Here is a 72,089-nt window from a genome sequence, read left to right on the forward strand (position 1 = left end):
CGAGAGCCAATTGTTCTCTAGGGCAGAGATGACAGCACAGATATATGAGAAAGAGCTTTTGGCGGTTATCCATGCTCTTACTCAGTGGCGGCATTACCTACTCAGAGCGGATTTTACTGTCTTTATAGACCATCAGAGTTTGCGCTACTTCTTGTCACAGAAGCAGCTTTCAGGAAAGCAAATGCGTTGGGCGAACATCTTGTCACAATTTCACTTTCAGATTGTCCACGTGCAGGGACAAAAGAATGTGGTGGCAGATACTTTGTCTTGGAAGCCGTTGGTTCTGGCTATTTCCGCGATACATCATAGGAGCTTCGAGGATATGGTCGATCAGTATGCCACAGATACAGATTTTGCAGATATTTTCACACGGATACGGGATGGGGAGACAGTAGCAGGATACTCCATTCGAGAAGGCTACTTGATGAGAAAAACCATGTTGTGCGTTACACAGCCGTGGAGGGAAAAGGTTATGACTGAATGCCACTGTCCACCTTTTACGGGTCACCGCGGCATTGCTACCACCATTAAAGGGGTAGAGGGATACTCCTTTTGGCCGAGACTGAAAAAGAATGTGGAAGAGTTTGTGCGCAGTTGCTTAGTATGCCAGAAGGTCAAGTTTGACAGGCATAAGGCACAGGGATTGTTATAGCCTTTACCCATACCCACCCGCCCCTGGGAAAGTATTGCTATGGATTTCATTTTTTGATCTCCAGAGAACACAGAGCGGTCACGATCGTATCTGGATTTTTATTGATAGATTTAGCAAGCAAGCTCATTTCATTCCAGTGTAGAAAACAGTCATGCCGGTTTACTTAGCAAGACTGTTTGTGGTCCAGATCTTCAGATTACATGGCATGCCTGAGACAATTGGGTTTGTTTAGGAAGGCAATTGGGGAGAACATTGGCACGCAGTTGCAGTTCTCGTCATCGTTCCACCCGCAGACTAAGGGGAAATCCGAGATTGCAAATTCAGTGATTCTAGATTTATTGAAGTCTTATATCTCAGATCAGAAGACTCAATGGGAAAGATACTTACCTTTGGTGGAATTTTCCTACAATAACACGATACACTCTTCGACGGGGAAGGCCCCATTTGAGATTGTTGAAGGTGCTACGAAGGTTCCACCCTTCCTGAGCACGAAAGCAAGATTTGGATACGGCTTTTCGAGACTTTGCAGAAGTCTCAAGAACGACAGAAAAAGGCAGCGGATCGCCATCGTTGCGACTTGAAATTGAAGGAGGATGATTGGGTGCTCTTACGTTTTGAGAAGGCACACCTAAGAAAGAAAAAGGGAAAGGAGAGGCTTTTCCCAAAGCTTAGTATGCGATACTACGGCCCTTTCCAGATCACCGTAAAGATAAATGATGTCTCCTTCCGATTGAAAATGCCTGATACTTGGAGGATTCACAATGCATTTCATGTGAGTCTCTTGAAACCTTTTAAAGGTGATGTGCCTAATGATGGGGATGAGAAACCCGAAGTGGAAGAAAATGAGGAGATCCTTGTTCCTGAACAGATATTGGCACATAAAGATACGAAGAATAAAGGTAAAGTCCGAAGGCGATTCTTGGTTAAGTTCAAGAATTATCCTGCATTGGATACGAGGTGGATGGAGGAGGAGGACCTACTGCTGCCACGTGGCACCTTGCCATACAGACTACCATGTCATCTGCGGTACACTTTCTGCCATGTCACCACTTTTGTCCGTGAGGTCATGTCACATCATCAACTTGTGACAATATTACATAGAATCCATTTTGATATGGGACCATGATTCTTGGCAACGTATTTAGCAATCCCATCTAGATCTGCACCGGACCTCATTGATGTTAGATTAACTAATCCCATATTGCGATTGTCACAAATTGGTGACGTTGCATGCTTGAACACACTCACACCGGTTGAAAGCAGGGTACATGCACGTAAAACGCGGCGGCAAGATGACGTGGCAATACAGTATAGAAAATCCCGCTTTTTGCGCTGACTTGCTGACGTCGCAGAGCGTATGGATTTTCGCTTTTTACGCTAATGTATGGAATTCCTAATTTTGCGCTAGCTGAAAATTACTGGCACCTTTTGGCTTCAATGCTTTATTTTTAGAAGCTTTTCACTTATTTCTTTTGGGCATCCCTTGTAACCAATAAATAAGTGGGTAGGACCTCACTTCTCAGGGCATTTGGACGCAGAGTTTGAGAGTGAGCACCTACCCACTCTCTTGTACTTTGAACACAGATTAATACAAAAAGAAATACCGTTTGCCTCGGCAAGAAAGCAAAAGCAGCGTGTATGATTTGAAGGACTACCCAGTTCTTCTTCTTCTTCTTCTTCTGAGAGTTCTTCTAGCTCTTTTGACTCGAGCGAAGAAGACTAAAAAGGGAAAAAGAGAAGCAACTTGTATCAAATGTTCTTGAGTAGAGACTCAAGAGAGGCATGGCGATTCTTTCATGAGCACTCCCCTCCCACAGTGATTACTTCTCTTGATGTGTGGGGCAGTATGCGACATCGTTATATACAGTTCCTGGACAAGAACCCCTTCCAGATCCTACAGAGCCATGCCCACCTACCAGCACCTTCTTTACCATTGAGATGGTAAAGAGAGAGATTGACAGGATGAGGATCAGCAAGGCATATGATGATGATGGTCTAGTAGCATAGCACTTTATATATGCTAGAGATATGCTGGTAGAGGTTCTTGCAGTGTTGTTCAATCGTGCCATGTGTGAGGGGTTACCTGAGACTTGGAGGTTGTCTACTATTGTGCCTATCTTCAAGGAAGGTGATCCTACAGAGCCTGGGAAATACCGCACTATTATGGTTGGGCACACATTGGAACGGTTGTATGCATCCATTCTTGAGCAGCACTTGAGTAATTGGGCGGAGGGTGATGGTGTACGAGCAAAGGGCCATACCGGTTTTAGGAGGGGTTTCTCCACTCTTGATCATATTCTGACACTGAGAGCCATCATTGAGAACAGCAGGTCACATGGGAAACGAGTGATGGGACATGTACGCACACCGGAGGGGATATTTTGATTTCGTTCACTCCACCATTGGCTCCGGTTTTGCCATTTGAATATCCTCCACCATTGGCTCTGGTTTTGCCTTTTGAATATCCTTTTTCTGAATTTAGAGAGGACCCAGTCCCATCTTTGATTTAGATTGACTTTGGAACCCATAGGGATCCCTAGTAGTCTGAAGACTTGTCCATCCATAACGGGACTACATCCTGCATCCAGAATTATCTTGGGTACATTGTACAACAATTAAACCCCGATTTAAGAGTGGTTGATGACTAAACCACTGGAAACACAGTAAACTTCCAGGCATTCCCAGAAGACAAAGACTGTCTGATTGTCATTTGTCATTATACCATTTGTATCATCTGCAAATTGCTGCAGGCACAAATCCTTAGTGGCATTAGGAATCTTGATACCTGTAATCCTGCCTTGTCCCACTGCATTTTGTACTAGCCATCCACGAGCATCAGAACATATAGCATACAATAGAGGTGCAATAGGGCATTGTTGCCTCATAGAATTTGTTAAAGGGAAAGCTTCTATTAAATCTCCATTGACAACAATTCTTGCATATCCATTCCAAATAATACATGCACATACTTGATAATTTTTTTGCCAAATCCAATGTCATACAGTGACTAAAAGATGAAGTCCCATTGGATGCTGTCATAGGCCCTATTTTCAAAAAGACAAAGTCTTGACAACTTTTGTGAGCATACTCTATAGCTTCCCAAAGAGTGATGATGGAGTCTACAATGAATCTGCCTTTAATGAATCCCTTCTATTCAAGTAAGATGATTTGGTGCATGACAATGCTTATTCTCCTATCTAGGGCGAGGGCAAAAATCTTATAGCTTGAAGTCAGACAGGTAATGGGCCTCCAATTGCCTAGCTCCTCTTTTTCTCCCCTCTTGTGGATTAACTTGACCACACGTGTTCATAAAGGTGGATAGGGCTCTCCCTTTTAGGGCTTCCATCCATATGGTCATGAGATGTGGGACTAAGAAGTGCTAAAAGAATTCATTTGAAATACCATCTAAACCAGGGGACTTACCAGCCTTCAAAGAGAGTATAGAATCTCTGACTTCCCCTTCTGTGAGGGGCTGATCCATAACTTTAGCCATATTTTGGGGCAAACTTTTCTGCCTTACTTTGGCTATCAAAGCCCTGGCTTGAGTTTGGTCAGCCCCTCTCTGAGGAGGTTTTGAGAGAATACCAGCAAAGAACTCCTTAACCACTTGCAGGATTTCTACATGGAGTTTAGCCAATCCTCATTGGATGCTAGGAGAGGGTTTCAGGTGGATTCCTCCAGGGACTGCAGTTCGGTACTTGGGTTGTCAGGTTGGTTTGGACTTGTCCCCTAAGCAGCAGATTGCTCCTCTTCTCCTGTCCATCAGGAGAAAGCTGTTACATTGGAGCTCAACACGACTTTCGTTGGCTGGTAGAGTAGTAGTTGCCAACCAGGTGTTGTTGGTGACTATGTGGTACATCACTTCTTGTTGGATCTTCTCGAGTTCTTGTATCAGCCAGGTAGAGAGGCTGATCAAGAACTTTCTTTGGTCAGGTTGTGACACTCAGATTGCCCGAGCCAAGGTGGCTTGGTCGGTCATCACACTTCCTTGTTCTCAGGGAGTACTTGGGATCATTGATCCAGCACAACAGAGCAGAGCCCTTCTTGGGAAGTTCGTCGTCAAAGGACTTCTTCCAGGCGAGGAGCCCTAGAAGGAGTTCTTGCTGCAGAGGCTTCGTGCTAGGGTGCCTCAGTCAGGAGGCCCTTGGCATCCTTCGACCAGATAGATCTTTACAGAGTTGCGCCAAGTTGGTTTGAGCAGGAGACTGGAGGACCGATTCGCTGTGAGTCTACTTCGATCTTGGGAGCTCTTACGGCGTGGCCTAGAGCAGAGATAGCCGACGTGCATGGAGGAGCGCCTACGGCAGCCCCTCGTCTGGAACCCCATGGTTAGCACTCAGAGAGGCCACTTGGTTGGGAGTCGGCCTCATGTTTCTTGGGGTCCCATGGCAGCAGGTCTAGCGCGTTCTCTAGGTGACTACCTTGAGTTCACAGGTTTGTCTGAGGAGGTGCAGGGTGTCCAGCTACAAGGCATGAGAGGGGTGCAGAGAATGTGTTAGGACATCTCAGAGTCAGTTCCAGCTGAGTGGCTCACGCCTCTCGAGCCAGTAGCACCCCGGTGGATGGGATCCTTCACACAACTGTAGGTTCTCATTTCAGTCAGGGCCTGCTCAGAGACTGTCCCAGCCCTGTTCTTCGAGCTTCAGGGTGGGGGACGATTACAGCGAGTTGCAGTAGAGGCCCCGCAGGTAGCAGAGTGTTGTTTCCAGAGGATCCGATTTGTGGGCATCTGTGGGAGGACTTGCGTCATAGACCCTGACCCAACAGCTCTTGAGATTGGAAATTGGAGGCTATGGGCTTGGGAGTGTTGTCCACCGCACGAGTACAGTGGGATCCTGGTGAGTGGCTATGGAGGGACCCTTTCTCTTCTGCAGACCGCCCAGGAGTTCCCTTCTTTCAGTACACTGTTCGGCTTGGATGTCATATACTTGTAGCACAGAGAGAGACCCGCCCCGCTGCAGCACGTCATTGGCAGAAGGAGGGCCTCACAGTCGAGTTCTTGGCAGCCTTTTGGCAGAGGCTGTGGGACTCCAGACAGCCTAGGCGCGTCACTTTGTTCCAGTGGCTGGTTGCACACAGAGCCACAGCAGTAGGGAGCTGGCTTGTGCATAGTGGTCTCTCGGCCGCATGTGCAGCCTATGACCAGTTGGTGGAGAGTCAGCGTCACTGTCTTTGGGACTGTCTCCAGTTGGTGGAGAGTCAACGTCACTGTCTTTGGGACTGTCCCTCGGCCCAGCAGGTGTAGCTACGAGTTCTTCGGCTGATGCCTGCCCTCTCCACGGCTCGACAGTACACTTGGGGGGCAGTGGCTTGGTCCACCCTCACGGGCCCCTCACTTCAGTTTGAGCTATCTTCCACCAGCAGGATGATAGTGATGCAGGGGGGGCGACCTACACTCCAGCCTACTACAGAGCTTACTCCAAAGGAGTGGTGCAGCGAGAGAGAGGAGTGTTGGGAGCTCATCAGTGGCCTAGCTCTCTGGTTCATCTGGCGGGCCCGCTGTTTCCACATCTTTGAGGCTCGCCCTGTGCCACCAGCAGAGACTATTCGTGACTTTTGGCTAGAGCTGATCCATACTCTCAGAGGACAGCTTGAGGGACTACAGGGCAGCTCCGACCGCATCCGGGAGCGCCGCCAGGCTTTCCTTCGACTCTGGCGTCCTAGGCCTTTCTACACCATAGTCCAGGGGGTGCTCAGATGGCACTACTGTCCACCTGTGTGGCTCTTCCCTCCTCCCATTTCTTGATTTAGCCTCATTGTATATATGTTGTTTTTTCATTGGGAGAGTCTCCCCATCATGCTTGTTGTAGCCCTCTCCGACAGAAGTGGATGTAGCCCTATGGGCAGTTTTCAGTAACTAATAGAACGATCTTTTTCTCGGGGAAAAAAAAAACAGATATTTGTGAATATGAGTCCATCCTGCTCTGAATTTGCATTCATCTATGTACAGTTCCAAGAACACAGGTAATGATCAGACATAAGGAGAGAAGAATCCTTATAGCACCTTACCTGCCAATGGTCCTGTAGAAGGTCAGAGGTCATATATATTCTATCCAACCTGGAAGCTCTGAAGCAGTTATCATTTTGTTTCTTGGTCTAGATATTTCCAGTTTTAGTTGAAATGTTCAGCAGACTGAGAACATTAATCAAATTTGACCAACTCCTCTTTTCTCTACAACTGATAACCTGTCCAAGGTTGTTCCACCTGTCACCTATGTCTTCAACCATTTTTGGAGGATTTCTTTTCAAAAATTGAGCTAGAAGCATAAACAGAAACAATGTTGTAATTGAAAGGACTTGATAATGAAAGTGCTATCTAGCTCCCATTGGTGGACTTCTTAACGTGAGTAACTAGATGGTTGTATCTGTTTGAAATTGCAATGGCTGTATCTTTACCATGTGGGTGGTTAGTATGGTTCCAAAAATAGATACTTCCTAGCTTTTGAAGGTTGGATTTCAGCTGAAATCCTGTAGCTTTGATATCCTACAGACATTAGAAGTCCAGCTTAACGTTGCCATTATTAAGCAAGTCCTTAATGATCTGTGATTTGATGGGATCAATGAGGCCCTTGCAATAAAGGGTGAGATCTTTGATGTTGGGGCACTTCATTTCTTGCTATTTTGGAGGGTTTTGCTATGGAAACTCATGCTTTGGCTGGGTCCTTTGAGGGCTCCCTTTACCTCTTTGTGTTGACTGGGTGGGGTATTCTCTTCCTCTGCTTGGGTCATGAGGATGTCTAATGACTGCTCTAGAGAGGTTGAGAGTTGTTTTTTATAGCTTGGTCATGCTCTTCAAGCTGCATTTCAAAGGTCAGATTCCTTACAGTCCTATTTTGGAGCTTGGGAGCTCTGAATAGACTCTTCTTCTTGACAAGCCTCACTGCTACTACACGATGGCATCAACACCCGAGCATTTGAAGATTCTTTTGCCTACACTCGTCTTTCCTCATCTCAACATCCGTGATGTGTGGAGGCTACGGTCTTGTTGTAAGGCTTGGAACTCCCTCCTATGCTCCCAAGAGTTTTGTACAAGTCAACCTATCACATCAATGTTAAGGAGGAGCTCCAACTGCTTCTTGATGGTGAATGCAGTTCCATCACCTACTAGCACAAAAGATTTCAGAATCTTTTGTCCCTACAATTTCTCCCAGGGCTACATTAAAGGACATTGGTTCCCCCTCCTGACATTCCTCCAGAAATGCATTTCTCAAAGAAAATCTTGACATCTGCTATAAGTTCACGATGGAGCCTTTACCTATGTCTTTATCTTCCATAAGAGGTTCTATGGATATGTTATATTTAATTGTCGAACCTCAGCACGATCATATGAGAATTATGGTCCTCAAACCCTTCATTAAGGACTGTGTGGCTGAGGTGCCCATTTCCACAAGCAACATGGATACAAGCCCTTGAATGTTGCATTCTCGACCTAAACTTTCACACTGATGGTAATGTGTCCTATCATATCCTCCTCACGGAATATGACTATGATAGGGGCACTCTATATGACTCTTACAAGAGTAGATGGGTGGAGATGTTCAACTACAAAGATCAGTCAATACAAACCACATCATTCAAGGACTTCCAAAGTCATTGTCATTTTAAGAAGACCCTTTGGCAAAAACTAATTATAATAACCAACCCTTCGTCTCCGACTTATTCCGAATCAAACCTGTTTGTGCATGGCGGAAGGACTTTGGCTACATGTGCGAGCTACTCCGGGTTTCTTTGGAAGAGGAAAAAGAATCAAGGGTTCAAGATCCTCTCAAACTACAAAATTTTTTGAGCCCTAATGGAAGCCCAAACACACATGTTGGATGGTCACAGATTGCAAGCACCCTTGCTGATGTTTGGGAAGACTATGAGTTAACTAATGTGAGGGTAAGTGAAAGATTCGCATCACACTACTTCTTTATGAGTGGTGGCTTTTTCGGTATGACCACAGTGCAACATTACACTCCTCAAGCTAATATGTACATTGGGAAGTTTTGCGATACCATCGTGTATGACATCCAAGAAAACTCGTGTAGCGCCTACCCAAGAGGAAAACTAATGACAAGCTAATGTCACAAGTCGACTATGTTGAGCATTGTGGACTCGAGCCCTCACTTGGTTCTAAGGTGTCATTACAAGCTCCAGATCACTAAACTCACTGAGGCTAACTAATTGACTGTGAGACTTGAAGATAATAGTGGTACATTAACAGTGTGTCACATGCATTAAAAGTGTGTTTAAATGTGTGTAGTATTTTGGACGAATGTACAAGAAGACATATACATTATGCCTTGTTCATTGTCTGTCTCTCCGATCTACAGATTATAGTGTGTCAACATGCTACGTGTATTACTGCAGAAGCCATACAAGGTACAAGTTGATGGTAACGTGGAATAGCAACAGCCACATTAGGAAAGTTCATTCCATAATAACAATGTCTCATCAGGTTGTCATGTATATACAAGAGCAGCGCAAGCTGGATTAACCTGCTAGTTGAAACTATATGAACAGAGGTAAATGGACATTGTTAATACATCAATAAAAACATGTACACATCAAGATAGTTGCAACCTTCAAAAACGCCAAACACTTATCCAAGCAAAGATCAAATCATATCACTTACCTCGTGAAAGCGCATATTACCTCCTTGTGAAACTAAGCATCTGACGCAGAAGGAGCAATTAAACTAGGGGCCACAATATTGGTAGCAAGGGAAACCTAAAAGGATGCATTACCAGCTCAACATTAGAATAGTCCATCTGTGGATTTGTTGCCAAACGTGATGTGAGCAGTGCAGTTTCAAAGAGAAATCTTGTGAGCCGTTGCTGCCCCTTGCTCTTCCATTATTGAAGTAGCAACAAACAGGTGAACAAAATATCCATCGGGGCTGATGGTGGAGCCGTGGAAGCCTGCAAACTAACTGGCTTAGTGGCAGGAGCGAGGAAGGAGCGTATTAAGGTGCTAGAAAACCATGTTTTTCCAAAGCAGTCGTAGCGTTTGAAGGCAGCCGGGGAAGAAGCGAGCATCAATGGCCGGACCTAGCCATTACACCTGTCATTGGCAAACTTTGGTTCTAGCGGCACCCGGCAGGGACGTAGCCATTACACCTATCATTGCAAACTTCGGTTGCATTGTCAGGGGTATTTGGGGCATGAGGACTTTAACATGATTCCTTTGGAAGGTTGTGATATTTGCTTGGGAATTACCTGGTACCACAAGAACAACGCCGTGGTCGACTATCAGGCGAGGAAAGCGACATTAACCATAGAGAAGAGCAAAACCATTGTACTCGATATAAAACTTAAGGGTGAGTGTTTCCCTATTGTATCCGCTTCGGCCATTTCTAGATTAATGAAATCCAGTCTGTTTGTTTACTCGATCTTTTTGAAAGCGTTGAGTGATGAGGATAGGACAAATATGTCTGAACTTGATAATGAACGCCAAGATTTTCTCCACTCTCATGCCGATTGCTTCTCAGAGGGCCTGCCAGGCGAGTTACCACCTTCTCGTCCTGAAGATCATACCATTGATCTGATACCTGGAAGCACACCACCGAACCGGCCACCTTACCATGTGAGCCGAGCCCAGAACGAAGAGATTATGAACCGAGTGAAAGACCTCTTGGAAAAGGGTCTTGTCCAGCCTAGTACTTCATCGTACTGCTATCTAGTGTTCTTGGTTTTGAAGAAAGAGGGATCTTGGAGAATGTGCATCGATTATAGAGCTCTCAACAAAATCACCATCAAGAACAGATTTCCGATTCCTAGGATCGATGATATACTCGACAGATTACAAGGGTCCTCGTGTTTTAGCACGATTGATTTGAAGAGTGGATATCATTAGATCTGAATCACGCCGGGAAACGTCTACAAGACAGCCTTTCGGACAACTTTTGGGTTATTTGAGTTTTTGGTGATGTCGTTTGGCCTAACCAATGCTCCCATGACATTTAACCGGATAATGGACAGGATTTTTTGAGAGTACAGACTATTCGTTGGCACTTTCTTTCACGATTTGATTGTTTCTCCAAGGATGAGGCAAAACATAGAGATCATCTGCTTCAAGTCTTTCAGGCATTACGAGATCACAAGTTAGTGATTAATGCGAAGAAAATTGAATTTTTCCTACCGGAGATTCACTTTTTGGGACACATTGTGTCAACAGAAGCTGGAGTGCGGATGGATCCGGCCAAAATAGAGATTATTCGTGATTGGCCCGATTTGAAGAATGTCCATGAAGTTAGAAGCTTCTTTGGATTGTGTTCGTACTACAGGCGGTTCATTCGAAAGTTTGCAAAGGTTGCTTCCCCTTTGCATGTTTTGACACAAAAAGGAGTCCTTTTCTCGTAGGGCCCACAGAGGTGAATGCCTTTCAGAAATTTGAAAGAGAAATTGACTACGGGACCAGTTTTGACTTTGCCGGACTTGCAGAAGTCATTTGAAGTATATTGTGATGCTTGTGGTCCTAGTCTCGGTGCGGTCTTAATGCAAGAAGGCCATGTCATTGCTTACGAGAGCCGATTTTTCTCAAGGCCGGAATTGACGGCACATATTTATGAGAAGGAGCTTTCGGAGGTTATCCATCCTCTTACTCAGTGGCGGCACTACCTACTCGGAACTGATTTTACTGTCTTTACAGACCATCAGAGTTTACGCTACTTCTTGTCACAGAAGCAGCTATCCGAAAAGCAGATGCGGTGGACGAACATCTTGTCACAGTTTCACTTCCATATTGTCCATGTACAGGGACAACAACATTTGGTGGCAGATGCTTTGTCTCGGAAGCCGTTGGTTCTGGCTATTTCCGCGATACATCATAGGAGCTTCGAGGATATGGTCGATCAGTATGCCACCAATATAGATTTTGCAAACGTTTTCACACGGATATGGGATGGGGAGATAGTAGCGGGATATTCCATTCGGAATGGCTACTTGATGAGGAAAACCATGTTGTGTGTTACACAGCCGTTGAGGGAAAAGGTTATGACTGAATGCCACTGTCCGCCTTTTACGGGTCACCGCGGCATTGCTACCACCTTGAAAGGGGTAGAGAGATACTTCTTTTGGCCCATACTCGGGAAGGATGTGGACGAGTTTGTGCGCAGTTGCTTGGTATGCCAGAAGGTCAAGTTTGACAGGCATAAAGCACAGGGATTGTTACCGCCTTTTCCCATACCCATCCAAGTATTGCAATGGATTTCGTTTTTTATCTCCCGAGAACTCAGAGTGGTCACGATGGTATGTGGACTGTTATTGACAAATTTAGCATTTTATTCAGTGAAGAAAACAATCAAGCCGGATCACTTAGTGAGACTGTTTCTGGCCTAGATTTTCAGATTACATGGCATGCCCGAGACGATTGTCTTCGACAGGGACCCCAGATTTACAAGTTTGTTTTGGAAGCCAATTTGGGAGAACATTGGCACGCGGTTTCACTTCTCATCTTCTTTCCACCCGCAGACTGACGGGCAATCTTAGATTGCCAATTCAAAGGTTTTAGATTTATTGAAGTCTTATATTTCAGATCAGAAGACTCAATGGGAAAAGTATCTACGATTGGTGGAATTTCCCTACAACAACACAATACACTCTTCGACAGGGAAGGCGCCATTTGAGATTGTTGAAGGTGTTGCGAAGGTTCCACCCTTCCTAAGCACGAAAGGTAAGATTTTTGAAGCTGATGAGTACACGCGCGACTTAGACACGGCTTTTGCCAAAGTTCGCGAGGCTTTGCAAAAATCTCAGGAAAGACAGAAAAAGGTAGCAGATTGCCATAGTCGAGATTTGAAATTGGAGGATGATTGGGTGCTCCTACGTTTGGCACACCTGAGAAAGAAGAAGGAAAAGGAGAGGCTCTTTCCAAAGCTTAGTATGAGATATTACGGACCTTTCCAGATCTCCGAAAAGATCAATGATGTCTCCTTCAGACTGAAACTACCTGACACTTAGAGGATTCACAATGCATTTCATGTGAGTCTCTTGAAACCTCTTAAAGGTGATGTGCCCGAAGATGGGAAGCCTGATGAGCAACCCGAAGTGGAAGAAAACGAGGAGATCCTTGTTCCTGAACAAATTTTGGCACATAAGGACAGAAAGAATAAGGGTAAAGCACGAAGGTGGTTCTTGTTTAAATTCAAGAACTATCATGCATTGGATGCGAAGTGGATGGATGAGGAGGACCCAGCAGATACTCCTCAAATTGTGAAACTTTACCTTGAAGCTTTTGGTTTAGCACAGTCTATTCCAAATGGAACCCAGAATTGAGCTTGGCTGGAGATCTGGTGCAATGGGTTTGCACAAGAGGAGAGTTACTCCCCTCCTTTCTCAAAAAATGCCTTGATTTTAGAATACTAGAGTCACAGATGTCTCTTTGAGCTTCAGGGATACTGAGAGTTGAAAGTATTCTGCTGTATGACTTTATGAAATGGAAATCCTCAATATGAAACTGATTTTTTCTTGACTTGTTTTTAAGTGCAGAAACTGATAGACGAAATGACTGCAGCATTTTGGTCTGAATGATCTCGAATAGGTATGGTTGCAATAGGGGTTAGTCAATCGGGCATCTAGGAGGTCCTGAGTGGATCTAGATGCAATTGCTAACTGCATTGCCGATAAATCATGGTCTAAGATCCGAATGAATGTTGAATGTGATTTGTCATGTGATGTCCTATGACGTCAAGTGATGTCCTGTGATGTGATTGTCGATTGGTACATGTGCTAGATGTGTGTTCCTAGTGCGTCGGTACCAACAGTCAGTGTCTGCTAAGGTAGTTTATGGCTTTTGTCTGTTTTGCAAGTGTAATCGAGGGCAATTACAATGCTTTCAAGAGGGGGGTATGTCACAAACTAGTGACGTGGCATGCCACAACACACACACACTCGCCTCCGGTTGGCAGCAGTCCCAAAACAGCGCAGAAATGCTAACGTGGCAGCCTCCGCGATTTGCGGTGCATTTTCAGGAACGCTAGACACGTGGCAGGCTGTATGGATGCTTTTTGCAGGCAGATTTTGCGTGCTTTTAGGGACCTGCTTTATTCCACACATATTGGAGAAGAAGCTTTTAAGCCTTGCATTGATTGCATAAGAGGGCTTGAGAGGGAAAATTGAAAGTTGCTTTATTTTAGGGGCAGCTTTTTATGGACATTTTTTGAAGCTTTTGGGGCTTTTGATTTTCAGCTTTTGGGCTCTGCTTTTAGCATCCCTTTGTAACCTTTAAATACGCGGGTTGGCCTCTCACAACTCAGAGCATCTGGACGCAGAGTCTGAGTGTGAGCGCCTGACCGCACTCTTGTCCTTTGAACACAGATTGATACAAAAAGAAATACCGAAAGGGGCGCCAGTCTTTGGGGCCAATATCTCTAGGCACGGAACTCCGTCGGGCCAGTGTCGAATCAATTGTGAACTATGAACTATTTCAAGTGATTATTTGTGGTGTCGTGGTAGACTCTCGACTTGGAGTGTACAAGTCTCTTACAACTGCCACATAACATGTCAGCGCGTTAAGAGGAAATCCAGACTGCTGCCATGTGGCACCCTGCCATACAGACTACCACATCATCTACGGTACACTTTCTGCCGTGTCATCACTTTTATCCGCGGGGTCATGCCACATCATCAACTTGTGACAATATTACATAGAATCCATTCTGATATGGGACCATGATTCCTGGCAACGTATTTAGCAATCGCATCTAGATCCGCACCGGACCTCATTGATGTCGGATTAACTAATCCCATATTGCGATTGTCACAAATTGGTGACGTGGCATGCTTGGACACACTCACACCGACTGGGTGGTAGGCTAACATGGCAGTACCGTACAAAAAATCCCGCTTTTTGCGCAGACTTGCTGACGTGGCAGAGAGTATGGATTTCCGCTTTTTACGCTGATGTACGGAATTCCTAATTTTGCACTAGCTGAAAATTACTGGTACCTTTTGGCTCCAATGCTTTATTTTTAGAAGCTTTTTACTTATTGCTTTTGGGTATCCCTTGTAACCAATTAATAAGTGGGTAGGGCCTCACTTCTCAGGGATTTGAACGCAGAGTCTGAGAATGAGCACCTACCCACTCTCTTGTACTTTGAACACAAATTAATACACAGTGCGGTAATTCCAGGCTTTGTAGGATCACCTGCCTTGAAGATAGGCACAATAGTAGACAACCTCCAAGTCTTAGGTAACCCCTCACACATGGCACGATTGAAAAACACTGCAAGAACCTCTACCAGCATATCTCTAGCATGTATAAAGTGCTCTGCTACTAGACCATCATGATCATATGCCCTACTGGTCCTCATCTTGTCAATGTCTCTCTTTACCATCTCAGTGGTAAAGAAGGTACTGGTAGGTGGGCATGGCTCTGTAGGATCTGGAAGGGGTTCCTGTCCAGGAACTGTATATAACGATGTCGCATAGTGGCCCCACACATCAAGAGAAGTGATCACTGGGGAGGGGAGTGCTCATGAAAGAATCGCCATGCCTCTCCTGAGTCTCTACTCAAGAACATTTGACACAAGTTGCTTCTTTTTTTTCCTTCTCAGTCTTCTTCGCTCGAGTCAGAAGAGCTAGAAGAACTCTCAAAAGAAGAAGAAGAAGAAGAACTTGGTAGTCCTTCAAATCATACATGCTGCTTTTCGGTTCTTGCCGAGGCAAAAGTAGATGGACGACCCAAATAACCTGGGAAGACAGTTCGTTTCTTCTGCTTATTGTCGTGCTTTGGCTTTGTTGTTCGTGTCCAAAAGCTGACTTATCCGTGTATCAACCACCTCTTCTAATTCTTGTTTAGTAAACATCCTCGGAGCAGGAGGTTTGTTGAGTGCCGGTTTGATGGGTGGCTCTGTGGCCTTCTTCCACTGGGTGTGCACTTCTTCGAAGCATTGTTGAGTCTAAAATTTCACAAATTTTGGATCCTTCGCAATGTTGATCATCATCTTTGTTGCATCATCAACCAATTGTCAACGTTCCATCTCTTCTATCTCAGCCTGAGTAGGCCGAGGCGGCCTGTACTCTTCGTGAGAATCTTCTTCGTGATCTCTTCCCGCATCCCCAGATGCAGAAGAAGTCGACTGTTCTCTATTGAAATCCATAAGTGTCGCGAGAAAAGGATTGGACTTTCCGGTAGAAGAGAAATCGGGCTTGCTCTGATACCACTGTAACAAACTTGGACCCCCCAAGTGAAGATTCTACCGCGACACAGCAGAGATTCACTTCCAAACAGTCACACTTTCACACTTGAGTTGACACGGCCCGACGTAGTTCCGTGCCTAGAGATATTGGCCACAAGAGAGTGGGTAGGTGCTCACTCTCAGACTCTGCGTCCAAATGCCCTGAGAAGTGAGGTCCTACCCACTTATTTATTGGTTACAAGGGATGCCCAAAAGCAATAAGTAAAAAGCTTCTAAAAATAAAGCATTGGAGCCAAAAGGTACCAGTAATTTTCAGCTAGTGCAAAATTAGGAATTCCGTACATCAGCGTAAAAAGCGGAAATCCATACGCTCTGCCACGTCCGCAAGTCAGCACAAAAAGCGGGATTTTCCGTACGCTACTGCCATGTCATCCTGCCGCCGCGTTTTACGGGCATGTACCCTGCTACCAACCGGTGTGAGTGTGTCCGAGCATGCCACGTCACCAGTTTGTGACAATCGCAATATGGGATTAGTTAATCCGACATCAATGAGGTTCAGTGCGGATCTAGATGCGATTGCTAAATACGTTGCCCGGAATCATGGTCCCATATCAGAATGGATTCTATGTAATATTGTCACAAGTTGATGACGTAGCATGACCCCGCGGACAAAAGTGATGACATGGCAGAAAGTGCACCGCAGATGACGTGGCAGTCTGTATAGCAGGGTGCCACATGGTAGCAATACGGATTTCCGCATAACGTGCTGACAAGCTATGTGGCAGCTGTAACAAACTTGGACACTCCAAGTCGAGAATCTACCACGACACCATAAATAATCACTTTAAATAGTTCACGATTGATTTGACACTAGCCCAACGGAGTTCCGTGCCTAGAGATATTGGCCCCAAAGACTGGCGCCTCTTTCGGTAATTTTTTTTGTATTAATCTGTGTTCAAATTACAAGAGTGCAAATCTATTGTGAACTGTGAACTGTTTTGAAGTGGTTATTTGGTACTGTCGTGATTGATTCTTGACTTGGAGTGTCCAAGTTTGTTACAGTGGTATCAGAGCACGGCCGATTTATCTTCTACGGAAAATCCGATCCCCATATTTTTTTCCGCGACACCTATGGCTTCACGCAAGGATCAGTCGACTCCCTCTGCATTCGGTGATGCGGATAGGGATGACAACAAAGATTCCGACAGAGAGTATGGCCCACCTCGGCCTACTTGGGCGGAGCAACGAGAGATGAAGAATCGTCAATTGATCGGTGATGCAACAAAGATGATGCTCAGTTTTGCGAAGGACCCGAAATTGGCAAAATATATGAGCGAGACTTCTTTTCAGGAAATGCATGCGTAGTAGCAGAAAATTACAACACCACCCCCAAAACTAGCTCTCAAGAAACCTTTTGATCACAAGCAATATTCAAAGAAGCAATTAGAAGAGGTGGTTGATGCACGGATTGCTCAGCTTTTTGACGCGCAGAAGAAAGCCAAAAAGCACGACAAAAAGCAGAAGAAAGGCACTGACTTCCCGACTTATTTGGGTCGTCAGTCAACATTTGACAAAGCAAAGAAACAGAAGAAGCGTGTTCAATTTGAAGAAGTACCCAGTTCTTCTTCTTCTTCTTCTGACAGTTCTTCTAGCTCTTCAGATTCGAGCGAAGAAGACAGAAAAGGTAAAAAGCGAAGCAAGAAACAACGCTTCGGAAAGGACAAGAAAAAGGCAAGAAAGTCTAAATCTCGCCCAGTGAGTGACAGTTCTACAGAGGACCCGTCTACGGATAGTCAAGACTCTGATGACGGAAAAATTTATGCGAACAAGAAGAATTTTTATAAAGCCAACCAGTGTGACTTTCTGGAAGATAAAAGCAAGAAAGTCCGAGAGTTTAAGGAAGGTGGACAGTTGATTAAATTTGACACTTTTTCAGGATACAAAGATGCTTCAAGGCTTTGTCTTTTATGCAGCAATTTGACATCGCCTTCGCGGGAGGACGCTATTCAGAGCACTCCAAGATTCGGAGAGCTGCCTCTTATTTTAAGGGGAATGCTCGCACTTAGTGGTCCACGTTTCTTTTAAACAAGGCTGGCCCAGTTAAATGACTGAAATTTAAGAAGCTTTTTATGACGCGATATACGAGTTGCTTGTAACCATCTTCGGATGACCAAGAGAGATACAGTGAATGCTTACTGTGAGAGATTCTGGAGCCCTTTTCTACCCGCCTCTTCATTCAAGAAGATCTCGTTCAGAGAACAGATTGACCGGTTCACCTTGGGTCTACCTACAGAGATCCGAGATCACTGCTTAGAACAGAAGTCAGCTTTTATTCAGGAGTTGATGAGTCATGCGAAGCGGGGCTTTGCCATTCACTCTGGCAGTCTGACCTACCCCACCGATGCGGTCATGACACAACGACCCGAACAGACTTCTGGAAATGGAAGTAGAAAGAGAAAGAGCAACCCAGAGAAGAAGGATGCACGACCCAAGCTTACTCTACAGGAGCGAGCTCGCTTCATCAGAGAGGGGAAGTGCTTTGGATGCGGGGAACATGGACATATCTCCGCGAAGTGCCCCAAAAAGGCACTAAAAGAACAGAATGATAAGGACGACGACAGGCCTGAGAGTTTGAGAGCAGCTGAGGAGCGTGGAAGAAAAGGCAAGATGAAAACAGGACTGGTTCCAGATTGTGTGGGTACTGATCCCAACACCATGGACGAGTGTACAAAACTGTGCCGAGCTTGGGGCAAAGTGAAAGATCAAGAGGCCCTGATCTTCTTTGATGGAGGAGCCAAGGCCAACTTCATTTCACTGGAATTGGCGGCGTAGCTGGAGATCACTCCCCATCGGATGGGACCACTTGCGGAGGCAAATCTAGCAGCACATGGCAGGGACGGCCATTACACCTGTCATTGGCAAACTTCGGTTGCATTGTCAGGGGTATTTGGGGCATGAGGACTTTTTCATAATGCCTTTGGAAGGTTGTGATGTTCTCTTAGGGATTCCTTGGTACCACAAGAACAACGCCGTGGTCGATTATCGGGCGAGGAAAGCGACATTGACTATAGAGAAGGGCAGAACCATTGTACTTGATATTAAACTGAAGGGCGAGTCTGTCTCTATTGTATCGGCTTCGGCCATTTCTAAATTAATAAAATCCAGTCTGTTTGTTTACTCGATATTTATGAAAGAATTGTGCGATAAGGATAGGACAAATATGTCTAAACTTGATAAAGAACGCCAAGATTTTCTCCACTCTCACGCTGATTGCTTCTCAGAGGGCCTACCAGGCGAGTTACCACTTGCTCGTCCTGAAGATCATACCATTGATTTGATGCTAGGAAGCGCACCACCGAACCGGCCACCTTATCGTGTGAGCCGAGCACAGAATGAAGAGATTATGAACCAAGTGAAAGACCCTCTCTGGGAGATTTATAAAGATAGAGAGAAACTATATATGATTGGCTTGTTGGTAAAAGCGATAAAGATCCATCGGAGACGTAAGAGCTTGGATTGACGGCTCTTACGAGACGTACTGTATAGGATTGACAGCTTGGTAAGAGCGAACGAGACTCGCAGGCGGGTTGAGTGAGCTCGTCTGTTTAAACAATCCTCTTCTTCTCCCTCCTCCTCCTCCTCTCTCTCTCTCTCTCTCTCTCTCTCTCTCTCTCTCTCTCTCTCACACACACACACACACACACACACAAGTTGATGATGTGGAATGTCCCCGCAGACAAAAGTGATGACATGGCAGAAAGTGTACCGTAGATGACGTGCTAGTCTGTATGGAACGGTGCCACGTGGCAGCAATAGGTCTTCCTCCTCCATCCACTTCACATCCAATGCAGGATAATTCTTGAACTTAACCAAGAATCACCTTCGAATTTTACCTTTATTCTTTGTATCTTTATGTGCCAATATCTGTTCAGGAACAAGGATCTCCTCGTTTTCTTCCACTTCGGGTTGCTCATCGGACTCCCCATCATCAGGCACATCACCTTTAAAAGGTTTCAAGAGACTCACACGAAATGCATTGTGAATCCTCCAAGTATCCGGCAGTTTCAATCGGAAGGACACATCATTTATCTTTACGGTGATCTGGAAAGGGCCGAAGTATCGCATACTAAGATTTGGAAAAAGCCTCTCCTTTCCCTTTTTCTTTCTTTGGAGTGCCTTCTCAAAACGTAAGAGCACCCAATCATCCTCCTTCAGTTTCAAGTCGCGACGATGGAGATCCGCTACCTTTTTCTGTCGTTCTTGAGACTTCTGCAAAGTCTCGCAAAGCCGTATCCAAATCTCACGTATATTCATCCGCTTCAAAGATCTTATCTTTCGTGCTCAGGAAGGGTGGAACCTTCACATCACCTTCAACAATCTCAAATGGCGCCTTCTCCGTCGAAGAGTGTATTGTGTTATTGTAGGCAAATTCCACGAAAGGTAAGTATCTTTCCCATTGAGTCTTCTGATCTGAGATATAAGACTTCAATAAATCTAGAATCAATAAATTGGCAATCTCGGATTGCCCGTCAATCTGCAAGTGGAACGATGACGAGAACTGCAACCGCGTGTCAATGTTCTTGCCAATTGCCCTCCAAAACAAACTCGTAAATCTGGGGTCTCTGTCGGAGACAATTGTCTCAGGCATGCCATGTAATTTGAAGATCTGGGCCACAAACAGTTGCGCAAAGTGATCCAGCATGACTGCTTTCTTCACTGGAATGAAGTGAGCCTGCTTGCTAAATTTGTTAATAACAATCCAGATACCTTCGTCACCGCTCTGTGTTCTCTGGAGATCAAAAAATGAAATCCATAGCAATACTTTTCCAGGGGCGGGTGGGTATGGGTAAAGGCTGTAAAAATCCCTGTGCCTTATGCTTGTCAAACTTGACCTTCTGGCATACTAAGCAACTGCACACAAACTCTTCCACATTCTTTTTCAGTCTCGGCCAAAAGAAGTATCTCTCTACCCCTTTCATGGTGGTAGCAAGGCCGCGGTGACCCGTAAAAGGTGGACAGTGGCATTCAGTCATAACCTTTTGGTTCAACGGCTGTGTAACGCACAACATGGTTTTTCTCATCAAGTAGCCTTCTCGAATGGAGTATCCTGCTACTGTCTCCCCATTCCGTATCCGTGTGAAAATATATGCAAAATCTGTATGTGTGGCATACTGATCGATTATATCCTCGAAGCTCCTATGATGTATTGCGGAAATAGCCAGAACCAATGGCTTCCGAGACAAAGTATCTGCCACCACATTCTTCTGTCCCTGCACGTGGACAATCTGGAAGTGAAATTGTGACAAGATGTTCGCCCACCGCATCTGCTTTTCCGAAAGCTGCTTTTGTGACAAGAAGTAGCGCAAACTCTGATGGTCTGTAAAGACAGTAAAGTCCGCTCCGAGTAGGTAATGCCGCCACTGAGTAAGAGCATGGATAACCGCCAAAATCTCTTTCTCATATATCTGTGCTTTCATCTCCGCCCTAGAGAAAAATCGCCTCTCGTAGGCTATGACATCGCCTTCTGGCATTAAGATCGCACCGAGACTACGACCACAAGCATCATAAAATACTTCAAACACTAGACCATCAATTTCTAGTGCTTTGTGTTGACTTGATGTAACTTGAAATCAACTTTTATTAGGTAGGCCTAGTGAATTTATGATTGTTTTTTCCTTAAATGTGTAACCATCATTTTTAATTTTAATTTACTTGCTAAATCATTAATTAAATATATAATTACTATGCTTATCTATCATTTTACCTCTATGTAGGCCTTGTGATTCTATCGCCTATTTAACCAATTACTTAGCATCACGGTTTTCAATTAATTACTTTATGACAACGCACGAGCCGGAGGCCCAGAGTGCGTTCTTAGGAATTTTCCTTACGAAGTCATATCATTCTCGTTATGTGAACTAGCTCCTCTGCACGAACCCTAGAACTACAGACTAGCTTAGCTCGAAATACTTCACAGTTCACACACACACACATACTCTCCTTCTCTCTCTCTCTCTCTCTCTCTCTCTCTCTCTCTCTCTCTCTCTCTCTCTCTCTCTCTCTCTCTCTCTCTCTCTCTCTCTCTCTCTCTCACACACACACACACACACACACACACACACACACACACTCATCGTGAGCAACACAAGGTTTTTTCTGATGCGTAAAATGGTGGTGCTTCACCCGCCATTGATGCTCGCTTCATCCCCGACTGCTACAGCTCAAATGCTACGACTGCTTTGGAAAAGCATGGTATTCTAGAATCCTTTATCGCTCCTGAGTTAGTTTGCAGGCTTCCACGGCTCCACCATCAAATATTTTCATCACCATCCTGCTGCTACTTTAGTAATGGAAGAACAAGGGGTAGCAACTGCTCACAACATTGCTCTTTGAAACTGCACTGCTCACATCACGTCTGGCAACAAATCCACAGATGAACAATTCTGATATTGAGCTGGTAATTCGTCCTTTAAGGTTTCCCTTGCCCTAGTTTAATTGCTCCTTCTGCGTCATATGCTTAGTTTCACAAGGACGTAATCTGCACTTTCACGAGGTAATTGATATGATTTGATCTTTGCCTGGATAAGTGTTTGGCCTTTTTGAAGGTTGCAACTATCTGGATGTGTACATGTTTTTATTGATGTATTAACAATGTCCATTTCCCTCTGTTCATATATTTTCAACAAGCAGGTTAATCCACAATGTCCATTTCCCTATGTTCATATAGTTTCAACTAGCAGGTTAATCCGGCTTGTGCTGCTCTTGTATATACATGACAACCTGATGAGACATTGTTATTATGGTCATGAACTTGCCTAATGTGGTTGTTGCTACTCCACGTTACCATCAACTTGTAACTTGTATCGCTTCTGCATCAATACACGTAGCATGTTGACACACACTATAATCTGTAGATCAGTGAGACAGGCCATGAACAAGGCATAATGTATATGTCTTCTTGTACATTTGTTGAAAACACTACACACATTTAAACAAATTTTAAATGCCTGTGACACACCTTTAATGTACCACTATTATCTTCAGCTCTCACTGTCAATTAGTTAGCCTCAATGAGTTTATTGATTTGGAGCTTGTAATGACACCTTAGAACCAAGTGAGGGCTCGAGTCCACCATGCCCAACATAGTAGACTTGTCAATTAGTTAGCTCAGTGAGTTTATTGATTTGGAGCTTGTAATGACACCTTAGAACCAAGTGAGGGCTCGAGTCCACCATGCCCAACATAGTAGACTTGTCAATTAGTTAGCCTCAGTGAGTTTATTTATTTGGAGCTTGTAATGACACCTTATAACCAAGTGAGTGCTCGAGTCCACCATGCCCAACATAGTAGACTTGTCAATTAGTTAGCCTCAGTGAGTTTATTGATTTGGAGCTTGTAATGACACCTTGGAACCAAGTGAGGGCTCGAGTCCACCATGCCCAACATAGTCGACTTGTGGCAGCAACTTGTCATTAGTTGTTCTCTTGGGTAGGCGGTACCAAGAGTTCTCTTGGATGTCATACACGATGGTATCAAAAAACATTCCAATGTACATATTAGCTTGAGGAGTGTAATGTTGCACTGTGGTCATATCGAAAAAGCCACCACTCATAAAGAAGTAGTATGATGAGAATCTTTCACTTACCCTCACATTAGTCAACTCATAGTCTTCCCAAAGATCAGCAGGGGTGCTTGCAATCTGTGACCATCCAACATGTGTGTTTGCGCTTTCATCATTAGGGCTCGAGAATTCTTGTAGCTCAAGGATCTTGAACGCTTGATTCTTTTTCCGCTTCCAAAAAAACCCAGAGTAGCTCGCACATGTAGCAAGAGCCTTCCTCCATGCAGGAACACGTTTGATTCAGAATTGGTTGGAGACGAAGGGTTGGTCACAATGATTAGTTTTTGCCACATGTTGTTCTTAAAATTATACCCAAATATTGCTGGATCAGGCCATGCACTGTGGTACAAATGACAATGACTTTGGAAGTCCTTGAGTGATGTAGTGGTTATTGGCTGATCCTTGTAGCTGGACATCTCCACCCATCTACTCTTGTAAGAGTCATATAGAGTGCCCTTGTCAAAGTCATGTTCACTGAGGAGGATCTCATACGACACATTGTCATTTTTATGAAAATTTAGGTCCAGAATGTGACGTCTAAGGGCTTGTATCCACGCCACTTGTGGCAGTGGCACCTCAGCCACAGAGTCCTTAATGAAGGGTTTGAGGACCATAATTTTGATGTGATCGGGCTGAGGTTGGACAATTAAACATAACATATCCATAGAACCTCTTATGGAAGATAAAGACATAGGTAACCACTCCATGGTGAATCTATAGCAGATGTCAAGATTTTCTTTGAGACCTGAATTCTGGAGTAATGTCGAGAGGGAAAACCAATGTCCTTTAATGTAGCCCTCGGAGAAATTGTAGGGACAAAAGATCGTGAAATCTTTTGTGCTAGCAAGTAATTGATATGATTTGATCTTTTCCTGGATAAGTGTTTGGCGCTTTTGAAGGTTGCAACTATCTGGATGTGTACATGTTTTTATTGATGTATTAACAATGTCCATTTACCTCTGTTCATATAGTTTCAACCAGCAGGTTAATCCGGCTTGTGCTGCTCTTGTATATACATGACAACCTGATGAGACATTGTTATTATGGACATGAAGTTTCCTAATGTGGCTGTTGCTATTCCACGTTACCATCAACTTGTACCTCGTATGGCTTCTGCAGTAATACACGTAGCATGTTGACACACTATAATCTGTAGATCAGAGAGACAGACAATGAACAAGGCATAATGTATATGTATTCTTGTACATTCGTCCAAGATACTACACACATTCAAACACACTTTTAATGCATGTGACACACCGTTAATGTACCACTATTATCTTCAAGTCTCACAGTCAATTAGTTAGCCTCAGTGAGTTTATTGATCTGGAGCTTGTAATGACACCTTAGAACCAAGTAAGGGCTCGAGTCCACAATGCTCAACATAGTCGATTTGTGGTAGTAGCTTGTCATTAGTTGTCCTCTTGGGTAGGCGGTATCACGAGTTCTCTTGGATGTCATACACGATTGTATCGAAAAACTTCCCAATGTACATATTAGCTTGAGGAGTGTAATGTTGCATTGTGGTCATATCGAAAAAGCCACCACTCATAAAGAAGTAGTGTGATGCGAATCTTTCACTTACCCTCACATTAGTTAACTCATAGTCTTCCCAAACATCAGCAGGGGTGCTTGCAATCTATGACCATCCAACATGTGTGTTTGTGCTTCCATTAGGGCTCAAAAAAATTTGTAGTTTGAGAGGATCTTGAACCCTCGATTCGTTTTCCTCTTCCAAAGAAACCCGGAGTAGCTCGCACATGTAGCCAAAATCCTTCCTCCATGCACAAACAGGTTTGATTCGGAATAAGTCGGAGATGAAGGGTTGGTTATTATACTTAGTTTTTGCCACAGGGTCTACTTAAAATTGTATCCAAATATTGCTGGATCAAGCCAGGCTCTACGGTACAAATGACAATGACTTTGGAAGTCCTTGATTAATGTGGTTGTTATTGACTGATCTTTGTAGTTGAATATCTCCACTCATCTACTCTTGTAAAAGTCATATAGAGTGCCCCTATCATAGTCATGTTCCGTGAGGAGGATATGATAGGACACATTACCATTGGTATGGAAGTTTAGGTCGAGAATGCAACCTTTAAGGGCTTGTATCCATGTTGCTTGTGGCAATGGGCACCTCAGTCACACAGAGTCCTTAATGAAGGGTTTGAGGACCATAATTCTGATATGATCGTGCTGAGGTTCGACAATTAAATATAATATATCCATATAACCTCTTATGGAAGATAAAGACGTAGGTAACCGCTCCATCGTGAACTTATAGCAGATGTCAAGATTTTCTTTAAGACATGCATTTCTGGAGTAATGTCAGGAGGGGAAACCAATGTCCTTTCATGTAGCCTTGGGAGAAATTGTAGGGACAAAAGATTCTGAAATCTTTTGTGCTAGTAGGTGATGGAACTGAATTCACCATCAAGAAGCAGTTGGAGCTCCTCCTTAACATTGATATGATAGGTTCACTTGTCCAAAACTCTTGGCAGCATAGGAGGGAGTTCCAAGCCTTACAACAAGACCGTAGCCTCCACACATCACGGATGTTGAGATGAGGAAAGACGAGTGTAGGAAAAAGAATCTTCAAATGCTCGGGTGTTGGTGCCATCATGTAGTAGCAGCAAGGCTTGTCAAGAAGAAGAGTCTATTCAGAGCTCCCAAGCTCCAAAACAGGACTGTAAGGAATCTGACCTTTGAAATGCAGCTTGAAGAGCATGACCAAGCTATAAAAAACAACTCTCAACCTCTCTAGAGTAGTCATTGGACATCCTCATGACCCAAGCAGAGGAAGAGCGTACCCGACCCAGTCAACACAAAGAGCTAAAGGGACCCCTCAAAGGACCCAGCTAGAGCATCAGTTTCCCTAGCAAAAACCTCCAAAATAGCAAGAAATGAAGTGCCCCAACATCAAAGGTCTCACCCTTAATTGCAAGGGCCTCACTAATCCCATCAAATCACAGATCATTAAGGACTGGCTTAATAATGGCAACGTTAAGCTTGACTCCTGATGTCTGCAGGAAATCAAAGCTACAGGGTTTCAGCTGAATTCCAACCTTCAAAAGCTAGGAACTATCTATTCCTGGAACCATACTAACCACCCACATGGTAAAGGTACAGCCATTGCAATTTCAAACAGATACAACCATCTAGTTACTCACGTTAAGAAGTCCACCAATAGGAGCTGGATAGCACTTTCATTATCAAGTCCTTTCAATTACACAATTGTTTCTGTTTATGCTTCTAACTCAATTTTTGAAAACAAATCCTCCAAAAATGGTTGAAGACATAGGTGACAGGTGGAACAACCTTGGGCAGGTTATCAGTGGCAGAGAAAAGAGCAGCTGGTCAAATCTGATTAATGTTCTCAGTCTACTAGACATTTCAACTAAAACTTGAAATACCTACACCAACAAACAAATTGATAACTGCTTCAGAGCTTCCAGGTTGGATAGAATATATATGAGCTCTGACCTTCTACAGGACCATTGGCAAGTAAGCTTCTATAAGGGTTCCTCTCTCCTTATGTCTGATCATTACCTGTGTTCATGCATATTCACCAATCTCTGTTTGTGGTATAAATGTTGTCAAAGATAATGTCGAGAATATTTGTGATAGGGCCTTTACTCTTATCTTCTTCTGCGTTCAAAGCTTGGGATATGGCTATCAAAGATGTCCAAAAGCTTATGCTAGAAAATTAGAATAAAGCTAGGGACCATAGGGCAAAGAGAAGGATGATGATAAGGGCTCAAATAGAGGATTTAGAGTCCTCTGTACTTCCCAATAGTCCTCCTCTCCTCCCCTCTCGGAACTTAAAGGAAAACCAAAGCAAGAAGAAATAGTTATAGCACGGGCTTCCATCCTGTGGACTAGAGATCACTGGGCTGGGATAGTTGATAAACTAGACAAAAATATGTTTGCCCTTTTCAAGGAAAAAAAAAACAGGAATTGATTCCTTTTTTGAAAGATAGAAATGGAGGGCTGCCTAAATTCCATGTAGAAAACCTGCAAGTGGTTAAGGAATTCTTTGCTGGTATTCTGTCAAAACCTCCTCAGAGAGGGGTTGACCAACCTCAAGCCAGGGCTTTGATAGCTAGAGTAAGGCAGAAAAGTTTGCCCCAAAATATGGCTAAAGTTATGGATCAGCCCCTCACAAAAGGGGAAATCAGAGATTCTATACTCTCTTTGAAGGCTGGTAAGTCCCCTGGTTTGGATGGGATTTCAAATGAATTCTTTGACCACTTCTTAGTCCCACATCTCATGACCATATGGACGGAAGCCCTAAAAGGGAGAGCCCTATCCACCTTTATGAACACGGCTGGTCAAGTTAATCCACAAGAGGGGAGAAAAAGAGGAGCTAGGAAATTAGAGGCCCATTACCTGTCTAACTTCAGTCTATAAGATTTTTGCCCTCGGCCTAGATAGGAGAATAAGCCTTTTCATGCACCAAATCACCTTACTTGAATAGAAGGGATTCATTAAAGGCAGATTCATTGTAGACTCCATCATCACTCTTTGGGAAGCTATAGAGTATGCTCACGAAAGTTGTCAAGACTTTGTCTTTTTCAAAATAAACTTTGATAAGGCCTATGATAGGATCCAATGGGACTTCATCTTTTAGTCACTATATGACATTGGACTTGGCAAAAAAATTATCAAGTATGTGCATGTATTATTTGGAAATGCATATGCAAGAATTGTTGTCAATGGAGATTTAATATGAGCTTTCCCTTCTATCAGGCAATAGTGCCCTATTGCACCTCTATTGTATGCTATATGTTCTGGTGCTCTTGGATGGCTAGTACAAAATGCAGTGAGACAAGGCAGGATTACAGGTATCAAGTTTCCTAATGCCACTATGGATTTGTGCCTGCAGCAATTTGCAGATGAGACAAATGGTATAATGACAAATGATAATCAGACAGTCTCTGTCTTCTGGGAATGCCTGTAATTTTACTATGTTTCCGGTGGTTCAATCATCAACCATTCTTAAATCAGGGTTTAAATGTTCTACAATGTACCCCATCTAATTCTGGATGCATGATGTAGTCCCGTTATGGATGGACAAGTCTTCAGACTACTAGGGATCCCTATGGGTTCCAAAGTCAATCTAAATCAAAGATGGGACTGGGTCCTCTCTATTTTCAGAAAAAGGATATTCAAATGGCAAAACCAGAGCCCCTCTTTGGCTTCAAGGGCCTTTGTTCTTAATCATTTCATTCTGTCTAGTCTCATTTATTTCTTGCCAAGTATCAATTACAGAAGGCTTTTCCTATGGCAAGGGAATTTCTCTTGGGGGGGCAATGAACAGAGCCACAAAATGCCCAAAGTAGCGTGGGCTATTTTCTGCCTGCCCAAGATCAAAGGAGGTCTTTGACTCGTGAACCTTGAACATATTGCAACCAGGATGGCAGCTAAATGGATAATGAGAGCTTCTTGATTATTGGGCCCTTTTGATTAAGAGAGACTGCCATAAATTCAGATTGCAGAGTTACAAGGCTTGGACCAGCATGGACATCAAGGACATTATGACTTCTCCTCTTTGTATCAAACCTGTTGTCTCTCCTGTTGTATGCAGATTCTGGCAATGCTTGGAACTCCATAAAGTCCACCTGGAACCCATCCAGATCCTTTAAATCTAATTATAGTTGTTTTATGTCTAACACACCCTGAGTACGTTATTTTGCAGCCAGTCATAAAGCTCAAGTAGGGAAAAAGGCACACAAATGTTTCAAATTAGGCTTTAAGAGTTGGAGAGATCTGTTTCTATCCAACAGATTGAAATATGAGGAGGAGCTCCATGAAGAGTTTAATCCGTGATGGGACAGAGCTGGAACGATGGAGAGAGTGCTATGGCGCTCATCTCGTTACACATAGAAAAGGAGGGTACGAGGCCACACACACACACACACACACACACACACACACACACACACACACACACACACACACACACACACACACACACACAGATGAAATGAAATGTTATATTAACATCTTCAGAAGGCCAGAATGACCTATGAGACCAGAAAGTTACAATGTGGTGGATCCGAAGAGAGAGAGAGAGAGAGAGAGAGAGAGAGAGAGAGAGAGAGAGAGAGAGAGAGAGAGAGAGAGAGAGAGAGAGAAATGAACATGAAATGAAATGTTATATTAACGTCTTCAAAAGGCCAAAGTGACCTATGAGACCAGAAAGTTACAATGTGGTGGATCTGATACAAAGTCAGAGTCAGAGTAACAAGATGACATGAAATGAAATGGACTGAGGAGCGCGCGCGAGAGAGAGAGAGAGAGAGAGAGAGAGAGAGAGAGAGAGATGAAATGAAATGAAATGTTATATCAACGTCCTCAAAAGGCCAAAATGGCCTATGAGACCAAACCGTTACAAAATTGTGAATCTGATACCATGTTTGGGTACAAAAAGATTAGAACAAAAATACTACTACTACTAGAAATCCATCTTCATCTGCACTGTGGATGTCGAGAGTATGGCTCGAATTCTCTACTGTAGTCTCCATCGATGCTCTGTAGCCTCTCTCCTCAATCGTGGCCGTCTGGATCTCCGTAGCTCTATTGCTCGGTCGATGAGAGTGCCGGTAGTGGTCGGATGAGAGCTGTGCAGTGATGGCTGCTCCTCTGGCTGTTCCATATCTAGTGAAAAGAAATTTGTAGTCTGTCTCTGGGACTGTATCTCTCTAGCTATCCCCAGTAAAGTGTCTCTATATCTGTGTAACTCAAGTAGATATAGCCCAAGACATCTCTGATCCTTATAACTCATGACCCTAGAGAAAGGACCAAAACCCTCTCTGAATAAGCAATGGAAACAGCCCCGAATCTCATAGTACTCTGTGCAATGACATATGTAATGTAGCTCTATCTCTGGATCTAGCTGGCATAATCCTGTTTTCTGGTGGTATCCCTCTGAATCTACCAGTCTCAATCTCGAGCTGATGTGAGGATGTGTGTATCTGACCAATGGCACACTACAAACCATGAGACATATGTGTATCCATGTAGCTGGGTCGAATCACAAACCCATCTTTTGTGAGGTGGAGAAGATGCTCTTTATAGAAAGCAATCTTTGTGCCCAACTCTTGTGGCGGCTCTATCCATTTCCTCCTATATCCTGGTGGATCAGGTCCTGACGAATGAGTCTAGTAATCTCCACCCATGTAAGAGACATCGGGGTGTCTGAAGAGAGTACTGGAAAGGGGGCAGCCTGTCCATGGTGAAGCCATGCATGTGAAACCATGATGTCATCTGTGCATACCAGCATGAAGTGTCCCCCTGAAGAGATAACTGTCTGGAAGACTCAAGGGCTAGTCTAGCATATCTGTCTCTAGTAGTATCCCACAAGCTGTGTGCAAAGGAGACTGATCTGGTAAGCACCTCAATCTCCATAGGAGGGGCAGCTAGCTCTGCTCAAATGATAACGTGGGGTACGGAGGCCTTGGCTCTGATCAGTCGAGAGATCATGGATACAAAGGGCCTCTGCATACGTCTCCAACCATCTGGCCTACAGAAGGTCCCCATAATTTCACAGCATACAACATAGCTAAGGCTACTAAAGTATCAAAGAGCCATAACTTTGTCCGAGGTTCCTCGAATTGAACTTGCAAACACATCCTCTCCAATCCTCCCAAGGCCGTAAGCCCTAGTTAGTGTAGTCTTTGCTACTCTCCCCAAAGAAAACCTCGGCCCAGTGAAGACAACCCCAAGGTAAGTGTATACATTTGTATACTCTAAAATTCCTGACCATATGTGAAAGTTGGTGCTGATCTCCCGATCCACTGTGGTGTGGTGTTAAACACCATAACCTTGGTTTTACCAAGGTTTATAGACAATCCACTATCCTTTGCAAAACTGTGTAATGCATCAAACTGTCGCTGCATACCCTCTAGTGAGTCAGGGATCAACACAATATCATCAGCATATAACAACAATGGGATCCACGTCCCTGCCAGCTGGGCACCTCTATCACCCTCTCTGTCAATGTAAACAGACACCTCATTAATATACATACCGAATAGAGTAGGAGACAATGGGCAACCCTGTTTCACCCCAATGGTGGAGTGAACTAAATCAAATATCCCCTCTGGGGTGCATACATGTCCCATAACTGATCTGCATACAGCGATAATCTCCCAAATCAACACTATGGGCACCCCCATCTCCTGCAGTCTGCGCATCAATCGAGCTCTCGATACCATGTCAAATGCTTTGCGGTAATCCACAAAGCTACAATAAATCCGTCTCCCATGTCACTTGCCCTCCTCAATGATGGCTCTGAGTGTCAGAACATGATCAAGAGTGGACAAACCCCTCCTAAAATCGGCATGGCCCTTTGATCGTACACCGTCACCCTCTGCCCAATTACTCAAGTGCTGCTCAAGAATGGATGCATACAACCGTGCCAATGTGTGCCCACCATAATAGTGCGGTAATTCCCAGGCTTTGTAGGATCACCTGCCTTGAAGATAGGCACAATCGTGGACAACCTTGAGGTCTCAGGTAACCCCTCACACATCGCCCGAGTGAACAACACTACAAGAACCTCTACCAGCATATCTCTAGCATGTATAAAGTGCTCTGCTACTAGACCATCATGATCATATGCCCTACTGGTCCTCATCCTGTCAATGTCTCTCTTTACCATCTCAGTGGGTGGTAAAGAAGGTGCTGGTAGGTGGGCATGGCTCTGTAGGATCTGGAAAGGGTTCTTGTCCAGCAACTGCATATAACAATGTCGCATAGTGGCCCCAGACATCAGGAGAAGTAATCACTGGGGGAGGGGAGTGCTCATGAAAGAATCGCCATGCCTCTCCTGAGTCTCTACTCAAGAACATTCATACAAGTTGCTTCGCTTTTTTCCTTTTCAGTCTTCTTCGCTCGAGTCAGAAAAGCTAGAAGAACTCTCAAAAGAAGAAGAAGAAGAAGAACTGGATAGTCCTTCAAATCATACACACTGCTTTTGCTTTCTTGCCGAGGCAAAAGTAGATCGACGACCCAAATAACCCGGGAAGACAATTCCTTTCTTCTGCTTTTTGTCGTGCTTTTGGCTTTGTTGTTCGCGTCCAAAAGCTGACTTATCGGTGTGTCAACCACCTCTTCTAAATCTTGTTTAGTAAACATCCTCGGAGCAGGAGGTTTCTTGAGTGCCGGTTTGATGGGTGGCTCTGTGGCCTTCTGCCACTGGGTGTGCACTTCTTCGAAGGATTGTTGAGTCTAAAATTTCACAAATTTTGGATCCTTCGCAATGTTGATCATCATCTTTGTTGCATCATCAACCAATTGTCGACGTTCCATCTCTTCTATCTCAGCCTCAGTAGGCCGAGGTGGCCTGTACTCTTCGTGAGAATCTTCTTCGTGATCTCTTCCCGCATCCTCAGATGCAGAAAAAGTCGACTGTTCTCTATTGAAATCCATAAGTGTCGCGAGAAAAGGATCGGATTTTCCGGTAGAAGAGAAATCGGGCTCGCTCTCATACCACTGTAACAAACTTGGACACCACAAGTCAAGATTCTACCGCGACACAGCAGAGATTCACTTCAAAACAGTCACACTTTCACAGTTGAGTTGACACGGCCCGACGTAGTTCCGTGCCTAGAGATATTGGCCACAAGAGAGTGGGTAGGTGCTCACTCTCAGACTCTGCGTCCAAATGCCCTGAGAAGTGAGGTCCTACCCACTTATTTATTGGTTACAAGGGATGCCCAAAAGCAATAACTTAAAAGCTTCTAAAAATAAAGCCTTGGAGCCAAAACGTGCCAGTAATTTGCAGCTAGCGCAAAATTAGGAACATCAATGTAAACAGCGGAAATCCATACGCTCTGCCACGTCAGCAAGTCAGCACAAAAAGCGGGATTTTCCGTACAGTACTGCCACGTCATCCTATCGCCGCGTTTTACGGGCATGTACCTTGCTGCCAACCGGGGTGAGTGTGTCCGAGCATGCCACTTCACCAGTTTATGACAATCGCAATATGGGATTAGTTAATCCGATATCAATGAGGTCTGGTACGGATCTAGATGCGATTGCTAAATACGTTGCCCGGAATCATGGTCCCATATCAGAATGGATTCTATGTAATATTGTCACAAGTTAATGATGTGGCATGACCCCGCGGACAAAAGTGATGACATGGCAGAAAGTGTACCTCAGATGACGTGGCAGTCTGTATTGCAGGGTGCCACATGGCAGCAATACGGATTTCCGCATAACGCGCTGACATGCTATGTGGCAGCTGTAACAGAGTTGGACACTCCAAGTCGAGAATCTACCATGACACCATAAATAATCACTTTAAATAGTTCACAGTCCACGATTGATTTGACACTGGCCCGACGGAGTTCCGTGCCTAGAGATATTGGCCCGAAAGACTGGCCCCCCTTTCGGTATTTCTTTTTGTATTAATATGTGTTCAAATTACAAGAGTTCAAATCTATTGTGAACTGTGAACTATTTTGAAGTGGTTCTTTGGTGCTGTCGTGATTGATTCTTGACTTGGAGTGTCCAAGCCTGTTACAGTGGTATCAGAGCACGGCCGTTTCTCTTCTACGGGAAATCCGATCCCCGTATTTTTTCCTCGGCACCTATGGCTTCACGCAAGGATCAGTTGACTCCCTCTGCATCCAGAGATGCGGATAGGGATGACAACGGAGATTCCGGCGGAGAGTATGGCCCACCTCGGCCTACTCAGGCGGAGCAATGAGAGATCAGGAATCGTCAATTGATCGGTGATGCAACAAAGATGATGCTCAGTTTTGCGAAGGACCCCAATTTGGCAAAATATATGAGAGAGACTTCTTTTCAGGAAGTGCATGTGCAATAGCAAAAAATTACAACACCACCCCCAAAACCAGCTCTCAAGAAACCTTTTGATCACAAGCAATATTCATAGAAGCAATTAGAAGAGGTGGTTGATGCACGGATTGCTCAGCTTTTCGACGCGTAGAAGAAAGCCAAAAAGCACGACAAATAGCAGAAGAAAGGCACTGACTTCCCAACTTATTTGGGTCGTCAATCGACATTTGACAAAGCAAAGAAACAAAAGAAGCTTGTTCGATTTGAAGAAGTATTCTTCTTCTTCTTCTTCTGACAGTTCTTCTAGCTCTTCACATTCGAGCAAAGAAGACAGAAAAGGTAAAAAGCAAAGCAAGAAACAACATTTTGGAAAGGGCAAGAAAAAGGCAAGAAAGTATAAATCTCGCCCAGTGAGTGACAGTTCTACAGAGGACCGGTCTACGGATAGACAAGACTCTGATGACGGAAAATTTTATGCGAACAAGAAGAATTTTTATAAAGCCAACCAGTGTGACTTTCTGGAAGATAAAAGCAAGAAAGTCCGAGAGTTTAAGGAAGGTGGACTGTTGATTAAATTTGACAATTTTTCAGGATACAAAGATGCTTCGAAGGTTTTGTCTTTTATACAGCAATTTGACATCGCCTTCGCGGGAGGATGCTATTCAGAGCACTCCAAGATTCGGAGAGCTGCCTCTTATTTTAAGCGGAATGCTCGTACTTGGTGGTCCACGCTTCTTTTAAACAAGGCTGCGCCAGTTAAATGGATGAAATTTAAGAAGCTTTTTATGAACGCGATATACGAGCTGCTTGGAACCATCTTCGGATGACCAAGAGAGATACAGCGAATGCTTACTCTGAGAGATTCTGGATCTCTTTTCTACCCGCCTCTTCATTCAAGAAGATCTCGTTCAGAGAACAGATTGAGTGGTTCACCTTGGGTCTACCTACAGAGATCCGAGATCACTGCTTAGAATAGAAGTCAGCCTTTATTCAGAAGTTGATGAGTCATGCGAAGCGGGGCTTTGCCATTCACTCTGGCAGTCTAACCTACCGCACCGATGCAGTCATAAAACAACGAGCCGAACAGACTTTTGGGAATGGAAGTAGAAAGAGAAAGAGCAACCCAGAGAAGAAGGATGCACGACCCAAGCTTACTCCTCAAGAGTGAGCTCTTTTCATCAGAGAGGGAAAGAGCTTTGGATGCGGGGAACATGGACATATCTCCGCGAAGTGCCCTAAAAAGGCACTGAAAGAACAAAATGATAAGGACGACGACAGGGCTGCGAGTTCGAGAGCAGCTTAGGAACGTGGAAGAAAAGGCAAGATGAAAACAAGACTGGTTCCAGATTGTGTGGGTACTGATCCCAACACCATGGACGAGAGTACAGAACTTTGTCGAGCTTTGGGCAAAGTGAAAGATCGAGGGCCTTGATCTTCTTTGATGGAGGAGCCAAGGCCAACTTTATTTCATTGGAATTGGCGGCGTGGCTTGAGATCTCTCCCGATCGGATGGGACCACTTGCTGAGGAAAATCTAGCGGCACCCGCCAGGGACGTAGCCATTACACCTGTCATTGGCAAACTTCGGTTGCATTGTCAGGGGTATTTGGGACATGAGGACTTTTTCATAATGCCTTTGAAAGGTTGTGATGTTCTCTTAGGGATTCCCTGGTACCACAAGAACAATGCCGTGGTCAATTATCGGGCGAGGAAAGCGACATTGACTACAGAGAAGGGAAGAACCAATGTACTTGATATTAAACTGAAGGGCGAGTCTGTCTCTATTGTATCCGCTTCGGCCATTTCTAAATTAATAAAATCCAGTCTGTTTGTTTACTCGATCTTTATGAAAGAATTGTGCGATAAGGATAGGACAAATATGTCTAAACTTGATAAAGAACGCCAAGATTTTCTCCACTCTCAAGCCGATTGCTTCTCAGAGGGCCTACCAGGCGAGTTACCACCTGCTCGTCTTGAAGATCATACCATTGATTTGATACTAGGAAGCGCACCACCGAACCGGCCACCTTACCGTGTGAGCCGAGCACAGAATGAAGAGATTATGAACCAAGTGAAAGACCCTCTCTGGGAGATTTATAAAGATAGAGAGAAACTATATATGATTGGCTTGTTGGTAAAAGCGAGAAAGATCCATCGGAGACGTAAGAGCTTGGATTGGCGGCTCTTACGAGACGTACTGTATAGGATTGACGGCTTGGTAAGAGAGAACAAGAACCGCAAGCGAGCCGAGTGAGCTCGTCTGTTTAAACAATCCTCTTCTCCTCCTCCACCTCCTCCTCCTCCTCCTCCTCCTCCTCTCTCTCTCTCTCTCTCTCTCTCTCTCTCTCTCTCTCTCTCTCTCTCTCTCTCTCTCTCTCTCTCTCTCTCTCTCTCTCTCTCTCTCTCTCTCTCTCTCTCTCTCTCTCTCTCTCTCTCTCTCTCACACACACATTGTGAGTAACAAGGTTTTTTTGATGCGTAAAATGGTCGTGCTTCACCCGCCATTGATGCTCGCTTCTTCCCCGACTTCTTTCAAACGCTACGACTGCTTTGGAAAAACATGGTTTTCTAGCACCTTAATACGCTCCTTCCTCGCTCCTGCCACTAAGCTAGTTAGTTTGCATGCTTCCACGGCTCCACCATCAGCCCCGATGCATGTTTTCTTCACCGTCCTGTTGCTACTTCAATAATGGAAGAACAAGGGGCAGCAACTACTCAAAAGATTGCTCTTTGAAACTGCACTGCTCACATCATGTGTGGCAACAAATTCACAGATGGACTATTCTGATGTTGAGCTGGTAATGCATCCTTTTAGGTTTCCCTTGCTACCAATATTGCAGCCCCTAGTTTAATTGCTCCTTGTTCGTTAGATGCTTAGTTTCACAAGGACGTAATATGCCCTTTCACGAGGTAAGTGATATGATTTGATCTTTCCCCGGATAAGTGTTTAGAGCTTTTGAAGGTTGCAACTATCTGGATGTGTACATGTTCTTATTGATGTATTAACAATGTCCATCTACCTCTGTTCATATAGTTTCAACTAGCAGGTTAATCCGGCTTGTGCTGCTCTTGTATATACATGACAACCTGATGAGACATTGTTATTATGGACATGAACTTTCCTAATGTGGCTGTTGCTATTCCACGTTACCATCAACTTGTACCTCGTATGGCTTCTGCAGTAATACACGTAGCATGTTGACACACTATAATCTGTAGATCAGAGAGACAGACAATGAACAAGGCATAATGTATATGTCTTCTTGTACATTCGTCCAAGATACTACACACATTTAAACACACTTTTAATGCATGTGACACACTGTTAATGTACCACTATTATCTTCAAGTCTCACAGTCAATTAGTTAGCCTCGGTGAGTTAATTGATCTAGAGCTTGTAATGACACCTTAGAACCAAGTGAGGGCTCAAGTCCACAATGCTCAACATAGTCAACTTGTGACAGTAGCTTGTCATTAGTTGTCCTCTTGGGTAGGCGGTATCATGAGTTTTCTTGGATGTCATACACGATGGTATCGAAGAACTTCCCAATGTACATATTAGCTTGACGAGTGTAATGTTGCACTATGGTCATACCGAAAAAGCCACCACTCATAAAGAAGTAGTGTGATGCAAATCTTTCACTTACCCTCACATTAGTTAACTCATAGTCTTCCCAAACATCAGCAGGGGTGCTTGCAATCTGTGACCATCCAACATGTGTGTTTGTGCTTCCATTAGGGCTCAAAAATTTTTGTAGTTTAAGAGGATCTTGAACCCTCGATTCGTTTTCCTCTTCCAAATAAACCCGGAATAGCTCGCACATGTAGCCAAAGTCCTTCCGCCATGCACAAACAGGTTTGATTCGGAATAAGTCGGAGACGAAGGGTTGGTTATTATAATTAGTTTTTGCCAGAGGGTCTTCTTAAAATGACAATGACTTTGGAAGTCCTTGAATGATGTGGTTGTTATTGACTGATCTTTGTAGTTGAACATCTCCACCCATCTACTCTTGTAAGAGTCATATAGAGTGCCCCTATCATAGTCATATTCCGTGAGGACGATATGATAGGACACATTACCATTGGTATGGAAGTTTAGGTCGAGAATGCAACGTTTAAGGGCTTGTATCCATGTTGCTTGTGGCAATGGGCACCTCAGCCACAGAGTCCTTAATGAAGGGTTTGAGGACCATAATTTTATATGATCGTGCTGAGGTTCGACAATTAAATATAACATATCCATAGAACCTCTTATGGAAGATAAAGACATAGGTAACCGCTCCATCGTGAACTTATAGCAGATGTCAAGATTTTCTTTGAGAAATGCATTTCTGGAGTAATGTCAGGAGGGGAAACCAATTTTCTTTAATGTAGCCCTCGGAGAAATTGTAGGGACAAAAGATTCTGAAATCTTTTGTGCTAGTAGGTGATGGAACTGCATTCACCATCAAAAAGCAGTAGGAGGTTCTCCTTAGCATTGATGTGATAGGTTGACTTGTCCAAAACTATTGGGAGCATAGGAGGGAGTTCCAAGCCTTACAACAAGACCGTAGCCTCCACACATCACGGATGTTGAGATGAGGAAAGACGAGTGTAGGCAAAAGAATCTTCAAATGCTCGGGTGTTGATGCCATCATGTAGTAGTAGCGAGGCTTGTCAAGAAGAAGAGTCTATTCAAAGCTCCCAAGCTCCAAAACATGACTGTAAGGAATCTGGCCTTTGTAATGCATCTTGAGGAGCACGACCAAGCTATAAAAAACAACTCTCAACCTCTCTAGAGCAGTCATCGGACATCCTCATGACCCAAGCAGAGGAAGAGAAAACCCCACCCAGTCAACACAAAGAGGTAAAGGGACCCCTCAAAGGACCCAGCTAGAGCATCATTTTCCCTAGCAAAACCCTCCAAAATAGCAAGAAATGAAGTGCCCCAACATCAAAGGTCGCACCCTTAATTGCCATGGCCTCACTGATCCCATCAAATCACAGATCATTAAGGACTGGCTTAATAATGGCAATGTTAAGCTTGACTCCTAATGTCTGCAGGAAATCAAAGTTACAAGGTTTCAGCTGAATTCCAACCTTCAAAAGCTAGGAAGTATCTATTCTTGGAACCATACTAACCACCCACATGGTAAAGGTACAGCCATTGCAATTTGAAACAGATACAACCATCTAGTTACTCACGTTAAGAAGTCCACCAATGGGAGCTGGATAGCACTTTCAATATCAAGTCCTTTCAATTACAACATTGTTTCTGTTTATGCTTCTAACTCAATTTTTGAAAAGAAATCCTCCAAAAATGGTTGAAGACATAGGTGACAGGTGGAACAACCTTGGGCTGGTTATCAGTTGCAGGGAAAAGAGCAGCTGGTCAAATCTGATTAATGTTCTCAGTCTACTGGACATTTCAACTAAAACTGGAAATATCTAGACCAACAAAGAAAATGATAACTGCTTCAGAGCTTCCAGGTTGGATAGAATATAAATGATCTATGACCTTCTACAACACCATTGGCAAGTAGGTGCTATAAGGATTCTTCTCTCCTTATGTCTGATCATTACCTTGTGTTCATGGAACTGTACAAAGATGAATGCAAATTCAGAGCAGGATGGCCTCATATTCACAAATCTCTGTTTGTGGTATAAATGTTGTCAAAGATAATTTCGAGAACATTTTTGATAGGGCCTTTACCCTTATCTTCTTCTGCGTTCAATGCTTGGGATATAGTTGCCAAATGTGTCCAAAAGCTTATGTTAGAAAAGAAGAATAAAGTTAGGGACCATCATGCAAAGAGAAGAATGATGATAAGGGCTTAAATAGAGGATTTAGAGTCCTCTGCACTTCCCAATAGTCCTCCTCTCCTCCCCTCTCGGAACTTAAAGAAAAACCAAAGCAAGAAGAAATAGTTGCAGCAAGGGCTTCCATCCTATGGACAGAGATCACTGGGCTGGGATAGTTGATAAACTAGACAAAAATATGTTTGCCCTTTTCAAGGAAAAAAAAGCCAGGACTTTTTTCCTTTTTTTGAAAGATAGAAATGGAGGGCTGCCTAAATTCCATGTAGAAAACCTGCAAGTGGTTAAGGACTTCTTTGCTGGTATTCTGTCAAAACCTCCTCAGAGAGGGGTTGACCAAACTCAAGCCAAGGCTTTGATAGCCAGAGTAAGGCAGAAAAGTTTGCCCCAAAATATGGCTAAAGTTATGGATCAGCCCCTCACAGAAGGGGAAATCAGAGATTCTATACTCTCTTTGAAGGCTGGTAAGTCCCCTGGTTTAGATGGTATTTCAAATGAATGCTTTTACCACTTCTTAGTCCCACATCTCATGACCATATGGATGGAAGCCCTAAAAGGGAGAGCCCTATCCACCTTTATGAACACCGGTGGTCAAGTTAATACACAAGAGGGGAGAAAAAGAGGAGCTAGGAAATTGGAGGCCCATTACCTATCTGAATTCAGTCTATAAGATTTTTTCCCTCGCCCTAGATAGGAGAATAAGCCCTGTCATGCACCAAATCATCTTACTTGAATAGAAGAGATTCATTAAAGGCAGATTCATTGTAGACTCCCATCATCACTCTTTGGGAAGCTATAGAGTATGCTCACGAAAGTTGTCAAGACTTTGTCTTTTTCAAAATAGACTTTGATAAGGCCTATGACAGGATCCAATGGGACTTCATCTTTTAGTCACTATATGACATTGGATTTGGCAAAAAAATTATCAAGTATGTGCATGTATTATTTGGAAATGCATATGCAAGAATTGTTGTCAATGGAGATTTAATACAAGCTGTGCCTTTAACAAATTCTATCAGGAAACAATGCCCTATTGCACCTCTATTGTATGCTATATGTTCTGATGCTCTTGGATGGCTAGTACAAAATGCACTGGGACAAGGCAGGATTACAGGTATCAAGATTCCTAATGCCACTAAGGATTTGTGCGTGCAGCAATTTGCAGATGATACAAATGGTATAATGACAAATGAAAATCAGACAGTCTCTGTCTTCTGGGAATGCCTGGAATTTTACTATGTTTCCAGTGGTTCAGTCATCAACCACTCTCAAATCAGGGTTTAAATGTTCTACAATGTACCCCAGCTAATTCTGGATGCAGGATGTAGTCCCGTTATGGCTGGACAAGTGTTAAGACTACTAGGGATCCCTATGGGTTCCAAAGTCAATCTAAATCAAAGATGGGACTGGGTCCTCTCTAAATTCAGAAAAAGGATATTCAAAAGGCAAAACCAGAGCCAATGGTGGAGGATATTCAAATGGCAAAACCATAGCCAATGGTGGAGTGAACTAAATCAAATATCCCCTCCGGTGTGCGTACATGTCACATCACTCGTCTGCCATGTGACCCGCCGTTCTCAATGATGGATCTGAGTGTCAGAATATGATCAAGAGTGGAGAAACGCCTCCTAGAACCGGTATGGCCCTTTGCTTGTACACCATCACCCTCTTCCCAATTACTCAAGTACTGCTCAAGAATGGATGCATACAACCGTGCCAATGTGTGCCCAACCATAATAGTGTAGTATTTCGCAGGCTCGGTAGGATCACCTTCCTTGAAGATAGGCACAATAGTGGACAACCTCCAAGTCTCAGGTAACCCCTCACACATGGCACGATTGAACAACACTGCAAGAGCCCCTCTACCAACCTCTGCTACTAGACCATCATCATCATATGCCCTGCTGATCCTCATCCTGTCAATGTCTCTCTTTCCCATCTCAATGGTAAAGAAGGTGCTTGTAGGTGGGCATGTCTCTGTAGGATCTGGAAGGGGTTCTTGTCCAGGAACTGTATATAACGATGTCGCATACAGGCCCCACACATCAGGAGAAGTAATCACTGGGGGAGGGGAGTGCTCATGAAAGAATCGCCATGCCTCTGCTGAGTCTCTACTCAAGAACATTTGATACAAGTTGCTTCTCTTTTTCCCTTTTCAATCTTCTTCGCTCGAGTCAAAAGAGCTAGAAGAACTCAAAGAAGAAGAAGAAGAAGAACTGGATAGTTCTTCAAATCATCCACGCTGCTTTTGCTTTCTTGCCGAGGCAAAAGTAGATCGACGACCCAAATAACCCGGGAAGACAATTCCTTTCTTCTGCTTTTTGTCGTGCTTTTGTCTTTGTTGTTCGCGTCCAAAAGCTGAATTAGCCGTGTATCAACCACCTCTTCTAATTCTTGTTCTGTAAACATCCTCGGAGCAGGAGGTTTCTTGAGTGCCGGTTTGATGGGTGGCTCTGTGGCCTTGTGCCACTGGGTGTGCACTTCTTCGAAGGATTGCTAAGTCTAGAAGTTCACAAATTTTGGATCCTTCGCAACGTTGATCATCATCTTTGTTGCATCATCAACCATTTGTCGATGTTCCATCTCTTCTATCTCAGCCTGAGTAGGCCGAGGTGGCCTGTACTCTTCGTGAGAATCTTCTTCGTGATGTCTTCCGACATCCCCAGATGCAAAAGAAGTCGACTGTTCTCTATTGGAATCCATAAGTGTCGCGAGAAAAGGATTGGATTTTCCGGTAGAAGAGAAATCAGGCTTGCTCTGATACCACTATAACAAACTTGGACACCCCAAGTCAAGATTCTACCGTGACACAGCAGAGATTCGCTTCACAACAGTCACACTTTCACAATTGAGTTGACACGGCTCGACGTAGTTCCGTGCCTAGAGATATTGGCCCCAAAGACTTGCACCCATTTCGGTATTTCTTTTTGTATTAATCTATGTTCAAAGTAGAAGAGAGTGGGTAGGTGCTCACTCTCAGACTCTGCGTCCAAATTCTCTGAGAAGTGAGGTCCCGCCCAGTTATTTATTGGTTACAAGGGATGCCCAAAAGCAATAAGTGAAAAGTTTCTAAAAATAAAGCATTGGAGCCAAAAGGTGCCAGTAATTTCAAGCTAGCACAAAATTAGGAATTCCGTACGGTATTGCCACGTCATCCTGCCGCCGCCTTTTACGGACATGTACCCTGCTGCCAACCAGTGTGAGTGTGTCGGAGCATGCCACGTCACAAGTTTGTGACAATCGCAATATGGGATTAGTTAATCCGACATCAATGAGGTCCGGTGCAGATCTAGATGCGATTGCTAAATACGTTGCCAAGAATCATGGTCCCGTATCAGAATGGATTCTATGTAATATTGTCACAAGTTGATGATGTGGCATGACCTCGCGGACAAAAGTGATGACATAGCAGAAAGTGTACCGCAGATGACGTGGCAGTCTGTATGGTAGGGTGCCACGTGGAAGCAGTAGGTCCTCCTCCTCCATCCACTTCGCATCCAATGCAGGATAATTCTTGAACTTAACCAAGAATCGCCTTCGGACTTTACCTTTATTCTTCGTATCTTTATGTGCCAATATCTGTTCAGGAACAAGGATCTCCTCGTTTTCTTCCACTTCGGGTTGCTCATCGGGCTCCCCATCATCACGCACATTACCTTTAAAAGGTTTCAAGAGACTCACATGAAATGCATTGTGAATCCTCCAAGTATCAAGCAATTTCAATCGGAAGGAGACATCATTTATCTTTACGGTGATGTGGAAAGGGCCATAGTATCGCATACTAAGCTTTGGAAAAATCCTCTCCTTTCCCTTTTTCTTTCTTAGGCGTGCCTTCTCAAAACGTAAGAGCACCCAATCATCTTCCTTCAATTTCAAGTCGCTACGATGGTGATCCGCTGCCTTTTTCTGTCATTCTTGAGACTTCTGCAAAGTCTCAAAAAGCCGTATCCAAATGTCACGTATATTCATCCGCTTCAAAGATCTTATCTTTCGTGCTCAGGAAGGGTGGAACCTTTGCAGCACCTTCAACAATCTCAAATGGCGCCTTCCCCGTCGAAGAGTGTATCGTGTTATTGTAGGAAAATTCCACCAAAGGTAAGTATCTTTCCCATTGAGTCTTCTGATCTAAGATATAAAACTTCAATAAATCTAGAATCACTGAATTGGCAATCTCGGATTGCCCGTCAGTCTGCGGGTGGAACGATGACGAGAATTGATACTGCGTGCCAATGTTTTCCCTAATTGCCTTCCAAAACAAACTCATAAATATGTGGTCTCTGTCGGAGACAATCGTCTAAGGCATGCCATGTAATCTGAAGATCTGGGCCACAAACAGTCTCGCTAAGTGATCCGGCATGACTATTTTCTTCACTGGAATGAAATGAGCTTGCTTGCTGAATTTGTCAATAACAATCCAGATACCATCGTGACCGCTTTGTGTTCTCTGGAGATCAAAAAATGAAATCCATAGCAATACTTTCCCAGGGGCGGGTGGGTATGGGTAAAGGCTGTAACAATCCCTGTGTCTTATGCCTGTCAAACTTGACCTTCTGGCATACTAAGCAACTGCGCATAAACTCTTCCACATTCTTTTTCAGTCTCGGCCAAAAGAAGTATCTCTCTACCCCTTTCATGGTGGTAGCAATGCCGCGATGACCCGTAAAAGGTGGACAGTGGCATTCAGTCATAACCTTTTCCTTCAACGGCTATGTAATGCACAACATGGTTTTTCTCATCAAGTAGCCTTCTCGAATGGAGTATCCTTCTACTGTCTCCCCATTCCGTATCCGTGTGAAAATATCTACAAAATCTGTATCTGTGGCATACTGATCGACCATATCCTCGAAGCTCCCATGATGTATCGCGGAAATAGCCAGAACCAACGGCTTCTGAGACAAAGTATCTGCCACCACATTCTTCTGTCCCTGCACGTGGACAATCTGGAAGTGAAATTGTGACAAGATGTTCTCCCACCACATCTGCTTTTCCGAAATCTGTTTCTGTGACAAGAAGTAGCGCAAACTCTAATGGTCTGTAAAGACAGTAAAATCCGCTCCGAGTAGGTAATGCAGCCACTGAGTAAGAGCATGGATAACCGCCAAAATCTCTTTCTCATATATCTGTGCTGTCATCTCCACCCTAGAGAACAATCGTCTCTCGTAGGCTATGACATGGACTTCTTGCACTAAGATCGCACCGAGACTACGACCACAAGCATCATAAAATACTTCAAATGACTTCTACAAGTCCAGCAAAGTCAAAACTAGTCCTGTAGTCAATTTCTCTTTCAATGTCAGAAAGGCAGTCACCTCTGTGGATCCTCACGAGAAAGGGACTCCTTTCTGTGTCAAGATATGCAAAGGGGAAGAAACCTCTGCAAACTTTCGAAAGAACCGCCTGTAGTATGAACACAATCCCAAGAAGCTTCTAACTTCATGGATATTCTTCAAATCGGGCCAATCACAGATAGTCTCTACCTTGGTTGGATCCATTTGCACTCCTGCTGCTGCTGAGACAATGTGTCCCAAAAAGTGTATCTCTGGTAGGAAAAATTCACTTTTCTTTGCATTAATCACTAACTTGTGATCTCATAATGCCTGAAAGACCTGAAGCAGATGATCTGTGTGTTCTACCTCATTCTTGGAGAAAACAATCGTGTCGTCAAAGAAAGTGCCAACAAATAGCCTCTCCATCATCCGGTTAAATGTCGCAGGAGCATTGGTTAAGCCAAAAGGCATCACCAAAAACTCAAATAACCCAAAAGTAGTCCGAAAGGCTGTCTTGTAGACGTCTCCCGGCGCAATTCGATTTGATGATATCCACTCTTCAAGTCAATCCTTCTAAAGCACGAGGATCCCTATATCTGTCGAGTATATCATCGATCCTAGAAATTGGAAATCTGTTCTTGATGGTGATTTTGTTGAGAGCTCTATAATCGATGCACATTCTCCAACATCTGTCTATCTTCAAAACCAACAACATTGGAGAGCAATACGGTCAAGTACTAGGCTGGACAAGACCTTTTTCGAAGAGGTCTTTCACTTGGTTCATAATCTCTTCATTTTGTTCTCGGCTCACACGGTAAGGTGGCCAGTTCGGTGGTGTACTTCTAGGTATCAGATCAATGGTATGATCTTCAGGACGAGCAGGTGGTAACTCTCCTGGAAAGCCTTCTGAGAAGCAATCGGCGTGAGAGGATAGAAAATCTTGGCGTTCTTTATCAAGCTTAGACATATTTGTCCTATCCTTATCGCACAATTCTTTCATAAAGATCGAGTAAACAAACAGACTGGATTTCATTAATTTAGAAATGGCTGAAGCTGATACAATAGACACAGACTCTCCCTTCAGTTTAATATCTAGTACAATGGTTCTGCCCTTCTCTATAGTCAATGTCACTTTCCTCGCCCGATAATCGACCACGGCGTTGTTCCTTGGGTACCACGGAATCCCTAAGAGAACTTTCACAACCTTCCAAAGGCATTATGAAGTCCTCATGCCCCAAATACCCGTGACCATGCAACCAAAGTTTGCCAATGACAGGTGTAATGGCCACGTCCTTGCCTGGTGCCGCTAGAACTGCCTCTGCAAGTGGTCCCATCCGATCGGGAGTGATCTCGAGCCGCGCCACCAATTTCGGTGAAATGAAGTTGGCCTTGGATCCTCCATCAAGGAAGATCTGGGCCTCTTGATCTTTCACTTTGCCACAAGCTCGGCAAAGTTCTGTACTTTCATCCATGGTGTCGGGATCGGTACCCACACAATCTGGAATGAGTCCTGTTTTCATCTTGCCTTTTCTTACACGTTCCTCAGCTGCTCTCGAACTCTCAGGCCTTTCGTCGTCCTTGTCATTTCATTCTTTCTGTGCCTTTTTAGGGCACTTCACGGAGATATGTCCAAGTTCCCCGCATCCAAAGCACTTCCCCTCCCTGATGAAGCAAGCTCTCTCCTGAGGAGTAAGCTTGGGTCGTGCATCCTTTTTCTCTGGGTTGCTCTTTCTCTTTCTACTTTCATTCCCAAAAGTCTGTTCGGCTTGTTGTGTCATGACCTCATCTGTGGGGTAGGTCAGACTGCTAGAGTGAATGGCAAAGCCCCACTTCGCATGACTCATCAACTCCTGAATAGAAGTTGATTTTTGTTCCAAGCAATGATCTCGGATCTCTGTAGGTAGACCCAAGGTGAACCGCTCAATCTGTTCTCTAAACGAGATCTTCTTGAATGAAGAGGCGGGTAGAAAAGAGCTCCAGAATCTTTCACAGTAAGTATTTACTGTATCTCTGTTGGTCATCCGAAGATGGTTCCAAGTAGCTTGTATATCTCGTTCATACGCTTGCATCAACCAAGAAGAAATAAAAAGCCTCTTGAATTTCAGCCATGTAACTGAAACAGTCTTGCTTAATAGAAGCGTGGACCACCAAGTGCAAGCATTTTCCTTAAAGTAAGAGGCAGCTCTCCGAATCTTGGAGTGCTCTAAATAGCATCCTCACGCGAAAGCGATGTCAAACTGCTGTATAAAAGACAAAGCCTTCGAAGCATCGGAGTATCCTGAAAAGGTATCAAACTTGAGCGCGTGGCCACCTTCCTTAAACTCTCGGACTTTCTTGCTTTTATCTTCGAGAAAGTCATATTGGTTGGCTTTGTAAAAATTCTTCTTGTTTGCATAAAAGTTGCCGTTATCGGAGTCTGAACTTTCTGTAGACGAGTCCTCTGTAGAACTGTCACTCACTATGCGAGATTTAGACTTCTTTGCCTTTTTCTTGCCCTTTCCGAAGCGTCGTTTCTTGCTTCGCTTTTTTCTTTTTCTATCTTCTTCGCTCGAGTCTGAAGAGCTAGAAGAACTGTCAGAAGAAGAAGAACTGGGTACTCCTTCAAATCTGACACGCTTCTTTTGTTTCTTTGGCTTGTCAAATGTCGACTAACGACCCAAATATCCCGGGAAGTCAGTGCCTTTCTTCTGCTTTTTGCCGTGCTTTTTGTCTTTGTTGTGCACGTCAAAAAGCTGAGCAATCCATGCATCAACCACGTTTTCCAATTCCTTCTCCGTATATTTCTTGGGAACAGGAGGTTTCTTGAGAGCGGGTTTCGGGAGTGGTGTTGTGGTTCTCTGCCACTCCGTATGCACTTCCTCCAAAGAGGTCTGGCTCATATATTTTGCCATCTTCAGTGTTGTGCGCGCGTAGTGCATGTACGGAGTGTGTGCAAGAGAGGGGGAGAAGAGAATGGGGAAGGGGGTGAAGCACAGTACACAGCAGGGAGTTTGGGTTAGTGGAGAGGAAAGTGAGAGAGTGGTCAACTCTCTCCCTTTCTCTCCCTATATTCATTTAGGTGAAAGTATAAACAAGGGCGGTTTCCCACAGCCACCTGGCCTACACCCCAACAACCTCCCACTTGAAGGTCACGGTGGCCAATAGTGGCATTAGTATAGTTAGTCTATACAAAGTTGATGAAGCATTGCCGAGGCTTCATCCTACACCCATAAGTTCTATACAATGTGTAAATCGCTCCGAGGCTAGGCTCTTTGTGAGAGCATCTGCGGGGTTGTGGTCAATGTGAACCTTGACAAGCTCGATACGCTTGCCAACCAATGCATCTCGTATAACATGGTATCTGACCTCTATGTGTTTCGACTTTGGGTGAAACACCGGATTCTTTGCCAAAGCAATGGCACTCTCACTATCACAATGTAGTACTGGAACCTCGTGAATGCCGAAATCTCCCACTAGACGAGCCAACCATATGGCTTCCTTGCTAGCGTCAGACGCAGCAACATATTCTGCCTCAGTGGTAGATGAAGACGTGCAATCCTGGAGACACGATTCTCCAAGAGATAGCTGCTCCAGCAAACATGAACACATAGCCAGATGTGGATCTTATACGATCCACACAACCCGCATAATCCGCATCCGTGTAACCTACAATAGATGCATCACTGTTTTTGAAGCGTTAACACTTGCTAGCTGTACCTTTCAAATATCTGAGAATTTTCTTCACTGCTTCCCAATGCTTCTTGCCAGGGTTTTCCATGTACCTATTAACCACTCCCACTACATGTGCAATGTCTGGTCTTGTGGCTACCATAGCGTACATCAAACTGCCAACTGCTGAAGAATATGGTACTTTCGCCATTTCCTCTTTCTCAGCCACTGTCTTGGGAGAGTCTTCCTTGCTAAGTTTGGAGTATGCTTGCATTGGGGTACTGAATGACTTCCCCCCCTGCATACTAAAACGTTGCAAGACTTTGTGAATGTACTTTCTTGAGATAATTCAAGAATTCCACGTTGTCTGTCTCTCTTGATGTGCATACCAAGAAAGTGATTGGCATCTCCCAAATCTTTCATGGAAAACTGAGTGCTTAGCATCTTTTTCAATTGATTGATCTCATCAATTGATTTGCCTGCGATAAGCATATCATCTACATACAAGATCAAGATGATTAAAGAACCATCGTTCAATATTTTTGTGTATAAGCAGTGATCCTCTTTACTTCTTATGTAACCCTGAGACTGCATGAATTTGTCGAATTTTTTATACCATTGCCTTGAACCTTGCTTGAGGCCATAGAGTGCCTTTTTAAGTCTACAAACCAATTTTGTCCTCGTTGGTTTTTGGGTTTCACATACGAATCCCTCTGGTTGTTTCATGTAGACATCTTCATCTAGATCCCCGTGAAGAAATGTTGTGTTCACATCCATTTGGACAAGTTCCATGTCCTAGATAGCAACCAAGCCAAGCACGGTGCGAAGTGTAGTCATCTTGACTATTGGAGAGAAAATCTCATCAAAATCCACACCTTTTTGCTGCTTGAAACCCTTGGCAACTAGACGAGCCTTGTATCTAGGCTTGGGATCTTCCGGTGTATACTTCTTTTTGTATACCCACTTGCAAGGTAAAGGATTTTTGCCTTTTGGTAATTCAACCAAATCCCATGTCTCATTTGCCACAATCGAATTGTATTCTGATTGCATAGCCTGCTCCCACTTAACGCTATCATCCATTTGTATAGCTTCTTTGTAGCAGGTTGGCTCTCCGCTGTCACTGACCAAAAGGTGGTGTATACCCGGCTCAAACCGCTCGGGCGCACGTGATACTCTCTCAGAGCGTCTCAGTGCCTGACTACTGGACTCTGCTCTCTCCAGAGCAATAGTAGTATCTTGCACTTGAGGAGTAGGTGCAACACTACTGAACTGAGTTGGTTCTGAGGCTACATCCTCAAAACGAACACGTCTATACTCAACATCTTTGATCGGCTTCTTGTGCATTTTTGATTCATTGAAAATCACATGTGAGCTACGAATGATTTTGTTTGATTCTGGGTGCCAGAGACGATATCCCATCTCTCTGTTTGCACCATAGCCAATAAAAATGCATTTGTGTGATCTGGGATCTAACTTTCGACGAAGTTCCTTGGGCACATGTGCATATGCCTCACATCCAAATACACGTAAATGCTCATAGCTTGGCCTTTTGCCAGTCCATAATTCCTCTGGAATTTTGAAATTCAAAGGAGAACTAGGTGACCTGTTGATGATGTGCACTGTTGTCAGAACAGCTTCCCCCCAAAACTCTGGAGTAAGCTTCGCCATAGACATCATAGAGACAACTCGCTCTTGAATCGTACGATTCATTCTTTCAGCTATCCCATTTTGTACAGGTGTGTATGGAGCAGTAAACTGCCGCCGAATGCCTCTTCTATTGCAAAAATCCTTGAACTCTATGGAGACATATTCTCCACCATTGTCCGTGCGAAAATCTTTGAGCTTTTTTCCTGATTGGTTCTCAACCATGGCGAGGAATTTTTGGAATGTCGAAAAGACTTCTTCCTTACGCTTAAGGAGATACACCCACACCTTTCTGGTAGAATCATCTATGAACGTGAGAAAGTAGTTCGCTCCCCCTAGAGTTTTATGTGGCATTGGACCACACAAATCACTGTGCACCAAGTCTAGAGGTTCGCCTAGTTTCTTATTCAATGGTGAAGATGTCAATCTAGTCTGTTTGCCATATAGACAATGCTCACACAATGGAAAGTCCGTGTAATTTAACACAGGTAAGTAGCCAAAACGCTGAAGTGTTTTCATTCCCTTTTGTCTAATATGCCCTAGCCAGCTATGCCACAACTCAGGAGACGGCAGCTCGGCAACATAGATAGAGTATTCGTCGACACTCGAAACAAACAAAGAGTATAGGGATCCGTTTTTATTACCTTTCATCATGATAAGGTTGTTCTTGCGGATCATCCAAGAACGATTACCAAAAACTGTAGTGTAGCCAAGATCATCCAATTGCCCTATAGAAAGCAAGCTTTTCGTAAGCTTGGGCACATGTCTAACATTCTGCAGCATAAAAGTAGTGCCATTATGCATGTGAAGTTTCACATCACCAATGCCAATAATGTCAAGCTCATAGGAATCACCAAGCTTGACTATTCCATGCATGGATGCATAAGAGCAAAACCACTGCTATGCTGCTTTGGAGTGAGATCTGAAGTGAAAATGAGAACATCTGAGGCATCTGCTCTCACCTCGGCATGAATCTCTGTGGGCATAATGAGCATCACTAGAGGAGGAGCATCCTCTACTGCAGTGGTAGGTTTGGGAGACTCAACAATATTAAGCTCCTCGATCTTTACTATACTTTTGCCTTTGCCAGAATTATCCTTTTGCATTTTTTTCTGATCTCTTAGGAAACTGCGACAATCCTTTTCGTAATGACCCTTCTTGTGGCAATAGTAACACTCGACATTTCTGGCATTGCGGTCTCTACTTTGGTTCCTGTGTTTGCTAGGACTACAAGGATTTCACTCTCTACTTTTGCTTTTGTTTTTGTTCCTGTCACAGCCTCTTGGCTTTGTTGAACTGCCAGCCATATATGCATCTCCATGACTAGCATTATCGAGAGATTTACGACGAATCTCTTCAGTGAGCAACGCATCTGTGACAGCATTGAACTCTAACTTGCCATTCAGAGCTGATTGCTAATGGCTGTGCAAAAGATATCCCATGAACTGGGTAGAGAGCATAACAAGAAGATAGACTTGAGTTCATCGTCAAACTCCTTAAAGCCCTAAGATGTCAGCTGACTAAACAAGGAGTTGAACTCATTTAAGTGACCGGAAACTATGCTACCTTCTTTCATGTTGAGCTTCATAAGCTTTTTCATGAGAAAAACTTTGTTGGATGCACTTTTGCTCTCCCATGCTGAACATAAGCTATCCCAAAGTTCCTTGGTTGTTTTCTTCCTTATGATAGTGAAGAAGATTGACTCAGCTAGATGTAGATGTATCGTAGCCATGGCTTTTGCATCCAAAAGCTCCCATTGAGCTTGTGTATAATCATCATCCTCTGCGCGCTCTTTCAACAGTTCTGAGAGGCCTTTGTTTATCAAAACATCTTTCATGCGCTCTTTCCACATGGTGAAGTTGCTGCCATCGAACTTCCGAATGAAATACTCCTCCTTTTCTAAAGAAGAAGCCATCGTTGATAAGAGGGTTTGAGAGGTGCCAAACTATGGCGAGAAGCTGTAGAAATTTAAGCAGAGTAACCTTTGTATCGGGAGTAAAATCTCAACCGAAATAGACTCAAAAGTGCCAACAATGAAATTCACGACTCGCTGGAAGGAAATCCGGCAGAGTCTCCTTTGTATGAGGAGTCAAAACTTAACTCAAAATGCATATAAATGTGCCAACTGCACTAACTGGGCATCTGCTGCACAAAACCACTGCTATGTGAGTGCCAACTCGGCGTCAAAATCATAAATAACCATCCAAATACATATCCTATGGCGAGGGTACCGTAAAGGGGAACTCCAGCTACCTGTATCACCGAAGGTGTCTCAACATTCGAGCACACCCCAGCTCAAAGAAAACCTCACGCTATCGACCCTCCAAAGGCTAATGCAAACACAAATGGACTAGCCACAGTCTCAGAAAGGGCTCTTCCGGTCCGAGTCTCAAAAACGGCCGGGAAAAACTGCCAAAATAGCCAAAAATGGCTCCACACGTAGTACAGTGGGCAGTGTCCGCAACTCAACGTACATGAGTAAAACCTGGCTCAAACAGGCGCCAAGAACTGTTGCATGCAGTGAAAGTGATCCCTGCGGGGATATCTGCTCTCAAAAGAGCTCAGTAGCACTAGGTGTGCTCACAACAAAATGCATCTGTCAACGCATGTGTCTGCAGAGAATCTGTTGTCGAAATGACTGCCAAATCGCCTGTGAAAGCGCTGTGTCTGGTAATCTGGAGAATCTGTGAGTGAATGGGCTGAAAAACCCCCCTGTAACCTGTAACCTGCATGTCGGTGTCGCTATGTGCCAATTTCTACCGCCGGGCAGAAATATGCTAGTCGAATAGCCGCCAAAGGTGTCGTATCCGTAAACTGTGTCGTACGGTGCGATCGGTGAGCTCGATGCAGATGCCGGGTGTCACTCCTCTATGACAGAGGTACCTCACCCGCGCATGACGCAAGCACAGTCGTCGATCGCGGGAACGCGCTCGTCTGGGGAAACGCCCAATGTCTGGGTAGGATGTCGGAGATCCGCCGCAATGAGCAGTGTCGAGCCGGTGCGCATGAGCGGTGTCGATGTCGATGTCGCCTTCCGCCGCCGGGCGAAAGTGGCTAGCCGAGTAGCCGTAAAACGCCAATGCTCGAAGCCGATATCGAGCGGTTAATGCCGAGTTGAATCGTTATCGGTCGCAGATCTAGCTCGATCTGTCAAGATCGCTCTCAAGCTTGTCGAACTCGGTGTGCGGACGTCAAAGTCGGGTGACGATGTCGAAGAAGTCGATGTCAAAATCGGAGAGTCGCTGATGTCGATGATGAGACCCTGGTCTTTGTCTCTCACTCACTCACTCGCTCTGTGTGTTGCTTGGGCTTGCTCGCAAGCTCGGTGTCAAGCTCGCCTTTTTGTTTTTGTTCGAAAAAAAAGTATCTTCCAATCTCTTAATCAAGCTGTCTTTCTCTCTCTCACAACTGTAAATTCTGAGAAACTTTCTTTTCACGAGCTCGAGGAGAGGAGTCGGGGGTCGGAGCATCAAAATGGGCTTTGTCGAGGGCTCTGTGTGGGAATGATTCCTTGCACACAAAGAGGTTTTTAAGGCTCAAAGAAAAATTTGATTTTTTATTTTTACTGCTGAGTCTGCTTGTGCCAGCGCTGACGAGCAAGCACACACACAGTGAGTGTGTGTGTGTGTGTGTTTGCTTGCTTCAAGCCAGCTCGCTGCAGCCCCCGAAATGCTCAATGTCGAACCAGCTGTGCAGTCCACTACCGCCCACTCTATGTCTGCCTACGGACCTTGTATGTGTGGACAGATCCGCAAGAAGCTGGTTCTCGATTGCCTTGAGTTGCCTATCCTATGGCACTTTACCTCAGGGCTGGCTTGCAGTGCTTGCGACCGCCCCCTAGGGGCCTTGACTTCCAGCTATCGCCCCCATTCTCTACACATCTCGGTGCCCATGCTGCTCAGCATCAATTACGAGCTGCAGGTTGGATTCACTGCCGATTTTGAACTCTGCTAATCTTGTGTGTGTGTGTGTGTGTGTGTGTGTGTGTGTGTGTGTGTGTGTGTGTGTGTGTGTGTGTGTGTGTGTGTGTGTGTGTGTGTGTGTGTGTGTGTGTGTGTGTGTGTGTGTGTGTGTGTGTGTGTGTGTGTGTACACAAACGTCCACAAAGTCCTCGCTGGTGCCCGTTGTTACGATTCTCCGCATTTAACTGCAGATGCAATACCGTGCAGAGATTCACCTCTGGCTACCGAATACTGTTGCATTTTGTGTGTGTGTGTGTGTGCGCGCGCGCGCGCGCGTTCGTCAAGCCACACACAATACTTCAAAGTCTTGTGTACCACTGAATCCTTTCTCTTTGTTTTGCAAATCGGTACCCGATTCCCTTTGCCTTGGTTCTTTGGACTGCTCAAATCTGCCTCGCTTACTATCTGCAGAGCCGATTCTCGATTTTCCCCTATTGGGTGCTCGGGGTCTACTACTCCTGGCCTACACCCCAACATTCGGTCCTTGACAAAATTGAGCATCATCTTTGTTGCATCGTTGATCAACTGTCGACGCTCCATCTCTCGATGCTCCTCCTGAGTAGGCCGAGGCGGGCCATACTCTTCTTGTGCATCTTCGTTGTGGTCTGGCATCTCCGGATGCAGAAGGAGTCGACTGTTTCTTGTCTGAAGCCATAGGTGCCACGGAAAGAAAATTGGGGATCGGATTTCCCGTAGAAGAGAAATCGTCAATGCTCTGATACCACTCTAACAGACTTTGACACTCCAAGGCAAGCATCAATCGCGACAGCACCAAATAACCACTTCAAACAATTCACAGATCACAATAGATTTGCACTGGCCCGGCGGAGTTGTGCCTAGAGATGTTGGCCCCATAGACAGGCACCCCTTTCGGTATTTCTTTTTGTATTAATCAATGTCAAAGTACAAAAGAGCGGCTAGGGTTTCACTCTTAGACTCTGCGTCCAGATGCTCTGAGAAGTGAGCCCTGATCCGCGTATTTAAATGTTACAAGGGATGCCCAAAAGCACAGCGCCAAAAGCTTGAAAGCAAAAGTAGTTTCTCTCTCTCTCTCTCAATGAGAGCAAGTAAAATAAACCATGTTCTCTCTTTCTCTCAAAGCGTAGCAAAAAAACAACCCTAATTGCGTCGCTAGCTGAGAAAAAGCAAGCCCTTGATTTTCAAAAATCCATACACTGTTGCAACGTGGCACTAGCGCCAGCTTTGAGGGTTTTTCAGCCAGCTAGGGTTTCAGCCAGCAGTCAGGGTTAGGGTTTCTAGAAATTTAGGGTTTCTGGCAGAAATTAGGGTTTGCAAGATTTTTAGGGTTTCTGGCAGACATTAGGGTTTCTGCTGCCAATAGCCACGTCATCACTTTGTGACAGTGCTCATGAAAGAATTGCCATGCCTCTCTTGAGTCTCTACTGAAGAACATTTGATACAAGCTGCTTCGCTTTTTCCCTTTTCAGTCTTCTTCGCTCAAGTGAGAAGAGCTAGAATAACTCGAAGAAGAAGAAGAAGAAGAAGAAGAAGAAGAAGAAGAAGAAGAAGAACTGGGTAGTCCTTCAAATCATACATGCTGCTTTTGCTTTCTTGCCGAGGCAAAAGTAGATTGACGACCAAAATAACCCGGGAAGTCAGTTCCTTTCTACTGCTTTTTGTCGTGCTTTTGGCTTTGTTGTTCGCGTCCAAAAGCTGACTTATCCGTGTATCAACCACCTCTTCTAATTCTTGTTCTGTAAACATCATCCGAGCAGGAGGTTTCTTGAGTGCCAGTTTGATGGGTGGCTCTGTGGCCTTCTGCCACTGGGTGTGCACTTCTTTGAAGGATTGCTGAGTCTAAAATTTCACAAATTTTGGATCCTTCGCAATGTTGATGATCCTCTTTGTTGCGTCATCAACCAATTTTCAACGTTCCATCTCTTCTATCTCAGCTTGAGGAGGCCAAGGTGGCCTGTAATCTTCGTGAGAATCTTCTTTGTGATCTGTTCCCGCATCCCCAGATACAGAGGAAGTCGAGTGTTCTCTATTGGAATCCATAAGTGTCACGAGAAAAGGATCGGATTTTCCGGTAGAAGAGAAATCGGGCTCCCTCTGATACCACTGTAACAAATTTGGACACCACAAGTCAAGATTCTACGGCGACACAGCAGAGATTCACTTCAAAACAGTCACACTTTCACAATTGAGTTGACACGGCCCGACGTAGTTTCGTGCCTAGAGATATTGGCCCCAAAGACTTGCGCCCCTTTCGCTATTCCTTTGTATGGTGGGCACACATTGGCACGGTTGTATGCATCCATTCTTGAGCAGCACTTGAGTAATTGGGCAGAGGGTGACGGTGTACGAGCAAAGGGCCATGCCAATTTTAGGAGGGGTTTCTCCACTCTTGATCATATTCTGACACTCAGAGCCATCATTGAGGAGGGCAGGTCACATGGGAGACTAATTTATTGTAGCTTTGTGGATTCCCGGAAACCATTTGACATGGTATCGAGAGCTCGATTGATGCGCAGACTGCAGGAGATGGGGGTGCCCATAGTGTTGATTTGGGAGATTATCCCTCTATACAGATCAGTGATGGGACATGTACGCACCCCGGAGGGGATATTTGATTTAGTTCACTCCACCATTGGGGTAAAACAGGGTTGCCCATTGTCTCCTACTCTATTCGGTGAAACAGGGTTGCCCATTGTCTCCTATATGAATGAGGTTTCTGTTTACATTGACAGAGAGGGTGATAGAGGTGCCCAACTGGCAGGGACGTGGATCCCATTGTTGTTATATGCTGATGATATTGTGTTGATCCCTGACTCACCAGAGGGTATGCAGCGACAGTTTGATGCATTACACAGTTTTGCAAAGGATAGTGGATTGTCTATAAACCTTGGTAAAACCAAGGTTATGGTGTTTAACACCACACCACAGTGGATCGGGAAATCAGCACCAACTTTCACATATAGTCAGGAATTTTAGAGTATACAGATGTATACACTTACCTTGGGGTTGTCTTCACTGGGCCGAGGTTTTCTTTGGGGAGAGTAGCAAAGACTACACTCACTAGGGCTTATGCGGCCTTGGGAGGATTGGAGAGGATGTGTTTGCGGGTTCAATTCGAGGAACCTCGGACAAAGTTATGGCTCTTTGATACTTTAGTAGCCTTAGCTATGTTGTATGCTGTGCAATTATGGGGACCTTCTGTAGGCCAGGATGGTTGGAGACGTATGGAGAGGCCCTTGGTATCTATAATCTCTCGGCTGATCAGAGCCAAGGCCTCCGTACCCCACGTTATCATTTGAGCAGAGCTAGCTGCCCCTCCTATGGAGATTGAGGTGCTTACCAGATCAGTCTCCTTTGCACACAGCTTGTGGGATACTACTAGAGACAGATATGCTAGACTGGCCCTTGAGTCTTCCAGACAGTTAGCTCTTCAGGGGGACACTTCATGCTGGTATGCACAGATGACATCATGGTTTCACATGCATGGCTTCACCATGGACAGGCTGCCCCCTTTCCAGTACTCTCCTCAAACACCCTCTATGTCTCTTACACGGGTGGAGATTACTAGACTCATTCGTCAGGACTTGATCCAGCTTGATACAGGAGGACATGGATAGGGCCGCCACAGGAGTTGGGCACGAAGTTTCTTTTTATAGAGAGCATCTTCTCCACCTCACAAAAGATAAGTTTGTGATTCGACCCAGCTACATGGATACACATATGTCTCATGGTTTGTAGTGTGCCATTGGTCAGATATGCACATCCTCACATCAGCTCGAGATTGAGACTGGTAGATTCAGAGGGATACCAGCAGAAAACATGATTATGCCAGCTAGAGCCAGAGATAGAGCTACATTACATATATCATTGCACACTGTACTATGAGATTCGGGGCCGTTTCCACTGCTTATTTAGAGAGGGTTTTGGTCCTTTCTCTAGGATCATGAGTTATAAGGATCAGAGATGTCTTGGGCTATATCTACTTGAGTTACACAGATATAGAGACACTTTACTAGGGAGAGCTAGAGAGATATAGTCCCAGAGACAGACTACAAATTTCTTTTCACTAGATATGGAACAGCCAGAGGATAAGCCATCACTGCACAGCTCAGCCCACACTCATTCGACCACTACCGGCACTCTCATCGACTGAGCACTGGAACTACGGAGATTGAGGAGAGAGGCTACACAACATCGATGGAGACTACAATAGAGAATTCGAGCCATACTCTCGACATCCAGAGTGCAGATGAAGATGGATTTCTAGTAGTAGTAGTATTTTTGTTCTAGACTTTTTGTACCCTGACATGGTATCAGATTCACAATTTTGTAACAGTTTGGTCTCATAGGTCATTTTGGCCTTTTGAAGATGTTGATATAACATTTCATCTCTCTCTCTCTCTCTCTCTCTCTCTCTCTCTCTCTCTCTCTCTCTCTCTCTCTCTCTCTCTCTCTCTCTCTCTCTCTCTCTCTCTCTCTCTCTCTCTCTCTCTCTCTCTCTCTCTCTCTCTCAACAGCAGAGGAGCAGCAGAACGGATCGTCTTTCTCTTCGTCTTCTTGCTTCCGCTCCTCGAGTAATCTCCTCCCGCTGATCGTCTGCTTGTCCACGGACACATAGGGTTGGATGTGTCACGTGACACAATAGCATAGACCTCTCTTGCCATAGAGAGGGGGTGCCCTTGGAGGAGGGTTTGAGAACCGTCTCGTGTCCAAGCACCTGCTGGTCTCACGCACCACCCATCTGCTGTCTCTGAAACTGCTCGCACTGCTGTTGTCCAAGCTGCTGCTACGCGCGCTGTTGCTGTTGCTTCTACCTGCATTGCCCCCCCCCCCCCCCCCCCCCCAACAATCTCGCATAGCCAGCCCCGCCACCCCCCCCCCCCCCCAAGCAAGTACAGGGGTTTTTTTGCCCGTCAAAACTTACCCCCCCCCCAGCCAGAAAATGAGAGTGACAGGGAAAAAAATAGGAAAATTTTCAGCTGGAGATTTTTTGAAAGAAAGTGCAACACCCTGCAGGTTTACAAAAGGCAAAACAACTTTGACAAAAACTCTGCAGAAAATCAGAAAAGCAAACATTAAGAATGTATGATTGATTTGGGGAAACCCTATGTATACATTATGCGGGACAGGGATGTATGCGTGATGTGGACATAGTGGGTTGACTTGGCAGAAGTGCAGATTGTATTTTTTGATGGAGGTCATGACTGCTTCGCCGGTGTGTAAGCCCCATCCGAAGGCAACCTTTGTGCTTACAAACAAGCGGATTACACAAATGGAGAGGGAGATGAAAGACTGGAAAGCAGATATGGAGGGATGGTGGAAAGAGAAGGCCAACCTTCTTCAAATGTTTCTCAACGAAGGCACGTAGTGGAAGAAAGAGAAAGAGGACCTGCACGCAGAGCTACAAGCACTTAAGGCGGAATCCAAAGCACTTAAAGAAGAGGTCTCAGCTCTCAAGCGAGAACTTGCGGATAGAGCGAGCAGTGGACTAGAGGAGGGGGAATTCCAGCCTTCGGTAGTAGAGGAAATCAAGGTCATCAAAGAGCAGGTACGGATGATCAAAGAGGAGGAGAAACAAAAGACGGTAAAGACGTCTTCGTGGATGGATGTGATCACGAAGACGCAAAAGAAGGCGGATGAGGCCGAGAAGTGGATAGAAGTCACTAAGAAAGGCAAAGGGAAAGAAACCACATCTGTCCCCACTCCTACAATCATCAACATGACTCTAGAGGAAGAACAGCGAAGGAAAACTAGAGATTTGCATATAAGAGTAACCGGTCTAAAAGACCGAGATGATGTGGAAGGGGAAGTTGAAGAACTTCTCCGCATGATGGGTAGTGAGGCTACTCATACAAAGGCATGGAGGGTGGGGAAGTAGACACAAGGCAATGGGGAGACTTCAAAAGGGAGAGCTTTAATCATCCGTTTCCCATCCATGGAGGCAAAGGACTTCTCGAAGAAGCATCCTACACTAAAGAAAACGGGCATATTCCTTGGAGATGACCTCACTCTCACACAGCTTGCGCATATGAGAGAGGTAATGCCAGAGATTCAAGCGGCAAGGGAGAAGGGAAAGACGGCCTTCTACAGAGATGGCCGGGTTGTGATTGTAGAGTGGCACTCCACATGACGGTGCGAGACCCATGGGACCACACTCAAAGTTGCCACGTGGAATTGTAATGGATCTATGCGACTTGATGTGGGCGCTTTTGAGGATAGTTTCAGGGGAAGAGACATCGTCTTCTACTCTGAGACACATCAGGCCCCTGGGCAGTCTATGCCTCACATTAGTGGATATAGATGGGAGACTGCCTATAGACAGGAGACACGATCAGAGCACAGAGGGCGGGGATCAGGAGGAATGGCAGTGTTATTCAGGGAGGAGTTGCATCCATTGATACATATAGCCCGCAGAGATGAGCAAGCTAGGTACATGTGGGTGAGACTGAGAGCAGAGAAAACAGATATCTTTACATTGCTATTTTCTACTTTCCCTCGAGCACGTCAGTGTATGTACCACCCAGAGGACAGTCCCCTTTCTCTATTTTGGATTATGACATATGGGAGTTCTCTAGAGATGGTGACATCATCATTCTAGGGGATTTCAATGCTAGGACTGCCCATCATCAGACAGTATTTTATGTTACTTCAGAGGAGATGCTGAGAGAGATGGGTGCTGCAGAGACAGGCCTATCCAGACTATCAGAAGATGGAGAACACACTGAGTATGGACGACACTTGATAGACATGGGGACTGCACATGGATTGGCCATCTTGAATGGCCTACAGAGATTTCCCGCTTCAGGGGGTTTTACATGCTTTCCACACAGACATGGAGCTAGCACAGTGAATTATGTCATGGCACAGCCGAGCCTCATCTCTAGTATCCAGGATCTCACGGTTGGACCCAGACCTGTTGGTGTGGCAGTGGATCATGCTCTTGTGTCAATGACCATCTCTTTTCAGTTTAGTGTAGCACACATGCTACGGATAGCAACCCCTACTCGCTACACCTTCACGCGAGAGACAGACTCTGTATACATAGATGGGATCTACAGACGCCTATGCACAGAGGAGCCAGGGCGACCTCTGGAGGAGCTTACTACTATACTGACACAGACACTACATGATGCAGCAGCAGAGGCATACCCACATACCTAGCCTGAGCAGAGACACCGTTCGGGGAGCATACCCCAGAACAGTTGGTATGATGAGGAATGCCGGGACACTAGAGCTAGACTACAGAGAGAGGTGCTTTTGGGGGACATCACTCACAGACAGTCACAGATTGACTTCCGACGCCTAGTGCAGCGGAAGAAGAGGGCATTTTTGGCTCGGCTAGAGCAGGATCTATATCAGCTATTCTTGAGTCGGGACTCACGTGAGGCATGGCAGCTCTTTCAGGAGCACTCTCCCCGCCATCACTTCTACAAAGGACTGGGCCAGTACACATCATCTCTGTACACAGTTTATGAGCAGTCCCCCCTTCCCGACCCTCCCGATCCATGCCCACACACATGTGCTTTTTTCACCGCGGAGATGGTGAGGAAGGCCATTGACAAGATGAGGACTGGGAGAGCATACGATCATGATGGTTTAGTGGCTGAGCATTTCACGCATGCCAGAGATCTATTAGCAGAGCTTCTAGCGGTGATGTTTAACCGTGCCATGTGTGAGGGCTTGCCTGATACTTGGAGCCTATCTACTATTGTACCTATCTTCAAGTCGGGAGACCCTATGGAGCCTGGGAATTATCGCACTATCATGATTGGACACACATTGGCACGGTTGTACGCATCTATTCTTGAGAAGCACCTGAGTAGATGGGCAGAGAGGGAGGGGATACGCGCAGCCGGGCAGGCAGGGTTCAGGAGGGGTTTTTCTACTCTTGACCATATCTTGACACTTAGAGCCATCATTGAGGAGGGTAGATCGCGTGGGAGACGGATCTATTGTAGCTTTGTGGATTTCCGCAAAGCATTTAACACAGTGCCTAGAGCTAGATTGATGCGATGATTACAGCAGATGGGAGTACCCACAGAGCTCATTTGGGGGGTCATGGCATTATACAGGTCAGTAGTGGGGCAGGTACGCACCTCAGAGGGTCTATCCACACCGATTCACTCCACTATTGGGGTGAAGCAGGGCTGCCCGCTCTCTCCTACTCTGTTTGGTATGTATGTGGATGAGGTTTCTGACTACATTGAGAGAGATGGTGATAGAGGTGCACAGCTGGCAAGGACATGGACTCCATTATTATTATATGCTGATGATATTGTGTTGATCTCCGACTCTCCGGAGGGGATGCAACATCACTTGGATGCTTTGAATAGGTTTGCCCAGGAAAGTGGTTTGTCCGTCAACCTTGGTAAAACAAAGGTCATGGTATTTAATACCACCCCACAGTGATCAGGAGGTCAGCCCCAGCATTCACATACGGCCAGGAGACTGTGGAGTATACAGATGCGTACACTTACCTCGGAGTGGTTTTTAGTGCGCCAGCATTCTCATTGAGGAGGGCAGCAGAGACTAGACTAACCAGAGCCCATGCAGCATTGGGTAGATTGGAAAGGATGTGTTCACAGGTTCAGTTTCAGGAGCCTCGGACGAAGCTCTGGCTCTTTGACACTCTGGTGGATTCTGCATTGCTTTATGGAGCTGAGATTTGGGGACCTTCATTGGATCATCACGGGAGGACAGGCCACAGTGATGGATGGGGGGACATGGAGAAGCCTCTGGTCTCTATGATCTCGCGGCTCATTAGAGCCAAGGCCTCAGTACCACGTGCTATTGTTCGAGCAGAGCTAGCGGCCCCCCCACTAGTGATTGAGGCGCTCACCAAATCTGTCTCCTTTATACACCGCATGTGGGAACTTCCAAGAAACAGATATTCCCGCCTTGCACTTGAGTCCTCTCGACAGTTAGCCATGCAGGGAGATACAGCATGCTGGTATGGGGAGATGACATCATGGTTTCAGGCACATGGGTTCAGCATAGACAGATTGCCTCCCTTCCAGTACTCACTGGATGCACCCTCTCTGACTCTTACACAGTCCCAGATCACCAAGCTCATCCGCCAAGACTTGACTCAGCTAGACACCAGGAGGACATGGATACAGCCAGCACAGGAGGTGGGCACGAAGATGGATTTCTACAGAGAGCATCTCCTCCAGCTTACGGTTGATGGTTTTGTGACGAGGCCCAGATACATGGACACCCACTTGTCTCATGGGGTACGATGTGCTATCGACCAAATACGCACATCTTCACACCAGCTGCGGATCGAGACTGGGAGATACAGCGGAGTACCAGCAGAGGCCAGGACATACCCCCTGTGTGACATCGAGCTTGAGACAGAACTGTACTACACATGCCACTGCCCCGTGTACTACGAGATACGAGGCCGCTTCCATTGCTTGTTCAGAGAGGGCTTTGGACCATTCTCCAGAGTCATGCAGTACGAAGATCAGAGATGCTTGGGTTTGTTTTTGCTCGAGCTACGCAGACACAGAGAGAGCCTGATGAGAGGAGAGGCTAGCCAGTCTCAGAGACAGATCACACATTTTTTTAGAGCTACCACTCGACACCTGGAGGAGTTACTACCACAGCAGAGCTCGTCGTCTCACACCAGAGGCACACTGATCGACCGAGCGACTGAGCTTGGGAGATCCAGACGCCCACGACTGCGGAGGACTACACAGCATCGGCGGAGGCTGCATCAGAGGATTCGGATCACTTTGGCTCGACATGCACGACGCCCGGTTAGACTACCGACCATGGAGGAGATTGATGAGATCCGCCAGCGACCGATGCTGGATCTCTTGTGATCTAGCTATCCCAATAGTTTAGGATTCCATAGTATTTTATGTGACATTTGTCATTTCATTTTTGTCATCTTGTTACTGTGACTTTGTATCAGATCCACCACATTGTAACTTTCTGGTCTCATAGGTCACTTTGGCCTTTTGAAGACGTTAATATAACATTTCATTTTTTTTTTTGTAACGGTGCAATAGGGCACTGTTGCCTGATAGAAGTGAAAGCTTCTATTAAATCTCCATTGACAACAATTCTTGCATATGCATTTCCAAATAATACATGCACATACTTGATCATTTTTTTGCCAAGTCCAATGTCATATAGTGACTAAAAGATGAAGTCCCATTGGATCCTGTCATAGGCCTTATCAAAGTCTATTTTGAAAAAGACAAAGTCTTGACAACTTTCGTGAGCATACTCTATAGCTTCCCAAAGAGTGATGATGGAGTCTACAATGAATCTGCCTTTAATGAATCCCTTCTATTCAAGTAAGATGATTTGGTGCATGATAGGGCTTATTCTCCTATCTACAGTGAGGGCAAAAATCTTATAGACTGAAGTCAGACAGGTAATGGGCCTCCAATTGCCTAGCTCCTCTTTTTCTCCCCTCTTGTGGATTAACTTGACCAGTCGTGTTCATAAAGGTGGATAGGGCTCTCCCTTTTAGGGCTTCCATCCATATGGTCATGAGATGTGGGACTAAGAAGTGGTAAAAGAATTCATTTGAAATCCCATCTAAACCAGGGGACTTACCAGCCTTCAAAGAGAGTATAGAATCTCTGATTTCCCCTTCTGTGAGGGGCTGATCCATAACTTTAGCCATATTTTGGGGCAAACTTTTCTGCCTTACTCTGGCTATCAAAGCCCTGGCTTGAGTTTGGTCAACCCCTCTCTAAGGAGGTTTTGACAGAATACCAGCAAAGAATTCCTTAACCACTTGCAGGTTTTCTACATGGAATTTAGTCAGTCCTCCATTTCTATCTTTCAAAAAGGGAATAAAGTCCTGGTTTTTTTTTCCTTGAAAAGGGCAAACATATTTTTGTCTAGCTTATCAACTATCCCAGCCCAGTGATCTCTAGTCCACAGGATGGAAGCCCTTGCTGCAACTATTTCTTCTTGCTTTGGTTTTCCTTTAAGTTTCGAGAGGGGAGGAGAGGAGGACTATTGGGAAGTGCAGAGGACTTTAAATCCTCTATTTGAGACCTTATCATCATCCTTCTCTTTGCCCTATGGTCCCTAGATTTATTCTAATTTACTAACATCAGCTTTTATACATCTTTGACAGCCATATCCCAAGCTTTGAACACAGAAGAAGATAAGAGTAAAGGCCCTATCAGAAATGTTCTTGACATTATCTTTGACAACATTTATACCACAAACAGAGATTGGTGACTATGAGGCCATCCTGCACTGAATTTGCATTCATCTCTGTACAGTTCCGTGAACACAGGTAATGATCAGACATAAGGAGAGAGGAACCCTTATAGCAGCTTACCTACCAATGGTCCTGTAGAAGGTCAGAGCTCATATATATTCTAACCAACCTGGAAGCTTTGAAGCAGTTATCAATTTGTTTGTTGGTCTAGGAATTTCTAGTTTTAGTTGAAATGGCCAGCAGACTGAGAACATTCATCAGATTTGACCAGCTGCTCTTTTCTCTGCCACTAATAACCTGCCCAAGGTTGTTCCACCTGTCACCTATGTCTTCAACCATTTTTGGAGGATTTCTTTTCAAAAATTGAGTTAGAAGCATAAACAGAAACAATTGTGTAATTGAAAGGACTTGATAATGAAAGTGCTATCCAGCTCCCATTGGTGGACTTCTTAACGTGAGTAACTAGATGGTTGTATCTGTTTGAAATTGCAATGGCTGTACCTTTACCATGTGGGTGGTTAGTATGGTTCCAAGAATAGGTACTTCCTAGCTTTTGAAGGTTGGAATTCAGCTGAAACCCTGTAGCTTTGATTTCCTGCAGACATTAGGAGTCAAGCTTAACATTGCCATTATTAAGCCAGTCCTTAATGATCTATGATTTGATGGGATCAGTGAGGCCATGGAAATTAAGGGTGCGACCTTTGATGTTGGGGCACTTCATTTCTTGCTGTTTTGGAGGGTTTTACTAGGGAAACTGATGCTCTGGCTAGGTCCTTTGAGGGGTCCCTTTACCTCTTTGTGTTGACTGGGTGGAGTTTTCTCTTCCTCTGCTTGGGTCATGAGGATGTCCGATGACTGCTCTAGAGAGGTTGAGAGTTGTTTTTTATAGCTTGGTCGTGCTCTTCAAGCTGCATTTCAAAGGTCAGATTCCTTACAATCCTGTTTTGGAGCTTGGGAGCTCGGAATAGACTCTTCTTCTTGACAAGCCTCGCTACTACTACATGATGGCATCAACACCCGAGCATTTGAAGATTCTTTTGCCTACACTCATCTTTCCTCATCTCAACATCCGTGATGTGTGGAGGCTACGGTCTTGTTGTAAGGCTTGGAACTCCCTCCTATGCTCCCAATAGTTTTGGACAAGTCAACCTATCACATCAATGCTAAGGAGAACCTCCAACTGCTTTTTGATGGTGAATGCAGTTCCATCACCTACTAGCACAAAAGATTTCAGAATCTTTTGTCCCTACAATTTCTCCGAGGGCTACATTAAAGAAAATTGGTTTCCCCTCCTGACATTACTCCAGAAATGCATTTCTCAAAGAAAATCTTGACATCTGCTATAAGTTCACGATGGAGCGGTTACCTATGTCTTTATCTTCCATAAGAGGTTCTATGGATATGTTATATTTAATTGTCGAACCTCAGCACGATCATATCAGAATTATGGTCCTCAAACCCTTCATTAAGGATTCTGTGGCTGAGGTGCCCATTGCCACAAGCAACATGGATACAATCCCTTAAACGTTGCATTCTCGACCTAAACTTCCATACCAATGGTAATGTGTCCTATCATATTCTCCTCACAGAACATGACTATGATAGGGGCACTCTATATGACTCTTACAAGAGTAGATGGGTGGAGATATTCAATTACAAAGATCACTCAATAACAACCACATCATTCAAGGACTTCCAAAGTCATTGTCATTTGTACCGTAGAGCCTGGCTTGATCGAGCAATATTTGGATACAATTTTAAGAAGACCCTGTGGCAAAAACTAATTATAATAACCAACCCTTCATCTCCAACTTATTCCGAATCAAACCTGTTTGTGCATGGAGGAAGGATTTTGGCTACAGGTGCAAGCTACTCCGGGTTTCTTTGGAAGAGGAAAACGAATCAAGGGTTCAAGATCCTGTCAAACTACAAAATTTTGATTCGGAATCACAAACACATATGTTGGATGGTCACAGACTGCAAGCACCCCTTCTCATGTTTGGGAAGACTATGAGTTAACTAATGTGAGGGTAAGTGAAAGATTCGCATCACGCTACTTCTTTATGAGTGGTGGCTTTTTCGATCTGACCACATTGCAACATTACACTCCTCAAGCTAATATGTACATTGGGAAGTTTTTCGATACCATCGTGTATGACATCCAAGAGAACTCGTGATACCGCCTATCCAAGAGGACAACTAATGACAAGCTACTGCCACAAATCGACTATGTTGAGCATTGTGGACTCGAGCCCTTACTTGGTTCTAAGGTGTCATTACAAGCTCCAAATCAATAAACTCACTGAGGCTAACTAATTGACTGTGAGACTTGAAGATAATAGTGGTACATTAACGGTGTGTCACATGCATTAAAAGTGTGTTTAAATGTGTGTAGTATTTTGCACGAATGTACAAGAAGACATATACATTATTCCTTGTTCATTGTCTCTCTCTGATCTACAGATTATAGTGTGTCAACATGCTACGTGTATTACTGCAGAAGAGATACAAGGTACAAGTTGATGGTAACATGGAATAGCAACAACCACATGAGGAAAGTTCATGTCCATAATAACAATGTCTCATCAGGTTGTCATGTATATACAAGAGCAGCACAAGCCAGATTAACCTGCTGGTTGAAACTATATGAATAGAGGTAAATGGACATTGTTAATACATGAATAAAAACATGTACACATCCAGATAGTTGCAACCTTCAAAAGCGCCAAACACTTATCCAGGCAAAGATCAAATCATATCAAACACCTGCTAGCACAAAAGATTTCACGATCTTTTGTCCCTACAATTTCTCCCAGTGCTACATTAAAGGACATTGGTTTTCTCTTTTCACATTACTCTAGAATTCAGGTCTCAAAGAAAATCTTGACATCTGCTACAGATTCACCATGGAGCGGTTGACTATGTCTTTATCTTCCATAAGAGGTTCTATGGATATGTTATGTTTAATTGTCCAACCTCAGCCCAATCACATCAAAATTATGGTCCTCAAACCCTTCATTAAGGACTCTGTGGCTGAGGTGCCACTTCCACAAGTGGCATGGATACAAGCTCTTAAACGTCACATTCTGGACCTAAATTTTCATACAAATGACAATGTGTCGTATCAGATCCTCCTCAGTGAACATGACTTTGACAAGGGCACTCTATATGACTCTTACAAGAGTAGATGGGTGGAGATGTCCAGCTACAAGGATCAACCAATAACCACCACGTCACTCAAGGACTTCCAAAGTCATTGTCATTTGTACCACAGTGCATGGCCTGATCCAGCAATATTTGGGTATAATTTTAAGAACAACATGTGGCAAAAACTAATCATTGTGACCAACCCTTCGTCCCAAACTATTCTGAATCAAACTTGTTCGTGCATGGAGGAAGGCTCTTCTCTACATGTGCGAGCTACTCTGGGTTTTTTTGGAAGCGGAAAAGAATCAAGGGTTCAAGATCCTTGAGCTACAAGAATTCTCGAGCCCTAATGATGAAAGCGCAATTGGATGGTCACAGATTGCAAGCACCCCTGCTGATCTTTGGGAAGACTATGAGTTGACTAATGTGAGGATAAGTGAAAGATTCGCATCATACTACTTCTTTATGAGTGGTGGCTTTTTCGGTATGACCACAGTCACTACAAGAGGTTGTGTGCTCTTGTGACGCTGTTAGCGACGGAAATACACTGGGTTTTTATAACCCCCAGCGTCGCTAAAACCGTCGCTACGAGAGCGTCGCTACGAGAGCGTCGCTATATGCGTCGCTATAAGTGTCGCTATATAGCGACGCTCATAGAGACACTCATAGCGACGATTATAGCGACGTTTACACAGAAGACTATAGCGACGCTCATAGCGACGCTACAGAGCCATAAATAGCGACGCCCGAGAGAATTTTTTTTTGGTGGCAGGGCATTGAATGCCCTGCCACCCATCAACCATATTGTACTTGATTCACTTTTTAAAAAAAGTGCAAGGGTAGATAATAGACCCAAAATAGTCACCCACAAGACGCATTGTTTGCAAAATTGACAATTGTACACATCATAGGCAAAATGAATTGATTGGCAAATGTAATAATGACAATTGTACAACATCATAGGCATAAAGAATTGATTGGCAAAAGGAACTGCGGTGACAAATGTAATAATATACATGGTTCAAAAAGACGTATAAAATCCGTCTCATGATACATAAGCTATGAGAAACCCTAAACTAATGCTATCTAGCTACGGCTAAACTGACGTCGTCTAGTCAGACGTCTCATCGCGTCCAAGCGGCGTATCTGTCGGATTCTGCAAAAAAAGACAATAAGACAGCTTTCAGTAAGTATAAACATATAACGACATTTATAAAACAATACAAAAAATAAAAAAGAGTAAACCCTAATACTAACCATGCCGCCGCGAGAACTGAGAATGTCCATCAGGGCGTTTAAGCCCTTCCTGCCTGTGTACTCGCGCTCGTACGGTGTGGGATCACGTCCTGTCATCGACCACTGTCAAAACATACAAAGATTTCATTATGTTAGAATTAAAAAACTCATAAACCCTAAACTATCGAACATAAAGAGCAATGTGAAAACACTTACAAAATCGGCCTCAAATGATGTCCATCCACCGCTCCCCAAGTGGTGCGAGCTCCCTGCCTCTACTCGCGCTCTGGCTGCATCCTTTTGTTGCTTCCACTTGTCGGGATTCTCGCGCGCTGCTTTCTTCGCATTCTTCCAATCTTCTTTGGCCAGCCAATCTGGCCTATTCCACCCATTCTTGATTGCTTTTTGCACTTCGGAACGCTTGTGTTTGCAGTATTCGCGCATTCGAATCTTCATCAGGTCTTCATTGAAGCGCTGATCCCGTGTTGGAACGGGAAACTCATCATGAAGTATGCTGATGACTCTGTTTTTTAAATCACTTGGTACTTCACTCCATTTGTTTAGTATGTAGTGTCTAAACAGCTGAGAGCAAAGACCACGCATGCGCGAGATCACCTTCTTGCCGTCATCATCCATGATGATGCCGCCACTGATGTCGACGGAGTAAGGCAAGCCCTCTGGCCGGTGACGCGTGAACCTGGGTGTCCCGGCAGGGGTCTCTAGCGGCGTGTCGATGGGGGTACGGACGTCAGGTGTCTCCACCGGCGTCTGGGCCTCGAAGCGAGGAGTGTCGAGTAGGGTGGCTCCTGGCGGAGTAGGTAGAGGTGTGTAGCTTCTAGGAACAGTCAGCCGTGCAAAACCTAGCGTAGATGGCGATGCTGTGGCTGGTGTGGGGGCGGGCAAAGAAGGGGAGGGTAAAGAGCCTCGTCGAACACGAGGCGGTGTGGAGGCATCGGTGGCGGAATCCCCACAACAACCGCCACCGCCACCACTAGAGCGCCGGTGTCTAGACGAGTGTGAAGATCGTCTCGTCGACGCCGAAGCTTCGGAGCGCGCCGAATGCTCCGAAAGAGAGGGAGATGCGGATGGAGTAGGAACGCGCGATGATGGGCCAGAGCGATGACGCTCCACGTACCACTGTCTCTGCTGCGGTGACAAAGAAGAAAGAAACTCCTCATCATCCATACCTGCATTAAACACACGAATATTTAAACTTAATATTGAATGAATAGAGTAGACAATGACGCAAAGACCATTAAATACAATGACGTAATGACGCATATAAATACAATGACGCAATGAATTGAGTGATAGAAGAGGCAAGTCGAAAACTCAGAATTTTCAATCAAAAGATGTGAGCACGAGTAGAAAAGAGCGTTATACACCATGGAAGGTACTTAGAGAGCCAGAGCTTTTACAACACGGAGCAAAATTGTTCAAATACAATATTTGTGGCTTTAAGAGATCTCTCTCTCATCCTCGCATAACTCAGCATAACTTCCTATATCTATATAGAGCTCTCCGTTTAAACACATATCCTCTGTTTCATTTTGTAGCTCCTCTGCATGCACCCCATATAGAGTAGTAGCATCTTGATGCTCGTCTGGCACCACCGCAGCGGCTTCTGATTGAGCATCTTCTCTGATCTCCTCCATTGATGTCATTGTGATTGGCACATGGTAGCCTTCATACGTCCTTGCACTACGAGGAGCTACCTATATGACATACCACCAGTTTGATGTAGACTTTGTAGGATGAAATATTACCTGCCAGAGCCACATAACTTACATGAGAGCTTTCAAGCACATAACTTGTAAAAGGGGGATGTTAACTATTTACATACTTACTTGTTCACAATGCTCGGGTAGTACGAAAGTGTCTCTTAGGTCAGTCCATTTCTTAGTAGAATCCACCTCAAGAAAACCAGACTCTCCTCTACGCACAGTAGCGTTGCGACCCTCCATGATTATCTTGAACCATTGCACGTCGAACAAGTCGACAAAAAATCCT

At 44.6% G+C, this 72,089-nt stretch overlaps 1 protein-coding gene and 5 pseudogenes across 1 annotated transcript; 3 read left to right on the forward strand and 3 right to left on the reverse strand.

The window, feature by feature from the left end:
- Positions 1-7,894: 7,894 nt before the first annotated feature.
- Positions 7,895-8,716, forward strand: LOC147438644 (uncharacterized; annotated as a pseudogene).
- Positions 8,717-23,533: 14,817 nt separating this feature from the next.
- Positions 23,534-24,101, reverse strand: LOC147438645 (uncharacterized; annotated as a pseudogene).
- A 932-nt stretch (positions 24,102-25,033) lies between these two features.
- On the reverse strand, positions 25,034-25,665 carry LOC147438646 (uncharacterized; annotated as a pseudogene).
- A 3,152-nt stretch (positions 25,666-28,817) lies between these two features.
- On the reverse strand, positions 28,818-38,491 carry LOC147438647 (uncharacterized; annotated as a pseudogene).
- A 28,558-nt stretch (positions 38,492-67,049) lies between these two features.
- LOC147438648 (uncharacterized) lies at positions 67,050-67,715 on the forward strand (annotated as a pseudogene).
- Positions 67,716-68,602: 887 nt separating this feature from the next.
- On the forward strand, positions 68,603-69,169 carry LOC147438649 (uncharacterized). The gene has a single exon (XM_086484532.1). It carries the CDS (start codon positions 68,603-68,605, stop codon positions 69,167-69,169), a length of 567 nt encoding a protein of 188 aa, XP_086340658.1.
- The last annotated feature ends 2,920 nt before the right edge of the window (positions 69,170-72,089 follow it).

Source organism: Adiantum capillus-veneris, chromosome 16 (assembly GCF_014529385.1).
Source record: "Adiantum capillus-veneris isolate H3 chromosome 16, ASM1452938v2, whole genome shotgun sequence".
In the NCBI taxonomy this organism is placed as follows: Eukaryota; Viridiplantae; Streptophyta; class Polypodiopsida; order Polypodiales; family Pteridaceae; genus Adiantum; species Adiantum capillus-veneris.

Bases quoted from the DNA above. Each gene is read 5' to 3' on its own strand.
- LOC147438649 (XM_086484532.1), top strand. From the start codon at position 68,603: ATGGAGCGGTTGACTATGTCTTTATCTTCCATAAGAGGTTCTATGGAT.